Here is a 72,089-nt window from a genome sequence, read left to right as displayed (position 1 = left end):
AGCGATACACACCACCCCCGTCGAACCTTCGCCAATCTTCACAAAGTTCTCCAGGTACGACCGAGGGTCCCCCTTGTCTACCACCATCTGCAGGGCAGCCTTAAACTGTTCATGAGTCACCTTGGGGGGGTCTGGTGGCGGCCTCTGGGGGTGCTGAGGGGGTCTGAAAGCAGGGGAGCATGTGCCTGGGGGGCTGGTGGCCAGGGAGCCGGTGGGGGAGGGCCGGGGCTGGGAGGGGCTGTCCTGCCTGGGGAAGGGAGCATTAGGGCATCCTGAGTGTCTCAAAAAGGGGTCAGGGCCATTGAGTCTCAGGCCCATGTTGGGAGACAGTCCCAGGGTGTAGCTGGCTGAGGAGCGCACCGTCCTGTGGGGTCTGATGCCACTCATGAAGGGACTGCTGGGGGTGCTGGGTAGGAAGCCTGACTGGTGGTGCCTCAGAGCCGACTCTGCCTGGATGATGAGAGAGTAAGAGAGAGAGAGAGAGTTGGCTGTCTTCCCAAGGTCCCTCCCCTGCTTTATTACTGGATGTAAATAACAGTGCTTTACTCTCACACTATGCATTCACTTCACCTGGTACGCCCCTTGCTAAAACGCCATACAGATATAGGATCTTAATTTGATCACTCTTTTGTTGCTGAGAATTTTTGCTCTTTTCATGAAGCCTACTTTTGGCCAGTGAAAAGCCTAACCACCGATCAAGCAACATTATGGACTTAACGTTCAAATCCTGTTGCTGCAGGATTATTTTGCTGTGATAATATAGGTCAATTTAAGATCCTACACCTGTAGGTACCTCAATGTACCCTTGAGATCTTGCTAAACATAGCATCTCTCAACGTTTACAAGCACATTCACGCAATAAAGTCACAATTCACATTTTAGCACCTCAGAAAAAAATAACAGCATTAATTGAGCAATCGACCGTAGAATGCAGTGTTGGAGTCTGCTGTAAGATTGAGAGGAGCTATGCGCTCTAAAAGTGTTTTACTTAAACATTTCTATAAATGTTTTCTATAAATGTTTCACCTAAAATCTGTCTATGAAGTAGCTCACTGTCCAAATTATGCACAGGGTTTTCAAAGAGTAAAGGTGTTGATTGCTGTATATACCCACAGCACAGGAGGCTGTTGAGGGGAGAACAGCTCATAATAATGGTTGAATGTAGCAAATGGAATGGCATCAAACACATGGAAACCATGTGTTTGATGGATTTGATACAGTTCCACATATTCCTCTCCAGCCATTACCACGAGCCCGTGGCACCAACCTCCTGTGTACCACAGTTAACTACTGGCCAATGTGAAATTGGTTGACGTATGTCTGAATAATATATCATAGTTGATTACATCAGCTAAGCTATGACAATGTCCATCTAAAATATAGATGAGAGATAATGATGAAGTGACATGCTTACCTTCAGGTCGTAGGAGGAGTATGGTCTGCTAGGGCTGTTGTGGGAGTGGATGTAGAGGTTTGTGCGGTACTCCGGAGGGGGGTGACGCCCATGATCAGGATGGGGCTGCTGGACAGCCATGGCTGGGTTGTAGAAGCATGAGAAGGGCCTCTGGTTGTGTGGCATAACCCTCGGCACCTGGAAGTCTCTCCTCACCATCAGTCTCTCTGTGGGACTGCCCACCTCACAGCTGATATAAGCCCCCTTAATAGGCACCTGTATGGGCTGGGACGGAACCGGGGGTCCCTCCAGAGAGCTGACACTCACCTCGTAGGTGGACTTGGCCCTGGGAAGATCCCCGTTGGGCTGCAGGGTGATGCTCTTCTTCATGCCCATTTGGGGCATCCCACTCTCACTGTGGATGTTATGAGCCCTGTCCCTCCACTGCTGCTGCTCCATGTCATCCTCTCCCAGATCTTCATACTGGTAGGTGTCCCCCTCCTTCACCTCCCCCAGCCTGCCAAGGGACTGGGCCCTCTTCCTGCCTGAAGGGCTGCTCTTCCTTAGGGAGTTGGAGCTGGTCACGGACAGCCTGCTCATGTCGGAGATCATGGCTGAGATGTAGTCTCCATGGCCGATCATACTCCCACGCACGATGGTCTGAAAGGAGAGCAGTTATGTTCAGCCAATCACATTGACTGGAATGATCATAACATACTGAGAGGCCTGTGCATTTGGGTGTGGAATAAAGAGGGTGTGGAATAAAGAGGGTGACACAACTGTGGCTGGGAGATTATTTTTAGAACTCTGAGTCTGAAAGGGAAGTTTTGGCATTCTTTAAAAATCCAGACTTAACTCGTTTTCCCAGTTAGTTTTGCTGGCAATATGTTGGAAGGACATATCTACATATTGCATGTTTATTTTGTAGCATAGATGGGGATTTCATATTTTGGCCTGTATGCAGGCGCTTCTATTTTGTAATGTGTGTTGTATAAAAACGGTAAAAACTGACAGATTCTTTCTGACAAGTAAAATATCTAGCAGCACCCATCACAGTGGCATAGAGAAAGAGCATTAACTTGCCCTGACAGAACAAGATGACACAGACTTAAAAATGCATTGGCAGAAGGCCCTTCCAGTTTAACATATCAGAGAATAGGCCCATTGGCTGATTACTCAATCTCTGGGCAAAGAAAAGTCATGTTCACTGTTATGAGAGTTTTCCATGCTTCTGTCTTTGGTATGGTGCTCTAGTCTGCTCTCACAGCTGCACAGGTGGCTTAAGGGCTATTTATACACTATGAAGACGGACCCAGTGTCACTATGTTGTTTTTTTGTCACAAAAGGGATGGCTCCTTGTAGTGCGCTCCGATATTCTAGTACTCCCGTGCCACACTACATGAAAATTGTAAAGCACTGTATCATTCCTTGCGTAGCCATGGGGGCATCGTTGAAGATCGCATGGTTTGTTGATCTGATCTATAGGCTATGTATCAAAGTAACCTATTTTGCATTGATAAGTACATATAATCTCAGCGACTATTCAAACAATAAACCAAACAACATTAAAGCCTTATTAGAATCCCCCACAAAAAGGTATTTTGTTTAGAAGTGATAACTTTATTCTAGGCTATTTGAAAATTTAAAAGTAGTGCTTGTTTCTTCTTCTCTGTGACAAAAAAGTATGACATTATATTTTTAGATTATATGGAAGTGAATACATTGAAGCAGCATATCAAATTGGGATAATGTTGTAGGTTACACTGGCAAATATAAGAATATTTGACAGGGCATATTATTTCATTATAAATCAGATTATTTCACATGAGATGTGGGAAGCTAAAAGGCTAGCTAGCTTGCAGTGTTTAGCCAACTTGCCAGCAAGGGAAGACAAGACAAGACAGACTCTTCTTTTGCTTTCACAAGAAATGAGAAGACAACAAGAAAACCTCTGTCACCCCTTGATGAATGTTGCTATTTGGGATGGGTGAGGTATCAGGTTACCCAAAGGTGCACGTTGCTCTAAAATGTCTGACTCCACCCAGCGCACACATGCGTGTAGATCTACGCATGTGAAGACTAATTCACATCCCACTGCATACCCTTTACAAAGGACAGAATGCATCATTATTGTTCAAATGTAGCAAATGTGATCATGTTTCATGTAACCTCTCCAACCTTTGCCTCTGCCATACAGGCTACATCATTTACAGAACACAAGACTCCTCTGTACTACCAATCCAATCCTGATGATCCCATTAAAACCATGACTCTGCTTCAGAAGCTGACGAGGAGATTCTGAAACGCAAAGCTCAAACTTATCCACTGGTGGTAATGAAAACGTGTTATGTTTTTCTAAGGGGCATATCGGCACGAGCATTCAGTCTAGCGCAGAAATCCTTAGAATTGCAGGCTTTATCGCTCACTGGCATTTCCACTGCTGTACCTGCACTTTCTATTCCTCAGCGTGACATCTGTGGGAAGGCACCATGGATCGTTATTAATTGCCTGCATTGAGTAATAAATCTTGGAGCCCTCCAAGGATTCATGTTGTACAGTCAGTGTACACAGCAGGGTCATTAGCTGAGCCCTGTGATAGATAAGAAAGCAATATGACAGGGGGAACAGCAAAGTGTTGACCACCACAGTGCTCTGCTGCAGTAAAGGACTCTGTACTGTAGTAAGAAAGCCTCTGCTATAAATGCTTTCGATGGAGGGCTTTGAGGCTCACTAATAGTGGAATATTCTCAGAAATAAAATCCTATACATTTTCAACTCTTTTAATCTGTTGGAAAATACATCAAGAGAAAAAAACACCCAGTGCACACAGCCAAAATAAGGTCCAGTACCTTCTTTGGATTGAGCTCAACTGGGGTGATCCGGGAGGGGTCCACCATAGGCTTGGGCCTGCGGAGGTTCTCTATCAAACTGTGCCATTGGGTTGGCAGGCCCACGAAGCAGCCCCGTTTAGCGTCAAAAGAGGTGTGCACCCGGTGCTCAAAGTTCTTTGGTGCTGAGATCTCTGGCCTCTTCTTTTTCTTCTTACGAAACATTGTCAGGTCCAGAAAAGTGACAGCTTGCCAAATTCAAGATGGCCCTGCATAGACAAGAAATATATATAACATGTTTCTAAATCTGCAGCACACTTAACATCTACTGTACTGTTAATACCATTGATAAAGTCACTTACAGCTCCTTTAATCTATGAACAGCTTATTATCCATCAATGTGTACGCCGAAGTGACTAAGCCATCATCAGATGCAGTACGTTCCCAGAAATCGAAATACAAGTGAATAAACTCAAATCTATCTGTCTAAAAAAACATTTTCCATCTTCCAGACTGGCTTTCTGTCTGTCACTGGCCTTTGTGCTTTAGAACTTGTCTTAGGGGGACAGAGTGCATTGGGTTTGTAAGCCTGTGTGTAATGAAGGATATCTGGTCAATTAAGGCTTTTTCATTCTCTGTGCCCTTTTACTGACGAGCACACAGTCGGCCTCGCCAGAGCCCACAGGCTTTCAGAGCATTAGAGGGAGGAAAACACACTAAAAGTCTACCCACTATGCTACAGTCTACCAACTATAACCCCATCCCCATTCCAATGCTAATGAAGGAGCATGACTTTTTCTGGTTCGTAGGGAAAGTAACCACTCAAGCTTTAGATATAAAACCGTCTGCACTGACAGTGGAGTGGTATGGTGTAAGCCAAGGACAGTGCTGTCATGTCTCTCATGCGTATCTACCACAAAGACAGTTATCAATTACGTTACATCTAATGTCCTTAGCTGTACTAGGATATAATTCACCTGTATTTATGCATGCGTATTTTCTTGAAAATAGAATAGTGCATTTGAGCTGCTCTTTGATAAAGTGCTGTTGGAGAACATGTTTTGTTGAAAGCTGGTGGATGTTTGTTAGAACATCAAATGGGAACATGGCCGGTGGCCCACTGTAAGAAGCTGGCATGACACACTAATGACGTTGTCATATGTAACACAACAAATGTGCCTTCAGTTGAATATGGCACATCTCCCATGATGCAATGTGACACAGTGGGAGTTTAGGAAATCACTACTACGGCATTCTATAACTCAGCAGGCCATCACACTGGCAGCCTCCCCTCCCACACTCTACAATCCCAATCTCCCCCCTCCAAGGATAATTCAAACAGAAGGTTAATATGCTAAGTGTTGCATAAGTGTATCATTCTGTGCTCTCCCTATGTACGTAATGTGGAGCTGGGAAGGAATTTAATTCTGACAGGGACACTACAGCGTGAGGGAGGATGGCAGGAGGTGGGGTGGGTGGCCTTGAGGATGGAGCGGGGACCACAGAGCAGAGTAGACCTGACTGTGGTTTTAGACGGGCACCTTGTTTTTCACTCTAAAACACGAAAATGCTTTTAAGGAGTGTTTGTCTTTTGAGTTTGATTAAATAAAGGTTTGAAATAGCCAGAAAGTACATTACTGTTTTTTCGCTCCATATGCCTGGTTCTCTGGTTCTGTGTCTGTTCAGAACTGTGCATTTGCAGATGTTGGCACTACTGAGCCAAATATTTACACAAGGCTCTTGTGTTTCCTGTACAATCAGATCTATCAATATTTACACATGAGTGAAATGTAAGCTACTACAGTCATCCGGTGCCAGTGATAATGGGATGATACCATCACAAACAGAATGGCTGCTCTCAGTTCTCTGTGCTGTGTGCTGCTACTCTATCAGCCATCATCGCTTTGCAGAACTGCAGATTACAAACACAACATTATACATCACTATATCCCTTCTATGCAGTTCCTTTCAGAATAAATGGGAGTTAAAGTAAAGAACCAAGTAATTGGACGCAAATAAAAACACAGTGTCTTGATTCATTCTCAACAAAATGAATTGGAAAGTAGATGATTTACAAGTTGTGATCACAGGCTTCTGCCCTTACATCGACCTCTCAGAATCCACTAAGCTTATGACTGTTCAGATAACACCATCTTTCATTTCAGCCCATAGGAAAATACTGTATATATATGCATGCAGAGTGGAACTTGCAGTTGCTATAATAATGGTTTCTGGTCACATACTTCTGAACTTCAGGGACTTGACCCCATGCCTCAGCAGCTTGCCTTGAATCTATCAAAGTGCTGAAGCAAAACTTGGCCACATGCTGTCAAGGATATCAGAAGCCATAGAGGATGAGGTCATTCTAAATTGTGCTACACTTGTTGATTTCTTTCCAACTCCATGAACACACGTGCAAACATAGCATAGATCCAAATACCTGCCATGAACACAGAACCAATAATGCATCCCTTTCACAACTGATTTTTAAAGATTGATGGTTCAGAACCATCAATTGTTCAAAATCACTTTTCAAAGGGACACATGCTAAAATCTTTACCAAGCATACTGGCCTACTTAACGTTAGAAAACCTACTTACTCTTGTAGTACAGTCTGATTAATAATCACTCCTCTAAATTGTATGAATTACAACCCTGGTTTTTAAAAACAGACAGCCTATAATTCCAGAATGTGTCAGTGTCCCTGTAAACAACATACCTCAGAGCGCAAACACGCCTTCACACCCAACGCCCATCTCTAGATCTAAAAACAGCCATACCACCCTGTGAGCAGAGGCAGACAAGCCTCTCAGTTATCCCATCAATCCAGACCAATGGAGGACAGGACTAGTGATGGGGGGGGGGGGTGTATGCACCCCTTACCGTATTCTTAGAAGGGGATAGAGAGATACGAGAGGTACGAGAGGTATTGGATTTGCTGGATGTGAGTCCACCAAGCTCAAGTGAATGTTTTCCCTATTTTGTCCTGATTGTCTTTCTATCCTTTTTGGCAGGCTTGCACTGATGTAGGGAGGATGAAGGTTACTATGCTTGTAGGATCAGTAGCGTGTTCAGCCCTCCTGTGATCCAATTTTAGGACACAGTTTCTCCCACGAGTGCTGACGCACGTTTGTTGTTCACAAAATATGTGTCAGATTGTGAGGTGTGGGTGGGAGATGGGACAGAAGGTTATCCTCTTTTTGTGTTTGTCAATGCATGAATAATCCAGGGCTGAATTACACAGCTAGACCTGTGCCGTGGCATAGATACCATCAAGGTCTTAACTGCTGTTTTTTGACTCTGCATTGCGGTGGTGTGGGCTCAGAGATTTCTATTCTATCAGCTTCATTATGATGCCCGTTTTGCCCTTTGAGTGTAATGAGACTGCATTGCCTCTCAAGGGGGGTGGAGGTGGATGGTATGTTTTTTCAGTACACAGACACGCACGCACGCACACACACACACACACACACACACACACACACACACACACACACACACACACACACACACACACACACACACACACACACACACACACACACACTCTGAGGGCAGGAGAAAGGTACACAAGAACTGGACGTGACTGGACGGCACAATTGCAGTGTTTATGATTGTGGTTGATGCTGCCCTTTCCTTCAGTAGCCATGCCTGTCTAAAGAGTCACTTCTAGTGTCAATAACAGAGCTGAGTCAACACGCAATAGGGTGATGATTATTGTTTTAATTTAAACGTTTAAAAGGTGTAATAAAACTGGAATCTTATGACAAAGATATACTCCCTCCATGTATATTTCATTAGTAAGTGTTCTGGTATATCATGCAAGTAGTATGCAAGCAAATGAAAGGGGAGACACACTATAGAACCTGCACTAAGTTACTCGTTGCCAGAGTGTGACTGCACGCTAGACAGTAGAGTCACTGGGGCAGACCTTCCTCATAGAGGGAAATGGGGTTTCTTTGCTGATGGCCTCAATCATCATGTTACCATTACTCAGTATAACATGAGCTGTTACAGGAGAGGGTACAGTACTCTACACCACAGTACATCATATAATAGGAGATAACTGATACACATCCAAAAGGGGTTTAGGATCTAGACAATAACATTGCAATGAAAAGAAAGAAAGTGCATTTGTGCTTAATGCTTGCTCCTCCCAAGTGTGGTCTTTATTTGAGCTAGTGGTACAACAACCGCATATAAAAACTAAAAAAACGTATTGTTGTATCGCTAGCTCAAATAAAGACCACACTTGGGAGCAGCAAGCTATGTACAGTATACCCTGGGGCTAGATCATGAACCAGATTCATTAGACACTGTAGTTTATTAAAGTAAAGCTCTAAAACAGAAGAATATTCTGGATAAGTGAGTATGCAAAACTCGCTGAACTACGTCATCTGCCCTTGCAAGCTCCAAACTCCTGTTAAAGCAAGTCAGAATTGCCTCAATCACTGAAATTCTGGTTTTAAAGAAAACTGAAAGCTTTTCCATCATGTTCTTAGTCACTCAATGAAAAGACAACTAAGAAATTAGTTTCAGAAATTAAGAAATGTCCTTATCCTACAACTTTGCGCTGTTTTAACTTCTAGGGTAGAAACAGTGCATGACTGCACATAAGGTTTGGGTGAATATTGGAATAGTCCAAAGAGAGAGAAAGGTGGGTGGGGGGGGGGGGGGGGGTATTTAACGAGGGCTGTCAGTATTGTCGCCACACACACAACATTTCAATGGTTTTGATGTCTTACTTTATCTCTCTGTGTGTTGGAACCTCGCCACGTGTTGTCATCCTTCCTCATCACCAAGAGACTCAATGTCTTTTATATGTCAACCTTGACTGGCTTCAATGGCTGTAAACAAGCCATAACAGGAGGGATTTGAGAAGGGGACAGGGAGCTTGACAGAGAATATACATCATTCTGCCTGAATTAGATTGGCATAGATTCTCCAGGCCCAGTAAGTGTGAGAGAAAATGGCTTAGTTCTCCACTAGGCCAGAGTCGATGAAACACTAACAGAGTCATGTAAAGTAAAAGCTAGCTCTTAGCTACCCCAAGCACCTTGACATAATGACACTGTAAATACAGCACATCTCAAGTCGTAAGCCCTGATGTGCTATTCCCCCTGCATGCCTCCAGTGATGCTGCTGACACATGCCTGTACCAAATGAGTGCTCGAAAAGGTCCTAGCTCCTAAATCGCCCGGCCATAGGGTGATACCTAGTCAGTTGAATCAGAGAGGTGTGGGGGTTGCCTTGTCAGCATGGGGATTCGATCCAGCAACGTTTCGGTGACTGGCCCAACGCTCCTACCAGCCAGGAAACCTGCTGCCCCATATAGAGTACTTATAACTGTTCCACTGAGGCCTATAGGCAGTAGGGAAGTGAAGTACAGTACTGGCCCGCACTCTGTTTGATTAAAGATGCTACTGGCTTCCACCAGTCCTTTAAACAATCTGACTCTCAGCAGATAAATACATATAATCTGGTTAGTCCAATGAGACAGGCCAAATGGCCTCTCAGGGGTGTAATTTATTGATGCAGAATGCCGCCCTAGCAATCTTTACTGTACACTCTTCTTCCTGTGAAAGGGACAAAATTACAAAATATATGTATATAATGTATATTTTATATATATATGTTTTCCCTCCACGTTATCAATTTGCGGCAGCTCAGTTCCTCTTCCGTCACCCAGTATGTCCATACTGTCCTAATTTTACTTGGTCGCATTCTAATCCTGTGTTTGACATCTCATGGCCAGTGGCCACAGAAACTCTTAATACCCACACTCCTCTTCTCTCCTCTTCTCTCCTCTCCTCTCCTCTCCTCTCCTCTCCTCTCCTCTCCTCTCCTCTCCTCTCCTCTCCTCTCCTCTCTTGGCAGACACGACTGTGAGTCAAGCATCCCTCTTGCCTCCAGCAGGCCCACATGTGCACAGTGCTGGACTGTATGCTAAGGGTACAGTATGGGAACTCTGTCTCGGCAGCACCTGTGTGCTTCTCCATGGGGTCCGTCTGTCACCATCCCAGATGTACCTGAGACAGGCCAGCTCGTTTGTCATCGCCTTGACAGCAATGTGAGGCAGCGCTAGACCGTGAACTTTTAGAAAAATGAGGGACAGAAAAAAAAGGGTTCCAAAAAAGTAATGATGTGAGAAGAGGAGTCACGGGTGTGTATGACATGTCACTCACCCTCAGCTAGCATATGTCCACCTGGCCCTGTGCGTTCCATAAAACTCTCCTCTCACATACTCTTTCTCTCCCTCCCTACCTGGCCTTCTTGAATATCAATGAGAAACCTGAGAAACAAACACATGGCGTGTCCGTTACCGCTGGCTGTGGTATAAAGAGTGTCCAAAGTGTAGTGTTAACTAGAATCTGTAGAACCCCCCCCCCCCCTTCCAACTAATTAAACACACTTACAAAACATAGAACAGGGTTAATTAATGACCGATCAGGTTATCTGAGTGCTGATTATTGATTAACCTCAATTAATCCTCCAGCACCTATGAGTGGAGCCTCTGCCACTCCTAACCGTCCCTGGTCTGGGGAAGCTGAGCTCTATAGATCTGTTGATCCAGGATGTCCCAGAGCAGCGCTTCTCTGTCTGATGGTTCTAACTGGCCATTAGCCTGCTAGTTAACAGAGGCATCCCTGTGCTGTGCAGCAGGTGCAGAGGGGCCTTTCAGCTGAGTCAAACGGGGTCAACTACTCACAACTCATTTACTGGTGTGAGAGGTAAGTGGTGCATGTCATACTGCTGCAGTCAAACATGTATGATTAAGGCATAATTGGCAGTATCACTTCAGGGCATGTGGTTAGAGTTTCAACCTATGGTAGTTATAAACCAGAGCAGAGATAGACCTTACCACTGTTCACAGGAAAGAGGAATCCGTCAAGTTGTTGATCATACCAGCAATCCCATGAAAACTATATCCCATTATATTATATCCTTGATGTAATTACTTAAAACAAGACTAGTATGACGTAGACTATAAATGCAACATAATCTACAGTATAAAACCTTGTAAAATGGCATGAGTGGTTCATTGTCAGTCTGCCACTTGGTCTCTGCTATTCGCTGAGCAATTCTTCTCTGTATCCTCACTTCCACAGAGTACAAACATGTAGCAGTACATTACAACCATCCTGGCACACTAAAGGAACACATTTTGTGCATGGTGTCACAGAGCAGAAGAAGAAAGCTAATGTTTATCTAACAAATCCCACACTCGTCAGTTTGTCCCCCTCCCCTCGGCATCCACGTAAGCATAGCAATGCATACAGCAGCTGGATCCCTCAGTCAGCTTACAGTCCCGAGTAAGGACAGATGCATAGGGACAACAATGAGTACCTTTATTCTCAGTGCATGCATGCAATGAGCATGAAATACTATAGCTTTGTCTGTATTGTCTTAACATGATTCGTTCCCGGTCAAAACACAGAAGTATCTGCAACAGAAGCTGAGGACAGAGAGAGAGAGAGAGAGAGAAAGAGAGAGAGAGAGAGAGAGAGAGAGAGAGAGAGAGAGAGAGAGAGAGTGCAGTGGACGAGCAGGTGAAAGCAGCCTTTCAGTCAGTATTTTCTTCTCTCCCTTATTACCACCTGGGCTTACTGCATCCTGTTCTCTCTCTCTCTCTCTGTCTCTCATCTCCTCCACCACCGCTGTTGCCTGCCGACACCGCACACACACATAGACACACACTACCCTGTTCATTATCAATGGAGCTAAGCCTCTTTTCCCGTTTTCTGCCCCATGCCCGCATCCCCACTCCCCAGAGGGAATACACAGGGTGTGTGTAGGGATTCATTAGTGAAAAAAAAATATGTCAGTCTCCTTACCTTGCCGATCGCTGAAGAGGAGAGCCTCTCCTCCAGGAAGGAAAGAGGCTTGCGAGCAAGAGTGAGCACACACATATATACACACACACACTTGTTATACACACTCCCTCACACACACACCCACACTCTTGCACATTCACACATGCATACACACACACTCATACACACACACACACACACCGTCGAGGAAGGCTGGCTCTCAAGCAGACGCACACTGCAGGCTGCTGCTTGCTTGAGAAAGCCTGATGCATTCCTCCCTCCAGGCAGAAACACACACTGCCATCTCGAAAGCTCTTTGTTGGGGATGATTCATCCCCAGCTCCCTCCGTGGCTAACAACTCGTCCGTGCGCCGCTACACCGCTGCCTGCTCCTGGGGACACAGGGTGGCCAGTGACAGGGACAAAACCAGAGGAAAAGCCCCATCCAAGATGAGAGAATATCACAGCCATGCAGAGAGTTCCTTCCCTCCCCCCTCTCTCTCGCTCTCTCTCACATACACATCCCCTCCTACTCTCTCTCTCTCTCTCTTTATCACCTCCCTCCCTCCTCCCACCCTCTCATTGGGTTGTCTTTGCAGTGGCCCTAAGTTGATAGCAGCGTGCTGTGTGTGTGTCTGTTTAGGCTTGTTTCCAATGACTGAAAGGAAAGTAGAGCTGCTGTACACACAACCTGGGATACCTTTCATCCATCTGGTCCCCCTTCCCTTCTGCCCCACGTCGGGGGGGGGGGATATTAGAACAGTAACCCAAGGTGTCTTTTTCCCACTGCCTGGTCAACAGATACATTATCCATGTTAATGACAGGGTCGGCGATGACAGAGTGGTTTTTCTCTAACAAAACATATCTGGAATTAAGCAGAAAGATTATAGCAACAAAAAAAACACAACAATAAGAAAATGAAATACATAGCAGAAATAGCCTGCAAGACTAACAAGATTTAGGACACTAATACATGGTCTTTTGATTAAACAATACCTGTGCATGAGCTCTATAACAACCAAAAATAAAGTTATTTTACCCCACATCAAATAAACACAAGTAAAAGGCTTGACTCAGCAAATTTGCATAACAATTATACAGATTTGGACACTTGGGGGCTTGGCAGATGTGACTCCCCTCCCTCTGTTGTCTTTGTTGTCATCACTGTTATTGCTGATATTGATTGGCCAGCCTACCGGGTCTGTCCTGTTAGTACTGTCTGCAGTGCAGTGTTTTGGTGCTATTGGGTGGGCAGCCTTTTCCAGAACACAGGTCTCATAGCACACGATAACACAAATAAATGCCTCTGTTTGCTCAGACTATCTGATGGTGTCTGGTCCTTTTGCTGCTTGTTTACAGACAACCGTTTGTTTGTTTGCACCTCACATCCTTCTGTGCTACAGGTTTGCATATGGTTGGAGAGACCTATATGGCTTAATTAAAAAAGTCACAGATCCTCCCTTTATTTATGACAATATGCATTCTGTCTATGGCCTCTGTTATTTATCTGTCTAGGATCGTAAAATCATTCAAATTCAACACGAGGCAACACATTGCATGTAAGAAATAGTGATACTAAACTGCACCCACCTATTGTTGTTTGTCAAGCATTGTCACGCTTGATGAGGCTGCTACTGCTTCTGATGAAAACGTTGAGTCACCAGATAAACTGGGGGTAATGACACGCATTGCAAAGTAGGCTTACATTGACAATGCCTTTTCAGCCTTTTGCAGCTATTGTTATTAAATGATGCCCTTTCTCTTCATGAGAGACAACCTAAATTGCTTGCATTTCAATTTCAATGCCATTTAGTGGGGCTTCTCAGGAGTATGCCTGGGCAACATTCAGGCAGGGGTTGGAGTGCCTCCAGGCTTTAATGTTGACTGTGGTTGTGGGTGGTCAGTGAGTGGTCATCAGTGAGTGGTCAAAGCCCATGTCCTTCCATGACCTGAGGATCTCAGAGTGGGCTGCAGCCCCTGAGCCCACATCCTAACATGCCATTATCAAGCATGACATTACACTATTTTCAATTGATTAGCTGTCATACACCTGTCCCTTCCCTATGACTAGTTCAGTATAACCCTGCAGTTAACTAAGCCATGTCTTGCAAAGACTTCTGCTGCGTATGGTATTGGCCTGGGCAGGAATCTTGCTGTTAACTGGTGAATGTACTGTAAATAAAAAAAGACATAGCATAAAAGCACCAGTTGTGAACAAAGCTAACAGTGCCTGAATTTGTTTGTCAATCAAAATATCCTTCTCCCAGGGCCTTGCAAAAACACAATTAGGCTTAGGTACTAGTAGTCTCTCCAAATCTAGCTCCAAGTAGAGAGAGAGGTCTAGATCAGTAGATAGCAGCAAGTCCTGCAGCAAAGATGCTAGTGAGAATACAAATATTTCAGATAAGATATAGAATTGCAACAGCACTAATACTCTATAGTGCCTTCAGAAAGTATTCACACCCCTTGACTTTTCCACATTTTGTTGTTACAAAGTGCGATTAAAATGGATCTACACAAAATACTATGTAATGTCAAAGTGGAAGAATGTTTTTTACATTTGTAAAATAATTATGAAAAAATAAAGCACTAATATATCTTGATTAGATAAGTATTCAACCCCATGAGTCAATACATGTTGGAATCACCTTTCCCAGTGATAACAGCTGTGAGTCTTTACATGCAAAAATTGCCACTAGACACATACAATTATCTGTAAGGTCTAGTGGCGATTTTTGCATGTAAATGTTGGTGGACCTTCAATGCTTCAGACATTTTCTGGTACCCTTCCCCAGGTCTGTGCCTCGACACAATCCTATCTCAGATGTCGACGGACAATACCTTCTACCTCATGGCTTGGTTTTTGTTCTGACATGTACTGTAAACTGTGGCACCTTATATATACAGGTGTGTGCCTTTCCAAATCATGTCCAATCAATTGAATTTACCACAGGTGGACTCTAATCAAGTTGTAGAAACATCTCAAGGATGATCAATGGAAACAGGATGCACCTGAGCTCAATTTCTAGTCTCATAGCAAAGGGTCTGAATCCTTAAGTAAATAAGGTATTTCTGTTTTATATTTTTTATACATTTCCCAAAATTTCTGAAAGCCTGTTTTCGCTTCGTCATTATGGGGTATTGTGTGTAGATAAAAAAAATCCATGGGAAGTTAAGCCCTGGAATTTGGGGAATTTTGCTTAAATTCATCAAAAAAGTTAGCTTAACAGTGAACCTTTTTTGTGGGTTACACATAAGGTAATTGTAGGTCTTGTGGCAAATTTTGGTTAAACCCTCTGGATGCACAGTGCATTCTTCCATCACATGTACAGCTGATTCTCAAGATCTTGCACACTAATCAGATGCTATTGAGCCAACACTACTACACGGTCTTAGCCAACGACTACATGCTTTCTGGTAAGTTTTGATTACAATACTGGATGGGGTGAATATATTTTACATGATATACATAATTTTTTGTTAACTAGTAAATAGTAGCTTACAGCAAAGTGTGTTTAAATCATTTCTAACTTGTTAACAATTTCTGCTAGTTAGTTTTTGCTACCATGTGGGTTTTAGCTTACTTGAGCCTGCTAACTGAAGAGTGTTAATTCACCTGTTTCCATACATGTTTCATTTTAAAACACTTATCTTACAAAGGAGTTGTTTAATCTAACTGCTTAGCTATTTATCTGTACATGGAATTGTATTTGGGATTTTTTAAATAATCTTTACAGGAAAATGCCACAGGCACTATCTGATGTGTGGAGACATTTCACTGCAGATAATGTAGAAGGAAAAGCTGTGTACATTTGCAAACACTGAGCCTAATCATATGTGAAGAATGCAACAAAGATGCAAAATCATCTGGCCAAGTGCATAAAGTTCCCTCAGCGCTCACAACAAGCAACCTCTGACAAAAGTCCCTCTACTTCTATTAGTGGTGAAAAGGATGAATCAGGCACCTTATCAATAGCAACAGCTCATGGTCCTCCTGGAATCAGAAGTTTTTTTGACTCGATGGAGGAACGTAGTCAGAGAAATGCTAATGAATGTCTTGCTCGAGCTGTGTATGTAACTGGTTCACCTCTGATGCTCACAGGCAATGTGTATTGTAAGAGATTTCTGAATGTTCTTTGCCCAGCATACACCCGTCCAACCAGACATGCTTTATCTACTAATTTGCTGGATGCAGAGTTCAACAGAGTTCAAGTGAAAGTGAAGCAAATCATAGCGAAAGCAGACTGTATTGCAATCATCTCTGATGGGTGGTCGAATGTTCGTTGGCAAGGAATAATGAACTACATCATCTCCACCCCTCAACCAGTATTCTACAAGAGCACAGACACAAGGGACAACAGACACACCGGTCTCTTCATTGCAAATGAGCTGAAAGCAGTCATCAATGACCTTGGACCACAGAAGGTATTTGCACTGGTGACAGGCAATGCTGCGAACATGAAGGCTGCTTGGTCTAAAGTGGAGGAGTCCTACCCACACATCATACCCAATGGATGTGATGCTCATGGATTGAATCTGCTCCTCAAGGACATCATGGCACTGAAAACAATGGATACACTCTACAAGAGAGCCAAGCAAATGGTTAGGTATGTGAAGGGTCATCAAGTTATAGCAGCAATCTACCTCACCAAGCAAAGCGAGAAGAATAATATCACCAGATTGAAGCTGCCCAGCAACACCCGTTGGGGTGGTGTTGTCATCATGTTTGACAGTCTCCTGGAGGGGAAGGAGTCTCTCCAAGAAATGGCCATATCACATTCTGCCGATATGGACAGCCCCATCAAGAGGATCCTCCTGGATGATGTATTTTGGGAGAGAGTGGTAAGCAGCCTGAAACTCCTGAAACCTATAACAGTAGCCATTGCACGGATTGAGAGAGACAATGCCATCCTGTCTGATGTTCAGACTCTGCTTGCAGATGTAAGAGAAGAAATCCATACTGCCCTGCCCACTTCACTGTTGCTCCAAGCAGAAGAAACTGCAGTTCAGAAATACATCAAAAAGCGTGAAGACTTCTGCCTGAAGCCCATACACGCCGCAGTGTACATGTTGGACCTCAAGTATGCTGGCAAGAGCATCCTGTCTGGTGCAGAGATCAACAATGCCTATGTTGTCATCACTACCGTGTCTCGCCACCTTGGCATGGATGAGGGCAAGGTTCTTGGCAGTCTGGTCGAAGTACACTTCCAAGCAAGGGCTTTGGGTTGGAGATGCAATATGGCAGTCGTGCCAACATATCTCATCAGCCACCTGGTGTAAGGGACTTGTTTGGGAACACACACACCAAAGCACGCAACAGGCTGACCAATACATGGGTTGAAAAATTGGTAGCCATCCTGGCAAATTTGAGGGTGAAGAGTGAAGATGAGGCCTCAGAGTCTGATGTTCAAGAGGTGGACATTGAGGAGGTCCAGGGAGAAGAGAGGAAGACAATCAAAGCTTTAGTTTCTAGACTATCATTTTACATATTCCCTTTATTTTGTTGTTCAGTGAAATCATCCCATGTGAAGAGTCAACTCATTTAATTAAAGTTCAATTCGTAACTAAATCGGTTTTTTTTTCTCCTATCGATAGGATTTAATCATTTGCAAATATGTCTACTTATGATAAGGTAAAAGGTTTATGTTTCTGTCTCCATATGATATGGTAAATATATCCAATGCAAAAAACATCTACATTTAAATTGTATTAATATGCATATTAATTTGCATATATTTCCATTAATTCCCATATATTCCCATTAATTCCCACGGAAAGTTTCCACCTCTGAATATTCCCCAAAATGTGTAACCCTAGTGGTACATGGCCATAATACCACAACTAAGTGCTGTATCCAGGCACTCCACGCTGCGTCATGTGTTGGCCATCTTCCACACCCCCTCAGGCCTTATTGTTTAACTATACCAGTGGGGACCGAATGAACCTTATTGGACAACAATTAAGAAAATCTGGTCCCGGTTTCCCAAAAGCATCTTAAGGTTAAGTTCATCGTTAGAACCATTGAGCTCCGTTAGAAACATTGTTCGAACCATTTAGTTTAATGGTTCTAACGATGAACTTAGCCTTAAGATGCTTTTGGGAAACCGGGCCCAGCACAGTTAACGATAAAGATTCTGGCTGTAATACAATACGTCAAGTAGCTATATCATTGTGGGCAGTTTTCATAACAGAAAAATACAACATAACACCCTCCAGTTAGAGAATGGAATAATTACATTCGAATAATTAAGATATCCAAGTGGCTGCAATAAATATGGTGAACTGAGATAGTTTATGGTGCAGCTCGTTTCTTGTGACAAGCTGCCAGTGTTTACGACTTTAGCTTTCAGCAAGAACATGTGTAGAGCAGTATACCCTTTGCTCTAATACTCAATGTGGTTCAAATAACATTATCAGATGAAAAACATGCAAAGTAACCCATATTTGAACTTCGTGGTCTGCAGTGCCTCTCCCATCCAGAGCTCCTCTTGCATGCCCTCTACTGATAGTGACTTATACGACAGGCTCCAGTTAATCAGGCAAAGATTATCACAGGAGTCACCATTATTTCACATTTATTTAACACTATCACCACATTGCCTGGGGGGGGGACATTTTTACCAATATATACAGCAGTGACAGCTATAATGTGAATTGAGCCTTGTCATGGACTCCTCTGGATTTCTCTCTGTCATTCTCATACCCTGCCTTCACCACATGGTGAACTGAAAGTTTCATTCCTAAGAGGTAACGTGAAGAAGGCAAAGAAATAATGGAGAGCGGAACCAGACGGAACATGGCATGTTATCTAAAGCCCTTTTCTAAACATAATGGATTAGTGGAATGAATGTAAAATGTAGAATACAGTTTTGTAGTGAATTGCCATGAAAAAAAAATTACAGAACAGTCTCAACTGCTAATTATTGCAGAATATCCAAGGATATGCAGTAACAACAACCACCATTATTTCAGTTCTCAAATCATAGCACCATTTTCTTACACAACTCTTTTCAATCCAATTACATTAGATGATTTTTCCCTCTGGGATACTGTGTGGCCCAGAGCCTAGATAGTGATCTATGGCTATGACTGGTGTGACCTATGTCGTTCCAACTGCAGTTTATATATACACATCACAAACAGTAAAATACATACATGACGAAAGACAACAAAGACATAACTGATGATACTGACAGTCTGCTACCTTCTAAATACAAAACAATCTGAATATGGAAATGTCATGTCAATGTCCAGGTGGAAAGGTGTCAGTTTGGAAGACCAGAGCCCCCTTGCTCTTCTTTGACACTGCCCCCTGACTCCAAGGCCTTCTTCTGGTGGTAGCTTTCTGCCCTCAGTTCCTAAAAGCAGAACTCGGAGGCGACACTGAGCAACAGGTCCTTGCAATACATGCTCTGCTTCTGAGCTTTCCCCTCTTCCTGCTGCTGATGTTGCTGCAGTCTCTTCAGAGGAGTCTCATCCCTGCAGGGCTTTCGTGCAGACAACACCGAATTCACCGCTGGGTTGATCTTACAGCGTCCTGGAGGAAGGTGCCAGAACAAATAACTAAAACCTTAAGAACACAACTGGAGTAGACACAAACGATGCCACATGAATACACCTTGGGGTTACTGCTGGGTTTTAGTCACCCCGTTTTAAAATCATGTATTGCTAGATCTACATTTCTTTAAATAGAAAAACTGATATTTGCTTTGGGAACAGCCACAGGCATTAATTCATTAAGTTATGAGAGAAAAGTGAAATGAATGAGGACAGCAAAATAAGATGATCTCAGTGAACACTTACATGGCTGGAGGCTGATCTGACTCCTCCACAAAGGGCTGGAAGTTTGGCTTGCTGGGCGGAGCCACAACACTGTGACCAAACCTCGACTTCATAGGCATCTACAATTGAGCACACACAAATGATGTCAAATAAATTAGCTTACAAATGGTCACATAACCTTGCCATCACATAAAAAGTCCCATTACTGCATGTCTCATACCTTTACGTTGCTCCATTTCTCATTCTCCTTAGATCTCGATGGGGGTGGGGACATCCAAGATTCCAACTTTGGTTCAGAGGGTCCAGCACTGGCAGCCTTGTTCTCATCAAAGATCACAAGGCGACTGTTTAGACCACTGTTGGCAGGGGCTGGTGGGCCTTGTAACTGTAGCCTTAGTGAATTACCTGTGAACAAACAGGCAATATAAAGTAAAAAATCATAACAGATTGAAATCTATTGAACGTCAAAACCTCCATGACATTACACAACCACAACATCACATCTGGTGTTTTAAGATGGTGCTGAAGAGGATGGCTGACGATTTACATGCCCATAACCAATTGTGCTATTTTGTTCGTTGCGCTGTTTGTAACTTATTATTTTACTTATTTTGTACATAATGTTGCTGCTACCGTCTCGTATGACCGAAAATAACTTCTGGACATCAGAACTGGGATTACTCACCACGAACTGCAAGAAGCTTTTTCCTTTAATGAGTCTGACCTTAAGGATATACTGCTCTCCCGGGAACAGGCCCAGATCCCCATCATTTGCGTGAAGAGGACGCAGATCAGGCTTCCTTTTGAGAATCAGTAGGCGAACAAGTAAACTCCCACTGCCATCAATTCTACTTGCTAATATGCAATCATTGGAAAATAAAATTGATGACCTACGATTATCCTACCAACATGACATTAAGAACTGTAAAATCTTATGTTTCACTGAGTTGTGGCTGAATGACGACACGGATAACATAGAGCTGGAGAGATTCTCAATGCACCGGCAGAACAAAGAAGCTATGTCTGGTAAGACGAGGGGTGGGGGTGTGTGTATTTTTGTCAATAACAGCTGGTGCGCGATGTCTAATATTTAAGAAGGCTCGAGGTATTGCTCGCCTGAGTTAGAGTACCTTATGATAAGCTGTAGACCACACTACCTATATTATTCGTAGCCGTCTATTTACCATCACAAACCAATGCTGGCACTAAGACCGTGCTCAACTAACTCTATAAGGCCATAAGCAAACAAGAAAATGCTCACCCAGAAGTGGCGCTCCTAGTGGCCAGGGACTTTAATGCAGGCAAACTTAAATCAGTTTTACCAGCATGTCACATGTGCAACCAGAGAAAAAAAATCCTAGACAACCTTTACTCCACACACAGAGATGCATACAAAGCTCTCCCCTGCCCATTTGGCAAATCTGACCATAATTCTATCCTCCTGATTCCTGCTTACAAGCAAAAACTAAAGCAGGAAATACCAGTGACTCGCTCAATACGGAAGTGGTCAGATGACGCGGATGCTACGCTACAGAACGGTTTTGCTCGCACAGACTGGAATATGTTCCGGGATTCATCCAATGGCATTGAGGAGTATAACACCTCAGTCATCGGCTTCATCAATAAGTGCATTGATGACGTTGTCCTCACATTGACCGTACAAACATATCCCAACCAGAAGCCATGGATTACAAGCAACATCCGCATCGAGCTAAAGCTGCCGCTTCCAAGGAGCAGGACACTAATCTGGACGCCCATATGAAATCCCGCTACGCCCTCAAACGAACCATCAAACAAGCAAAGCGTTAATACAGGATTAAGATTGAATCCTACTACACCGGCTCTGACGCTCGTCGGCTGTGGCAGGGCTTGAAAACTATTACGGACTACAAAGAGAAACCCAGACGCGAGCTGCCCAGTGATGCGAGCTTGCCAGACGAGCTAAATGCCTTTTATCCTTGCTTCGAGGCACGAGAGCACCAGCTGTTCCGGATGACTGTGTGATAACACCGGTAGCCGATGTGAGCAAGACCTTTAAACAGGTCAACATTCACAAAGCCACGGGGCCAGATAGATTACCAGGACGTGAACTCAAAGCATGCACAGACCAACTGGCAAGGGTCTTCACTGACATTTTCACGTCGGAAGCCATGAAGTGCTTTGAAAGGCTGGTCATGGCTCACATCAACAGCATCCTCCCAGATACCCTAGACCCACTCCAATTCGCCCCAACAGATCCACAGATGACGCAATCTCAATCGCACTCCACACTGCTCTTTCCCACCTGGACAAAAGGAACACCTATGTGAGAATGCTGTTCATTGATTATAACTCAGCGTTCAACACCATAGTGCCCACAAAGCTCATCACTAAGCTAAGGACCCTGGGACTAAACACCTCCCTCTGCAACTGGATCCTGGTAAGGGTAGGCAACGACACATCTGCCACGCTGATCCTCAACACGGGGGCCCCTCAGGGGTGTGTACTTAGTCCCCTCCTGTACTCCCTGTTCACCCACGACTGCGCGGCCAAACACGACTCCAACACCATCATTAAGTTTGCTGACGACACAACAGCTTCTACCCCCAAGCCATAAGACTGCTGAACAGTTAATCAAATGGCCACCGGACTATTACATTGAACCCCCCCTACCATTTGTTTTGTACACTGCTGCTACTCGCTATTCATTATCTATGCATAGTCACTTCACCCCTACCTAAATGTACAAATTACCTCTAACCTGTACCCCCGCACACTGACTCGGTACCCCCTGTATATAGCCTCGTTATTGTTAATTTTTTACTTTAATTTGTTTGGTAAATATTTTCTTAACTCTTCTTGAACTGCACTGTTGGTTAAGGGTTTGTAAGTAAGCATTTGCCTATAAGGTCTACACTTGCTGTGCCAAATAAAGTTTGATTTGATTTGTTGGGTCGGAATGCGATTTGGAGTGGGTCCAGGGTGTATGGTGTTGATGTGTGCCATGACCATCCTTTCAAAGCATTTCATGGCTACAGATGTGAGTGCTATGGGCGATAGTCATTTAGACAGGCTACCTTGGTGTTCTTGGGCACAGGGACTACGGTGGTCTGCTTGAAACATGTAGGTATTACACACTGGGTCAGGAAGAGGTAGAAAATGTCAGTGAAGACATGCCAGCTGGTAACTATGTTAACAGTCTGATGTTCAGACAAACACAAACAATGTAAAGCCACTCAATGACATCTTGGACAACTTGTAATGCTTTACAAAGCAAGTAGCAAGCAAGGTGTCACGCATTTTACAATGGGTGGGTTTAATTCTGGATGCTGATTGGTTAAAACTTCATTCCAGTCAGTGTCTATTCCACAAGTTACCACCAGCTAAGGCTATGACACAGACAGAAAAGGTAACCCAGACAAGTCACATTGGCTATAAAGCTGAAGCATCCCTTGGAACGTTTTCGTGCCCCCAAATATGGTTGTGAGAGGAAGTCCAGTTGGGGGTAGTGGGAGAGGATGGAACTAGAGCTGTGTTCGAATACCCATAGTAATACTGTATACTACATACTTAATGAGTATATACACTACATACTAAAATTAATTTTAGTATACTGTAAACGAACATTATCCTTTCAGTACTAGCGCTTCGCCTGTCTGCCGGAAGTTGATGCTGTTGCTATGCAACCTCAGTCTTGCTATACATTTTATGACTTCGGGTGTGATCGTAAATTCAAATCTGTAGTAGGCTGGACAATAGAATGAGTCAAAATTCACCCAAGGCTGAAAAACAGCAAAAGGACATTGGCTAAGCTGGAACACTAGCACGAGGCCATAGCAAATGAATGGAATCAAATGTTCGCAGAGCCTGTTTTGACTAGAGTTATGCTTAGAATTCCATTTCGCCTAAATGGCACCAAACAATGTATCCCTTTTTATTTTACCACTACAATCTGTTCGCCGGACGAAACTGGAAAAAATGACTTGTGTAGAAGTAAACATCCGCACCTCGATGGTGTCACCTGTGCTTATGTCTGCGTAATGAGAAAGTAGGGAAAAAATGAACACTGACTATTTCTAGTCTAGTGATCGATGACAAACGTGCTCGCTGCCCAATCTAACATAATTACAAAGAGGAAATTCTCCTGATTAAAATGGTGCCTGACTTGAAAAAAATCTAAATATACACATTGAGACATTTGGCGAAATATCCATAGGAAAACAATGTGTTCCAAGTGTAACAGTGTAGGTTCCGTCCCTCTCTTCGTCCCAACCCGGGCTCGAACCAGGGACCCTTGCACGCATCAACAACTGACACCCACCGAAGCATCGTTACCTATCGCGCCACAAGAGCCACGGCCCTTGCAACGCAAGGGGAAACCCTACTTCAGGTCTCAGAGCGAGTGACGTCACTGATTGAAATACTATTAGCGCGCACCACCGCTAACTACTAGCAATTTCACATCGGTTACACTCACCCCCTTTTGACCTCCTCCTTTTCCGCAGCAACCAATGATCCGGGTCAACAGCATCAATGTAACAGTGTAGGTTCCGTCCCTCTCTTCGCCCCAACCCGGGCTCGAACCAGGGACCCTTGCACACATTAACAAGTGACACCCCACGAAGCATCGTTACCCATCACGCCACAAAAGCCGCGGCCCTTGCAACGCAAGGGGAAACCCTACTTCAGGTCTCAGAGCGAGTGACGTCACTGATTGAAATACTATTAGCGCGCACCACCGCTAACTACTAGCAATTTCACATCGGTTACACAAGGTCGAAAATTATTTTGGGGCTAGCATTTGATGACAACCGAGCTCGCTGCCCAGACTTACATAATCAGAAAGAGGAGAGTAACATGATTAAAATGACATCCGACCTGAACAAAAATCTAAATATACACATTGCGAGATATTTGGCAAAATAGACAGACATGCCTATATTTCCCCTATGGGACGACCTCAGAGTTCCATGAGTAATTTTTTGTTGTCGTTTACATTTTAACTATAAACAATGTGAGCAGGTCTCATTGCCAACAATAGCGAAGCAGGCAATGTGATGTAGAACAATAAACTGGGAATAGAACATTCGGAAGGCAAGTTGGTGCCACGTTGCTCAATAGAACTAATAGGAGCTGGCAGGGTGAAAAATGCCCTAAAATAAGGTGTTTTTTTCGTGATTACTTCAAAACAAGAGCAAGCAGCTGGGAAATATGGTCATATTATGAAACTGGGCTCCACGGCAGAAGCAATGAACTAGTTATCAGAAAAAAATGTTTCATGTGTCCAGCGTAACTGGAGTGCCCTCTGGCGTTCGTAAATTCCGAGCGTTGTCAGATAATCCGTTCGTAAATTCAGAGCGTTTCGCTCTCGGAGCGTTCATGACGCTCTGGCCAAGGAGTAGGGTTAATCCGACTCACAACGGCAGTCAAGCAACCTAGCTAACTGGCTAATGTCGTTGGCTAGCTTGCTAGCTACTTCCAGACACAATTTTTTATTTTTACTTCCAGACACAAATGACACCTCACTCTGACCATTTTGCTCACCCTAGTAGAGCTGGTTAGGCTGTTTTCATGTTATCCAAAAAGTTGGAGACTGTGATTCTGGCAACAATTTAATGACACCGGCCATATTCAACACCGGGTGTTGACCTATTTAGTACGACATCCTGGAACTTTTGGCACACTAACTATATCCATACTATGACCAATAAGAATACTACATACTCAATTTAGTCACAAATAGTACAGTTAGTATGAGTATTCAAAAACAATTTGGGTGAATCTGGGCAGATATTCAGATAATTTTCTCATTGATGAAACATCTGATCAATACATTTCTGTTCCCAAATCTAACATCTGTTACAAACACAGTGCAATAAGTTTTATAGACTTGAAAAGCTTTGCCAAAGTTTTAAATTGCATTGTTTAGGAGTGCAAGGTCGAATTGAGTTTGTGCACACAAGTCACAGTAAATGTATGCAAATACTTGCTACATGCCAATAGGATCTCGCTAGCTCGTGCTTCACTTTGCCCACCTCCTTGCTTCATTTGTTCCATTGTAAACGACACCGATTAACTATATTGGGTTAGTTATATATAGATCTTTGTAATAAATACCTTCGCCTATGACGTTGAAATGATTATTACTGTAACGACCCTGGGTTTATAAGCGCGGAAATCGACTCTGCCGCTCGAGCATGCTTTTGCGGCACAGTCGATAGCGCGCCGGACTTCGGGCTTGAAGGTCGAGATTTCGAGACCTTCTCCCTGCATGTTCGTTACAATGGTGTCAGAAGTGGGATCGGACCTTACATCCACGACAGTGCGTGTGCTTGGCCGGTGAGCGCGTTCCTGTAAGGCGTTGAGTCGCAAGCTAGCGCGAGGACGCGGTCTTTGAAAGGAGGGAGTAGTGTAACGACCCTGGGTTTATAAACGCGGAAAGCAATTTGCCCACTGTAAAAAAAAAATAGCAAGACATTCTCCCCTTCATTTTATACTTGCATTTGGTTTTCGACAGTGGATATTTGTAAACCTTGCGGTCTCCGACATTGTAGCATTTTTGCAAAAGCACTTAACTAGCTAGCTTCAGTAGCAAGTCAGCTACACAACAAAAAACAGCTAGCTAACATTCGCATTATTAGCCATAGTAGCTAGTTAACGTTACTACGAAGCTGGGTTTACAAATTGTATTAGGCTAACATTATATCAAAGAGATCTTACCCTGTTTAGTAAATAGCTATATATTTAATTTACAACTATTTTTGTTTGTTTTGTCAAAGTTCAATAACACTAAGTCTTGTCCTTTTTCCTGCTTGTTGCTCATGTCGCGTTCAAAACAACTGGAAACTCGGAAATTTCATATTTCCTACTTCACTCCGACTAGGAAAAATCGATTTGAATGGTCATGCATTTCGGGAACTCAGGTCTCTCCCTAGAGCTCAGACTTTCCGACCAAAAGATCACTGACGCCATGATTTAACCTCGTGTTTTTTCGATTTCCCAGTTATTTTGAACGCAGCATCATTTCACTTAGTAGTCCTAAACAAGAAACGAGTTTGAAAAATGAAAGGTATGTCAATTATTTACGGCGGACTCTAAAACCATTCAAATATTATACTCGACCCCGCCCCCCAAAAGTACCCTTACGTTTCAACATTAGGACTACATTTACCATGTCACGTGGCTCCTGCGCGCTCACTGACTGTGCCAACAACTTCCGGTACAGTCAGCGAGCGATGTCTTAGAAACATAAACATAATTACTAAATGCGGCAAAATAGACAACCATTGTTATTCATCAAAGTTCACTCTCTTCAGGAAGGAGGTTTGTTTGTGCCTCCTACCCTACTCCTTTTACGTTTTTGTAGTTGGATATTTTATTCCATGTGTTGTTGTATGTGTCGAACTGCTTTGCTTTATCTTGGCCAGGTCGCAGTTATAAATGAGAACTTGTTCTCAACTAGCCTACCTGGTTAAATAAAGTTTTTTTGTTTGTTTTGTTTTACCTAATGCCATTGTCAAATCATCTGGTACAGGTTTAAACGTCTTGTTTTATGTTTTGACTGTCATTCTTTACAGTTGGGCAGTAAGAACTACGGTCAATCCTCTTGCTCGGGTTGCCTGACTTTCAACGCAGTTTTGCCTAGCTTTGGTAACACCCAGCAGAAGGTCTGCAAGCAATGTCATGGGAATCTCGCAAGGTGGAGTTATGATGTAGCTTTACACGAAAGCAGTAGGACTATGCAATATCATGATATTTGGTGGACTGGTTTTGCTTGCTCACTGAATAATGTATAGTCACTGGAGAAATCCAAAATAATGCGTCAAGATGGTTCTCTCCTGGAAAGTGAGTACAGATGGGTTAATACGTTTATTTATTTTTTAGTTATCCTTTATTTAACTAGGAAAGTCAGTTTAAGAACAAATTCTTATTTACAATGACGGCCTACCAAAAGGCCTCCTGTGGGGACAGGGGCCTGGGATTAAAAATAAAAATACATACAATATAAATATAGGACAAAACACACATCACAACAAGAGAGACAACACTACATAAAGAGAGACCTAAGACAACAACATAGCAAGGCAGCAACACATGACAACACAGCATGGTAGAAACACAACACAACATAACAACATGGTAGCAGCAAAAAAACATGGTACAAACATTATTGGGCACAGACAGCACAAAGGGCAAGAAGGTAGAGATAACAATACATCACACAAGCGGCCACAACTGTCAGTAAGAGTTTCCATGATTGAGTCTTTGAATGAAGAGATTGAGATAAAACTGTCCAGTTTGAGTGTTTGTTGCAGCTCGTTCCAGTCGCTAGCTGCAGAGAACTGAAAAGAGGAGCGACCCAGGGATGTGTGTGCTTTGGGGACCTTTAACAGAATGTGACTGGCAGAACGGGTGTTGTATGTGGAGGATGAGGTCTGCAGTAGATATCTCAGATAGGAGGGAGTGAGGCCTAAGAGGGTTTTATAAATAAGCATCAACCAGTGGGTCTTGCGACGGGTGTACAGAGATTACCCGTTTACAGAGAAGTATAGAGTGCAGTGATGTGTCCTATAAGGAGCATTGGTGGCAAATCTGATGGCCGAAGGGTAAAGAACATCTAGCCGCTCGAGAGCACCCTTACATACCGATCTATATGATGGACAGTCATCTGAATCAGGGTTAGTTTGGCAGCTGGGGTTAAAGAGGAGCGATTACGATAGAGGAAACCAAGTCTAGATTGAACTTTAGCCTGCAGCTTTGATATGTGCTGTGAGAAGGACAGTGCACCATCTAGCCATACTCCCAAGTACTTGTATGAAGGGACTACCTAAAGCTCTAAACCCTCAGAGGTAGTAATCACACCTGTGGGGAGTGGGGCATTCTTCTTACCAAACTAAATTACCTTTGTTTTAGAGGTGTTCAGAACAAGTAGAGAAAGCTTGTTGGACACTAAGAAAGCTTTGTTGTAGAGCATTTAACACAAAGTCCGGGAGGGGCCAGCTGAGTATAAGACTGTATCATCTGCATATAAATGGATGAGAGAGCTTCCTACTGCCTGAGCTATGTCGTTGATGTAAATTGAGAATGACGTGGGGCCTAGGATTGAGCCTTGGGGTACCTTGGTGACAGGCAGTGACTGAGACAGCAGATTTTCTGACTTTATACACTGCACTCTTTGAGAGAGGTAGTTAGCAAACCAGGCCAGAGACAGCAATACTCCTTAGCTGGCCCACAAGAATGGAATGGAATAGCAGCACAATATTGCTTAGAATCAAGGGCAATTGGTGACATCATTGAGGTTGCAGTGACACATCCATAACCTGAGCGGGAACCAGATTGCATACCTGAGAGAATACTATAGACATCAAGAAAGCCAGTCAGTTGATTATTGACAAGTTTTCCCAACACTTTTGATAAACAGGGAAAAATAGAAATAGGCCTATAACAGTTAGGATCAGCTTGATCTCCCCCTTTAAATAAAGGACAAGCTGTGGCTGCCTTCCAAGCAATGGGAACCTCCCCAGAAAGGAGAGAGAGGTTTGGCTGACTGTTTGCTACATATTGTTTATCGGTAGATATCATAACGCCTTTTATATTGTGTTTGCTCAGGCGAGTTGCTGTGCTTGAGGACAAACAAGGACGCCTGATACAATCCCCTGGACCAGGGGGCAGCAGAAATGCCAAACAAGGCCTCATTCCAACCAAAGGTTTGAGTAAAGAGGACCTGACCAACGCTGAGAGACTGCAAAAGCTGAAAGAGGACACTAAACGAAGTGAGCACTCAGCACCACTGAGCACTGTCTTAACACACTATGTTCCGATAGGCTATATCTTTACTGATACCTGAACGTATACCTGTGCCCACCTTTTGGTTGGAGTCCATCCCGTCAGAAAAAATTATTGATTCTCGTCTGGCTGCCTTGAAGGCTCCCATCCAGCCTGTGCCCTCTGCAGGGGAGATGGAGGACCGCATGGTAGCCTTTTTACAGGGAAGACCTCCTCCCTCCCAACCCCCTCCACCTGTGAGTCCCAGCTTTAGACTACACATATTAGACTAAAACTTGCTGTGTTGCCGCTGTTTGACCTCATATTCATGCTGTATCCAAATCCTTCAGGTCTGGGTTCCCGAGTGGCGCAGCGGTCTAAGGCATTGCATCTCAATGATAGAGGCGTCACTACAGACACCTTGGTTCGAATCCAGACTGTATCACAACCGGCCGTGATTGGGAGTCCCATAAGGCGGCGCACCATTGGCCCAGCATCGTCCGGGTTTGGCTGGTGTAGGCCATCATTGTAAATAAGAATTTGTTCTTAACTGACATGCCTAGTTAAATAAAGGTTACATTTAATGAAGCCCCATTGTTGCAGTTAGTTTTGTGACTCTGTCCAGGTACACCAGCCCCTTGATGTTCGGACCCAGACAGAACCAGCCAATGATCTGATCACTCATTTGTTAGAGGAAATTGCCATAGACACCCAACAACCAGGTGATGTCATATGTGTTGTGTCATGTTTTCTAATTTTGTGCTATAACAGTGTTCTGTCATTTTGTGTTTCAGACACCATGGAGGACCTCCAACACCTTGACAGCGAGTACGAGACTGAGGAAGAGGCCATGACGAGGATACTGAAAAAGGTCCGCAACTAAAAGAAGAACCTACTTTGAATATGCACTATCTCAAACAAGCCTTTTTTCTTTTACATTCCTACCCATGGCGGCGATCAGAGTATGTGAGCAGAGCGAGGAGTGGAGCATGCCCAATTTGACTGGAGTGTGGCGCGAGATTCCCAAAGGCTGGAGCGTCGGCCTTCTTGCCCGCTCCAGTAGCGCTCACTTCACGAGCTCAGGGCATGCCCGCCCCAGCATGCATTTGTAGTCTACTTTTGTACTGCTATAGCCCCTTGCTTTAGCTACTGTCATGGAGTTTGCTAAATATTTTCATAAAGAAACTGATAAAACACACAGGTGCTAAATCAAGGTGACTTACAAAAATCAAGAGCAAGAGGGGGAGTGTGGTGATGTTGTGTCCACAACTAAAGAATCATTGTGTAATCTGAAAATACATTTATCCCAATGTATGATGGTGTACTTACTACGTGCACATGCTAAAAGAAAGAAACGAGGTGGGTAGATAACTGTGTCATTGTAGCAAAGTATTTATAAACAAAAAATCAGATCTCTTAAACAATTCATTCATTTTTGTTCTATTATCTATACAATAGGCCATCGTGGTCCATTAGGCCTGGCATATTTCCACATTCAAGGAGCTTTCTGTTTTGATTGGGTTATTTTGCATAAAAACTTTTAGGCATATATATATAATATGCCTAAAAATATATATATATATATGCATTTCTGCCCAGCCTGGCAAGAGTGGCCAAAAGGGTGTTTAGCATCCCCAGTGGCTCTGCAAGTGGAGAAGATATTCTTCGCTGCTGGCCGCCTTGCCAGGCACCATCGACTTCTAAAAATGAATTCAAAGGCACTAATAAGTCATTTTAGTTTAATTTGTATTTAATTCTAAGTAAGTCTCAGTCTATATGCACAATTTATTGACAAATGATTTAATACAACGAAATGATGTTTAAATGCTGCACGCGTTATGTCCCTACCAGCCTATTGTGTATTCCTTTGTAGGCTATAGCCTTGAAATAATATACCCTAAATAATTCATTTCGTTCTTAGGCTCCCTGTCTGGCTCCTGACCTATTTAGAGTGTTTATATGCTGTTTAATATGACATGTAGCCTATTTGAAATTATGTTTGCTCCATACGTTCACATTTTCATGTTTATTCAACTACTTTTCATTCAAATCCATATGGTTTGGTTTCAATACTTCAAAAACAACTGGTAGGTCCAGGTAGTCACAAAAATAGATGGGTGTTGGTTAAATTGTTATTTTAATGAATTGAGAACATTTGGAGTGTAAGTTTTTTTCCCCCTGTGAGCATGGAGTAGTTTTTAGTGGAGCAGTAGGAAAGGACATAGGGCGTCGGAGCAGTGAGCAAGCACTACTCCATGAGCTATGAGCAGGACTTTAAACCGCTCAACTCCGCTCTCATACTCTGGTGGGGATGCATACCAACCTAATTTTAGATAGTGCTACTTTTCATAACCACAAGAGGCTGCTGTTTTGTCATTTTACTTATGAACGTCATAATTGAAAGAGACGATTGAAGCTGTCATCTGGTAACAATGTGAATAGGAATGATAAAGCATTCTGTGGCAATTATTAACTCATTCCCAGCTCACGGAATAAACTGCATTGGATGAGGCCAGTGGCTACAACATGCCTCCTGAGCACAGTGGCCCAAAGAACACAGAAATGACAGCTGCCCACAAGAAATAGGTAATAAATATGCAGTCCTTTTTGAACACACACACTTCGAAGGCTGTGTTTACACAGGAAGCCCAATTCATATCTTTAGACAATTATTTGCATGTCTGATACCTATCATATTTTTTCCCCTATTGTGTAAACGGCAAAAAAACACATGGAATCGGATATTTTGACTTCCGATTCATACCACCTCCATATGTGGACCTCAATTGTGATACAAACCCGATCCTCCATATGCGACTATTGTCTGGATGCTCAGATCAGATATTGTTTTGCTCCTACGTGTTTTTTGTTTGTTATTTTTCACATAACCTGCTGTTACTATAAAAACCACCCCCAATAACAAAACAGTGCCAGTAAATGTGCATTGCATCTGTGCTACTTCAAAGGCTACATCAGTGTGAATGCGCAAATTGGATATGGGTCACGTAAAATCTTAGTGAGGACAGTCAGAAAAAAAACAGACAGTAAAAGCACAAAATTAAGTATATATTTCTTTGACCTATGTTTAAGACCAGTTCTATCGTGTTCATCATCGAGGACCCCAGCAGCTGCCCTGGCCAGTCAGGCTTCAGACAGTGATGAGGATGAGCTTCCCTGGTGCTGCATCTGTAACCAGGACACCTCCATCCGCTGTCACACCTGTGATGGGGATCTTTACTGCAACCGCTGCTTCAGGTACTGCACAATACTAATACTACTACTATGGCCACATATCTATGCAATGATTTACAAGAAAGTGAAGTTGCACGCAATTTGTCCCTGTGTGCTTGTCATGGTTTTTTCAAAACGACCTAGATAAATATTGTATAAACTTCTGCCATTCTGCAGAGCAGCACATGTATGAAGTATTTAGTAGTTACACGGCACCTAAGAAAAACAAGAGGACGACGACGTGAGACTGCAGGGGCTGGCATCAATATTTCTTGGAGTCACTCTAAAAGATGTGTACCTTTTAAGAGGCCGGACAGTATTCTTGGAATTCTGCAGGATCACAAAGAGGGTTACAAAATTCCAGTAACTTTCCCAAAGTGCCCTGGTTTTCCAGAAATCCTGGTTGGGAGATTGCTGGAATTATGAGGGAATAAGCAGTGGTGTAAAGTACTTAAGTAAAAAAAAAATAGTTTAAAAGTACTACTTAAGTAGTTTTTTGGGGTATCTGTACTGTACTTTACTATTTATATTTTTGACAACGTTTACTTCACTACATTCATAAAGAAAATAATGTACTTTTTACTCCATACATTTTCCCTGACACACAAAAGTACTTGTTATATTTTGAATGCTTAGCAGGACAGACATTTTTTCTAATTCATGCACTTATCAAGAGAACATCCCTGGTCGTCCCTACTGTCTCTGATCTGGCAGACTCACTAAACACACTTGCTTAGTTTGTAAGTGGTGTCTGAAATGTTGAAGAGTGCCCCTAGATATCCGTAAATCTTAAAAACAAGACAATGGTACAGTCTGGTTTGCTTAATATAAGAAAATCGAAATTATTTATACTTTTACTTTCGGTACTTTTACTCAAGTAGTATTTTACTGGGTGACATTCACTTGTACTTGAGACATTTTCTATTAAGGTATCTTTACTAGGGATGCACCGATATGACATTTTTGGCCCATATCAGATATTTCCTTGACAAAAAAAAACGGTACAGATAACCAATGTTTAAAATTTTAGCAGCCTTTTAAGCATTCTAGTACAGTTAAATAGTTGAAACACACACACACACTGACCAAAAAGTTATTTTGTTGGCATTTACTATGTCCCCATTACCAGTAAAACATAATCAAAACTTATTTATTTCAATTACTTGCTGTGCGGTATCATTTCATATTTTTAAATGTAAGGTTGTCTAATTGTACAAATACTTTTTGAGATCTACTGACACTAACCAAAGAGTTTATCAAATTGAACAACTCCTGTTTAATTTACGTTGCAACAACACATCATCAGTATGTTAAAACTAACCTGTCTCACGACGGTCTAATCCCAGCTCACGTTCCCTATTAGTGGGTGAACAATCCAACGCTTGGTGAATTCTGCTTCAGAATGATAGGAAGAGCCGACATCGAAGGATCAAAAAGCGACGTCGCTATGAACTTGTCCATTTGTTCAGTCTGAACCAGGATTTCATCATACATGTCAAGCAGTGAAGTTTCAGCTCTGTCTGTCCGTGGCCTCTCTTCCTCGGTGTGCACTGTCACTGTGTCCGTTTCCATCTTGTCCAGCTGTGTCTTTAACATTTCACGTAAACCCTGTTTCTTGTCTGCATCGAAGTAGCGGTCCTTGTACCTAGCATCGAGCATGGTGGCAACACAGTAGAGGCTCAGAGAGAATGTCACCGAATCGCTTGTTCACAGCCTCTAGTAGAGTACTTTTCCAAGTTAACCTGACGGTCTGTGTTGGCATTTTTGTTGAGCAGGTGTTTCAATGCTATGACAGGGTATCACGTCTGCTGCAGACGCAGTTGAGCTTATTTCTCGAGTCAGTTGTTTGAATGGAGCTCGGAGTGTTCATGTTTCCAAGTTTCAAACATGTTCTCAAATGCCATTGAAATGGCAGCAGCGGTATGAGAACCAGCACATTCTTGAGCATGCAATACGGCTTTCCTCAGTACGAAATCCTCGTCGACCTACTGTGCTGTCAGACTCATAATGCTCATGGGGCCGACATCGCTGGTCCAAATGTCAGTCGTGAAGCTAATAGCAGTGACGCCCATAGATGTGAGTTTCAACAATACTGTGCAACTCCGGTAGGGCAACATCTGAAAAATAGCACCTACTTGGTAGTGTGTACCGGTGCTCGACCAGTCGGCGAAAGCCAACATCATCCACGACAGAATGGTTGATTGTCAAGGGCAAGGAATTCCATTATCTTGGCATTAATGGATTTCGCCTTTGACTTGTCTCGCTGAAATGTTCTTACTCTTTCAAATGACTGCTCGACTTGATGACTGCTCGATACACACAGCAGACATTGTGGGCTAGGTTAGGAATGCTGTGTAGCGCTATATTTTTTGTGGCGTCATTACGTCATCTACCTGAGTTATATAGGTATGCATGTCAGCTTTGACATCGATTTTGCACATTGGTGTTAAACTAGACATCGAGCCGATGTTGCCGTTTTTAGCTAATATCGGTCGATTCCAATATGCTTAGCGATATATCGTGCATCCCTAATCTTTACTTTTACTTAAGTATGACAATTGGGTACGTTTACCGCCACTGGTAATAAGAATTAAATCCGGTAATCCTCTAACCAGGATTTCTGTAAAACCAGGGAATTTTTGGAAAGTTACAAGAATTTTGAAACCCTGCAGTGCATTCGGAAAGTATTCAGACCCCTTCCATTTTCCCACGTTTTGTTACGTTACAGCCTTATTCTAAAATGCATTAATAATAAAAAAGTCCTCATCAATCTACACACATTACCCCATAATGATAAAATGAAAACAGGTTTGTAGAAATGTTACCTAATTTATTCAAACTAAAAAACAGAAATACCATATTTACATAATTATTCAGACGCTTTGCCTATGAGACTCTAAATTGAGCTCAGGTGCATCCTGTTTCCATTGATCATCCTTGAGATGTTTCTACAATTTGATTAGAGTCCACCTGTGGTAAATTCAATTGATTGGACATGATTTGGAAAGGCACACATGTCTATATAAGGTCCCACAGTTGACAGTGCATGTTAGAGCAAAAACTAAGCCATGAGGTCAGAATTGTCCGTAGAGCTCTGAGACAGGATTGTGTCGAGGCACAGATTTGGGGAAGAGTACCAAAACATTTCTGCAGCATTGAAGGTCCCCAAGAACACAGTGGCTTCCATCATTCTTAAATGGAAGAAGTTTGGAATAACCAACTCTTCCTAGAGCTGTCCGCCCGTCCAAACTGTCATTATGGGGTATTATGTGTAGATTGATGAGAGGCAAAAATACAATTAATTTTAGAATATGGCTGTAACGTAACATAATTTGGAAAATTCGAGGGGTCTGAGTACTTTACAAATGCACTGTACCTGTCTTACAAAGAGACTAAGAAGAAACCCTGATTATGTTGCTAATCTAGTGTAATACACAGTAATCTGTCAAGTGTAGTTATAGATTTATTCTAAATGGCTATACTATGAGTAACATTATGGGGTTGCATTAGCATAATTTAATGCTTGCGATTTGCTACATAACTGTATTGTAGATTCACTTGACATTCACATATCAGTAATCCAATCAATATCAGTCAATTACTTGTGGACAGTATTGCCAATATTGGTTTACATTTCATTTGTGAGGTTAGTCTAATTTACTCTCACAAAATGTTTAACATTATTGTATTTTAGCATTACCCATCCTAACCCTTTGGATTTTGGTCCAATTAAATAAAGTCATCTGGGCAATTTGATGTGCTATCTCAATTGTAGCGCACTTGAAATGGCTTGCAGATTTCTTATTTGCTGTCATGATACTGAGATAGATGTTGAGTTGGTAACAACACAGACTCATGCACGTCGAACAAACACAATTTGCTTATTTGGGAGGATGTATGGTCCCAGACAACTCAGCTTCTCACTAGAGGCTCACAGAGGAGCCAGTATAAAAGGATTAGTGAAGGCTTTGTTTTCTTTTGGCAGGCTGTATAGTCTGTGTTATGATCTGTCTTTGGCTGGGATTCTGACATGATTGTTGTTTTTCCTGTAGCTGTGTGTAATGTAGATCTAAGGGATGTAAACAATGTGTCTATGAGAGATTTTTAAAAATAAATAAATAAATGATGTCCTGATAGCTTTTTTGCTATGTGCCCTACTTCTCCCACCACTAATATCATAACTATATAACACTGTCACTCTTTTGTCATACCCCTCTAGGGGTTCTCCACTCATACATTAGGACAGCCACAGTTTCAGAAAGGCTGGAGAGAGGATTTTTTTAGGAGAGTTTCTGTAATGAAAACCTTTACCAGATTACTGTCGGTATATGACAGAGAGAGCGGGGCAGAGTGCAGTTTCATCAGGGTGCATTACTGTCTGGAGAGCCATAATGAATCTCACCTCCAGGGGTTTAGTCCATTAAGACCCAGATAGAGGCCCCTCTGTGTTGGCCTAACTTTTCTATCCCACACAATGACCACAGGCAGGATATGGACAGGCATAATGGATGCAGATACAGATAATGGACCACCTTTTTGCTACATGTGTTATCTGTGTTGTTGATATGCTGTCATTTTAATCAAGTCCCATGTTTCAATTAGACAATCACAAAGAATACATTTAGACTAACAAGTGAGAATGAAAATTTCAAGTCAAATGTTATTGATCGCATACACATTTAGCAGATGTTTTTGCAGTTGTAGCGAAATGCTTGTAAAGTGAAATGTACAGTGCATATATATATATATATATATATATATATACACACACACACACACACACACACACACACACACACACGGATACAGTTGAAATCGGAAGTTTACATACACTTAGGTTGGAGTCATTAAAACTCATTTTTCAACCACTCCACAAATTTCTTGTTAACAAACTATAGTTTTGGCAGGTTTGTTAGGACATCTACTTTGTGCATGACACAAGTAATTTTTCCAAAAATAGTTTACAGACAGATTATTTAACTTATAATTCACTGTATCACAATTCCAGTGGGTGAGAAGTTTACATACGCTAAGTTGACTGTGCCTTTAAACAGCTTGGAAAATTCCAGAAAATGGTGTCAAGGCTTTAGAAGCGTCTGATAGGCTAATTGACAACATTTCAGTCAATTGGAGGTGTACCTGTGGATGTATTTCAAGGCCTACCTTCAAACTCAGTGCCTCTTTGCATGACATCATGGGAAAATCAAAAGAAATCAGCCAAGACCTCAGAAAAAAATGTGTAGACCTCCACAAGTCTGGTTCTTCCTTGGGAGCAATTTCCAAACGCCTGAAGGTACCACGTTCATCTGTACAAACAATAGTACGCAAGTATAAAAGCCATGGGACCACGCAGTCTTCATACCGCTCAGGAAGGAGACACGTTCTGTCTCCTTGAGATGAACGTACTTTGGTGCAAAAAGTGCAAATCAATCCCAGAACAACAGCAAAAGACCTTGTGAAGATGCTGGAGGAAACAGGTACAAAAGTATCTATATCCACAGTAAAACGAGTCCTATATCGACATAACCTGAAAGGATGCTCAGCAAGGAAGAAGCCACTGCTCCAAAACCGCCATAAAAAAGCCAGACTACGGTTTGCAACTGCACATGGGGACAAAGATTGTACTTTTTGGAGAAATGTCCTCTGGTCTGATGATTTTTTAAAAAACTGTTTGGCCATAATGACCATCATTATGTTTGGAGGAAAAAGGGGGAGGCTTGCAAGCCGAAGAACACCATCCCAACCATGAAGCACGGGGGTGGCATCATCAAGTTGTGGGGTTGCTTTGCTGCAGGAGGGACTGGTGCACTTCACAAAATAGGTGGCATCATGAGGCAGGAAAATTATGTGGATATATTGAAGCAACGTCTCAAGACATCAGTCAGGAAGTTAAAGCTTGGTCGCAAATGGGTCTTCCAAATGGACAATGACTCCAAGCATACTTCCAAAGTTGTGGCAAAATGGCTTAAGGACAACAATGTCAAGGTATTGGAGTGGCCATCACAAAGCCCTGACCTCAATCCCATAGAAAATTTGTGGGCAGAACTGAAAAAGCATGTGTGAGCAAGGAGGCCAACAAACCTGTCAGTTACACCAGCTCTGTCAGGAGGAATGGGCCAAAATTCACCCATCTTATTGTGGGAAGCTTGTGGAAGGCTACCCAAAACGTTTGACCCAAGTTAAACAATTTAAAGACAATGCTACAAAATATTAATTGAGTGTATGTAAACTTCTGACCCACTGGGAATGTGATGAAAGAAATAAAAGCTGAAATAAATCATTCTCTCTACTATTATTCTGACATTTCACATTCTTAAAATAAAGTGGTGATCCTAACTGACCTAAGACAAGGAATTTTTACTAGGATTAAATGTCAGGAATTGTGAAAAAACTAGTTTAAATGTATTTGGCTAAGGTGTATGTAAACTTCCAACTTCAACTATATATATATATATATATATATATATATATATATATATATATATATATACTGCTCAAAAAAATAAAGGGAACACTTAAACAACACATCCTAGATCTGAATGAAATAAATAATCTTATTAAATACTTTTTTCTTTACATAGTTGAATGTGCTGACAACAAAATCACACAAAAATAATCAATGGAAATCCAATTTATCAACCCATGGAGGTCTGGATTTGGAGTCACACTCAAAATTAAAGTGGAAAACCACACTACAGGCTGATCCAACTTTGATGTAATGTCCTTAAAACAAGTCAAAATGAGGCTCAGTAGTGTGTGTGGCCTCCATGTGCCTGTATGACCTCCCTACAACGCCTGGGCATGCTCCTGATGAGGTGGCGGATGGTCTCCTGAGGGATCTCCTCCCAGACCTGGACTAAAGCATCTGCCAACTCCTGGACAGTCTGTGGTGCAACGTGGCGTTGGTGGATGGAGCGAGACATGATGCCCCAGATGTGCTCAATTGGATTCAGGTCTGGGGAACGGGCGGGCCAGTCCATAGCATCAATGCCTTCCTCTATCAGGAACTGCTGACACACTCCAGCCACATGAGGTCTAGGATTGTCTTGCATTAGGAGGAACCCAGGGCCAACCGCACCAGCATATGGTCTCACAAGGGGTCTGAGGATCTCATCTCGGTACCTAATGGCAGTCAGGCTATCTCTGGCGAGCACATGGAGGGCTGTGCGGCCCCCCCAAAGAAATGCCACCCTACACCATGACTGACCCACCGCCAAACCGGTCATGCTGGAGGATGTTGCAGGCAGCAGAACGTTCTCCACGGCGTCTCCAGACTCTGTCACGTGCTCAGTGTGAACCTGCTTTCATCTGTGAAGAGCACAGGGCGCCAGTGGCGAATTTGCCAATGTTGGTGTTCTCTGGCAAATGCCAAACGTTCTGCACGGTGTTGGGCTGTAAGCACAACCTCCACCTGTTGACGTCGGGCCCTCATGCCACCCTCATGGAGTCTGTTTCTGACCGTTTGAGCAGAGATATGCACATTTGTGGCCTGCTGGAGGTCATTTTGCAGGGCTCTGGCAGTGCTTCTCCTGCTCCTCCTTGCACAAAGGTGGAGGTAGCGGTCCTGCTGCTGGGTTGTTGCCCTCCTACGGCCTCCTCCACGTCTCCTGATGTACTGGCCTGTCTCCTGGTAGCGCCTCCATGCTCTGGACACTACGCTGACAGACACAGCAAACCTTCTTGCCACAGCTCGCATTGATGTGCCATTCTGGATGAGCTGCACTATCTGAGCCACTTGTGTGGGTTGTAGACTCCGTCTTATGCTACCACTAGAGTGAAAGCACCGCCAGCATTCAAAAGTGACCAAAACATCAGCCAGGAAGCATAGGAACTGAGAAGTGGTCTGTGGTCCCCACCTGCAGAACCACTCCTTTATTGGGGGTGTCTTGCTAATTGCCTATAATTTCCACCTGTTGTCTATTCCATTTGCACAACAGCATATGAAATTTATTGTCAATCAGTGTTGCTTCCTAAGTGGACAGTTTGATTTCACAGAAGTGTGATTGACTTGGAGTTACATTGTGTTGTTTAAGTGTTCCCTTTATTTTTTTGAGCAGTGTATATACTACCATTCAAAAGTTTGGGGTCACTTAGAACAGACGCCTCACAAGTCCTCAACTGGTAGCTTCATTAAATAGTACCCTGAAAACACCAGTCTCAATGTCAACAGTGAAGAGGCGACTCCGGGATGCTGGCCTTCTAGGCAGAGTTGCAAAGAAAAATCCATATCTCAGACTGGCCAATAAAAAGAAAAGATTAAGATGGGCAAAAGAACACAGACACTGGACATAGGAACTCTGCCTAGAAGGCCAGCATCCCGGAGTCGCCTCTTCACTGTTGACATTGAGACTGGTGTTTTGCGGGTACTATTTAATGAAGCTACCAGTTGAAGACTTGTGAGGCATCTGTTTCTCAAACTAGACACTCTAATGTACTTGTCCTCTTGCTCAGTTGTGTACCCACTCCTCTTTCTATTCTGGTTAGAGCCAGTTTGCGCTGTTCTGTGAAGGGAGTAGTACACAGCGTTGTACGAGATCTTCAGTTTCTTGGCAATTTCTCGCATGGAATAGCCTTCATTTCTCAGAACAAGAATAGACTGACGAGTTTCAGAAGAAAGTGCTTTGTTTCTGGCCATTTTGAGCCTGTAATCGAGCCCACATGCTGACACTCCAGATACTCAATTAGTCTGAAGGCCAGTTCTATTGCTTCTTTAATCAGAACAACAGTTTTCAGCTGTGCTAACATAATTGCAAAAGGGTTTTCTAATGATCAATTAGCCTTTTAAAACGATAAACTTGAATTAGCTAACACAACGTGCCATTGGAACACAGGAGTGATGGTTGCTGATAATGGGCCTCTGTACGCCTATGTAGATATTCCATTAAAAATCAGCCGTTTCCAGCTACAATAGTCATTTACAACATTAACAATGTCTACACTGTATTTCTGATCAACTTGATGTTATTTTAATGGACAAAATATTTGCTTTTCTTTCAAAAACAAGGACATTTCTAAGTGACCCCAAACTGTTGAACGGTAGTGTATGTGTATACATATATACATGTGTACATATATATATGTGTATAGTACCAGTAAAAAGTTTGGGCACGCCTACTCATTCAAGGGTTTTTCTTTATTTTCTACATTGTCGAAAAAATTGTCAAGATATCAAAACTATGAAATAACACACATGGAATCATGTAGTAACCAAAAAAGTGTTAAACAAATCAAAATATATTTTAGATTCTTCAAAGTAGCCACCCTTTGCCTTGATGACAGCTTTGCACACTCTTGGCATTCTCTCAACCAGCTTCATGAGGAATCATTTTCCAACTGTCTTGAAGCATTTCCCACATATGCTGAGCACTTGTTGGCTGCTTTTCCTTCACTCTGTAGTTCAACTCGTCCCAAACCATGTCAATTGGGTTGAGGTCGCATGATTGTGGAGGCCAGGTCATCTGATGCAGCACTCCGTCACTCTCCTTGGTCAAATAGCCCTTACACAGCCTGGAGGTGTGTTATGGGTTATTGTCCTGTTGAAAAACAAATGATAGTACCACTAAGCGCAAACCAGATGGGATGGCGTATCGCTGCAGAATGCTGTGGTAGCCATGCTGGTTAAGTGTGCCTTGAATTCTAAATAAATGACAGTGTCACCAGTAAAGCACCCCCACACCATTACACCACCTCCTCCATGCTTCAAGGTGGGATCCACACATGCAGAGATTATCCATTCACCTACTCTGCATCTCATAAAGATACAGCAGTTGGAACCAAAAATCTCAACTTTGGACACATCAGACCGAAGGACAGATTTCCACCGGTCTAATGTCCATTGCTCGTGTTTCTTTGCTCAAGCAAGTCTCTTCTTATTATTGTTGTCCTTTAGTAGAGTTTTTTTTGCTTCAATTCGACCATGAAGGCCTGATTCACGCAGTCTCCTCTGAACAGTTGATGTTGAGATGTGTCTGTTACTTGAATACTGTGAAGAATTTATTTGGGCTGCAATCTGAGTTGAAGTTAACTCTTATGATCTTATCCTCTGCAGCATAGGTAACTCTGAGTCCTCCTTTCCTGTGGCGGTCCTCATGAGAGCCAGTTTCATCGTAACGCTTGATGGTTTTTGCGACTGCACTTGAAGAAACTTTCAAAGTACTTGAACTTTGCCGTATTGACTGACTGACCTGTCTTAAAGTAATGATGCTGTCATTTCTCTTTGCTTATTTGAGCTGTTCTTGCCATAAAATGGACTTGGTCTTTTACCAAATAGGGCTATCTTCTGTATACCACCCCTACCTTGTCACAACACAACTGATTGGCTCAAATGCATTAAGAAGGAAAGAAATTCCACTAATTAACTATTAACAATGCACACCTGTTAATTGAAATGCATTCCAGGTGACTACCTCATGAAGCAGGTTGAGAGAATGCCAAGAGTGTGCAAAGCTGTCATCAAGGCAAAGGGTTGAAGAATCTCAAATATAAAATATTTTTTATTTGTTTAACACTTTGTTTGGTTACTACATGATTCCCTATGTGTTATTTCATAGATTTGATGTCTTCATTATTATTGTACAATATAGAAAATAGTGGAGGGGAAAAAATCATCCTTGAATGAGTAGGTGTGTCCAAACTGTTGACTGGTACTGTATATATAAAAACACAGGGGAATCTAGTTTTTGACTGTACTGGGCTTTTAACAAAAAACATGACTTTGTTTTTGTAATTTGCGTCGGAGCAATGGTGTGTTAAAGTGCAAACATGCAGAATATTTAGAGTAATATTGAAATAATTAAAGCGTAACATTTCCCCTCAATGATGCGGATTTATCCACTGGTGCTGATTGGAATTATATATTGATGGGTGAAGACAAGCTTTGGGAGGGTTGGCAGTGCCACGATAGCATAGCTTAAAAACTGCCTTGGGACAGCCATTCTCTCTGCCCTACTTCTGCTGGCATCGAATTTTCAATCTCTTCCTCTCGTCTTGTACAGTGTCTCCAGTGTGAAGCATGTAGCTTTTAGAACAATACTGTTTTTTTGTGAATATTAAAACATATAATCTACCTTCAGTGAAGCCGGTCAACATTTACATGACATTGTCATCTAACAGACTCCAATCCAGAGCGACCCACCGGAACAACATGGTCAACACGTTGACAGATCTGCCACCAAGTAAAAACGGACCCCAGATCTGCCACCAAGTAAAAACAGGGACCCCAGATCTGCCACCAAGTAAAAACAGGGACCCCAGATCTGCCACCAAGTAAAAACAGGGACCCCAGATCTGCCACCAAGTAAAAACAGCGATCTATCGGCCACTGTTTTGATGTTTATATACACTGACTGGCTTTATCCTTCTATGAAATGACATATCATCCATATACAGTAGGTATACATTCAGAGCCTTGTCTCAAAAAATGTTGGTTTTATTGACAAACACTTATCAGAACAAAAATATATGTACATAAATAGGCAAGCAAAAATGTACAGTCTTACACAAAAACATTCCATGTGAGTAATAGACAATACATTTTATTACTGGTGCATTATTTTAATTGAGGGGAATCAAAATGTTAAGACTGTCCATAAATAATGTTATATAAAACACTAATCAAAAGCCACTGTTCTCTTTACAGACCAACATTGACCCATGTGTGCAGAGAGAAGGTCCCATTAACATGTAACTGCACAGAGAGACATCCAGAATACCAGGTAATGATGGGGTGGGGCGCGGAGGCTGGGGCGCTTCACATTGTCTCCATTCTCGATTTCACCTATTATTATTTCTTCAGGGGCCCTGACATTTTGCGTAGGCCCTTCATCCGATAAAGCAGCCCATTGATAAAGTCCTGAAAGGGAGGAAGAGAATGAGTTAACACTACCCGTACTAGCAGTTGACAGTTAAACTCGTTCTGAGACTGTTTGAGCAGTGGACCATTGAATTGCAAGTATTTCTTTGTAGAGAGTAAATGTACACTAAGTGGAATTTGATGTTTCGTTTTTTCGGTACATGACTAAGGCTATAATAGTTGATGGTTGTGTCTCACCTCTTTTGGCTTCTCACATTCCTGCAGTAACTCCTGTAAATGCACAGAAACAAACATGGCCTCAGTAACTGACGTGAACATTGTTCTTTCACGTCTAACATTGCGAAAGGACACCAACTGGGGTCAAGTGCTTGTAAAGTAATTACCCTACTTTGTTAAATATGCCCTGGTGTATCTGTGAAGTATAAACAAGGGCATAGCTGAAGTGTAAGTATTGCCTCATACTGTGACCCACAAAATGGCTTCTGAAGAGATGTCAATTTTCCATGGCTTGCTATCTGTTAGACAAGGCTTAGCATTTGTGAAGGTATAGCTTACAGTGAAACCTTGGCTGGAGAATGTCTATGTTTTCTCTGTTTGTTGTCTTTTAATGAGCTTGTTTTATATTTTCCAAAAGTTACTGTGATAACTCTTATCTCATCTTTTATAACTATACTGTAAAATGTTATTGTTGTTGTTTTCTTTGTTGACCAAATGTCTATTTGTTGGGGGGGGGTTACAGGTACATTATACATTTCAAATTATAATATTTATGAAACATGTACCTGTAAGCTGCCACTCAAAAGAAAGTCAACAGCAAGAAATACATACAGTTGAAGTGATAATACATTCAGTATAAACGGGAAAACAAAACTAAAAAGAAGTGGGCTTCCAACCTCCCATCCCATTATCCCAACCCCACCAAGTCTCCATCCATCCAACCCCTCCACCCCCAACTCGTTTCCCACCCCCCCTAGCAACTAGGGTTGCACATTATGTATATATTTATTATTTGTATGTGTTGGGCTTTAGCTGAGATTATTCTTTACAGAGTAAAGTATATTTGTCCAGGCTTCAATTGTTCCTTGACCAGCATCATTCATTCTCACTGTTGATAATTATGTTTTAACTTTTAATAGTAACTGTAAACACTGGCGCATTGGGAAAGAGTGAGGTGACGCCATCTAAGAGCCAACATGTTTTTTTTTTGCGGCAGTGCTGCCTGCCAGCGTTAATTGTCTTTGATTGACTGAGAGATTCAAGGAGCTATCATCATTAAGTAACATAATATATGTAAAGCATTGAATATTTACATTCATGCACTTCTAAACAAATGTTCCGTATTTGCCCCAGAAGCATTTAACTGCAGGAAACTCCCATATCATATGGAGAAATGTGCCTACCTGATTTAGGGAACACGGTGAACAGTAGGGAGTTGGGGCCAATTTCATCGTAAAATGTTTCCTTGGTGTTAAATACAGTCTGTGAGCAAACTTAAAATGTATAAATTGATGGTTCAAATTAAGAGATTCCAAGGTCATATTTTTCCATATTCTGTTCCAGTTAATGGTTTGTTCAGATTCAATTAGATCTGTGGACCATACTTTTTTTATGGCTAGCTCAGAATATGAGCTTTCCAAAAGTTGTTCATACTGTCACGACTTCCCCCGAAGTCGGTCCTTCTCCTAGTTCCTTCGGCGGTTGACGTCACTGGCCTTCTAGCCATCGCCGATCCACCTTTCATTTTCCATTGGTTTTGTCTTGTCTTCCCTCACACCTGGTTTCAATTCCATCAATTACATGTTGTGTATTTAACCCTCTGTTCCCCCCATGTCCTTGTCCAGAATTGTTGATTGTAAGAGTTTGTGCACGTTATGTCTGGCGTGCGAAGGGTTTCGTCCCATTGAATTTATTTATTGTTTTTGTTCACAGTGATTTTTATTATTAAACTGCAACGTTGTAACACAGTCTTTGCTCTCCTGCGCCTGACTTCTCTGCCGCCAGTACGCACGCATTACACGTACAGTGCATTCGGGAAAGTATTCAGACCACTTGACGTTTTCCACATTTTGTTACGTTACAGACTTATTCTAAAATATGATGAAATTGTTTTTCCTCCTCATCAATCTACACACAATACCCCATAATGACAAAACAAAAACAGGTTTTTCAAAATTTTTGCAAATATCACATTTGGCAGTGATTACAGCCTCGAGTCTTCTTGGGTATGACGCTACAAGCTTTGCACACCTGTATATGAGGAGTTTCTCCCATTCTTCTCTGCAGATCCTCTCAAGCTCTGTCAGGTTGGATGGGGAGCGTTGCTGCACAGCTATTTTCATGTCTCTCCAGAGATGTTCGATCGGGTTCAAGTCCGGGCTCTGGCTGGGCCACTCAAGGACATTGAGACTTGTCCCGAAGCCACTCCTATGTTGTCTTGGTTGTGTGCTTAGGGTAGTTATCTTGTTGTAAGGTGAACCTTCGCCTCAGTCTAAGGTCCTGAGTGCTCTGGAGCAGGTTTTCATCAAGGATCTCTCTGTACATTGCTATGTTCATCTTTCCCTCGATCCTGACTAGTCGCCCAGTCCCTGCTGCTGAAAAACATCCCCACAGCATGATGCTGCCACCACCATGCTTCACTGTAGGAATGGTGCCAGGTTTCCTCCAGATGTGACGCTTGGCATTCAGGCCAAAGAGTTAAATCTAGGTTTCATCGGACCAGGGAATTTGATTACTCATGGTCTGAGAGTCCTTTAGGTGCCCCTTGGCAAACTCCAAACGTGCTGTCATGTGCCTTTTACTGAGGAATGGCTTCCGTCTGGCCACTCTACCATAAAGGCCCTGATTGGTGGAGTACCGCAGAGATGGCTGTTCATCTGGAAGGTTCTCACATCTCCACAGAGGAACTCTGGAGCTCTGCAGAGTGACCACCGGGGTCTTGGTCACCTCTCTGACCAAGGCCCTTCTCCCCTGATTGCTCAGTTTGGCCGGGCGGCCAGCTCTTGGAAGAGTCTTGGTGGTTCCAAACTTCTTCCATTTAGGATTGATGGAGGCCACTGTGTTCTTGGGGACCTTCAATGCTGCAGAAATGTTTTGGTACCCTTCCCTAGATCTGTGCCTCGGCACAATCCTGTCTCGGAGCTATACGGACAATTCCTTCAACTTCATGGCTTGGTTTGCTCTGACATGCACTGTTAACTGTGGGGCCTTATATAGACAGGTGTGTGCCTTCACAAATCATGTCCAATCAATTGAACTTACCACAGGTGGACTCCAATCAAGTCCTAGAAATATCTCAAGGATGATCAATGGAAACAGGATGCACCTGAGCTCGATTTCGAGTCTCATAGCAAAGGGTCTGAATAGTTATGTAAATAAGGTATCTGTTTTTATTTTTAATACATTTGCAAAAAAATCAAAATACCTGTTTTCGCTTTGTCAATAATGAGTATTGTGTGTAGATTGAGGATTTTTTTTATTTAATCCATTTCAAATTAAGGCTGTAACGTAACAAAATGTGGAAAAGTCAAGGGGTCTGAATACTTTCCGAATGCACTGTGTATTATAGAGATCAGTCCTTTCGGGAGCCCAGATAATTTATTTACAAATCCCATCATTGGATGTTTCGGTAGTTCGGTTTTCCAAGGGACTCCATAGGCTAGCATAGAATGATTTGTCTGGTAATGTGTATGTATCTTTCAAATCTTGGAATGTTCTCAATCCATTACTGTCCATGATATCAGCAAGGGTACAGATTCCACATTTGGACTATTGGGGGGACGCAAAAGGCCACACTCCCGATCGCAAGGCATTCTTGTGAAATATGGAGTATGCGCATGCTATTTTGTTTGTACATTTTGTGGCAAATACAAATTGTAGTATAAATTGTTTCAGGGATATATCAGTGAAGACCACCTCTTCCAGGGCAATAGGAGACACCATATTATGCTCCATACTAAGCCAGGGGGCAGAAGAATAATGTCTAAACCAATTTAGGTTTGAGCCAAATGCTAGTGCCTGAAAATACAATTAAAAAGTTTGGTATGGATAGTCCTCCTATGTCTTTCCCTCTTTGTACATTTGTTAATTTGATCCGGGATCGTTTACCTTGCCATATACATTTTGAAAACGCACAATGAATTTTATCCCAATAGCCAGAAAGGGGAGCCATGTGAAGCATTGAACTACAGAAATTCAGCCGTGGCAATATATACTGCTCAAAAAAATAAAGGGAACACTAAAATAACACATCCTAGATCTGAATGAATGAAATAATCTTATTAAATAGTTTTTTCTTTACATAGTTGAATGTGCTGACAACAAAATCACACAAAAATAATCAATGGAAATCCAATTTATCAACCCATGGAGGTCTGGATTTGGAGTCACACTCAAAATTAAAGTGGAAAACCACACTACAGGCTGATCCAACTTTGATGTAATGTCCTTAAAACAAGTCAAAATGAGGCTCAGTAGTGTGTGTGGCCTCCATGTGCCTGTATGACCTCCCTACAACGCCTGGGCATGCTCCTGATGAGGTGGCGGAGGGTCTCCTGAGGGATCTCCTCCCAGACCTGGACTAAAGCATCCGCCAACTCCTGGACAGTCTGTGGTGCAACGTGGCGTTGGTGGATGGAGCGAGACATGATGTCCGAGATGTGCTCAATTGGATTCAGGTCTGGGGAATGGGCGGGCCAGTCCATAGCATCAATGCCTTCCTCTTGCAGGAACTGCTGACACACTCCAGCCACATGAGGTCTAGCATTGTCTTGCATTAGGAGGAACCCAGGGCCAACCGCAGCAGCATATGGTCTCACAGGGGGTCTGAGGATCTCATCTCGGTACCTAATGGCAGTCAGGCTACCTCTGGCGAGCACATGGAGGGCTGTGCGGCCCCCCAAAGAAATGCCACCCCACACCATGACTGACCCACCGCCAAACCGGTCATGCTGGAGGATGTTGCAGGCAGCAGAACGTTCTCCACGGCGTCTCCAGACTCTGTCACGTCTGTCACGTGCTCAGTGTGAACCTGCTTTCATCTGTGAAGAGCACAGGGCGCCAGTGGCGAATTTGCCAATCTTGGTGTTCTCTGGCAAATGCCAAACGTCCTGCACGGTGATGGGCTGTAAGCACAACCCCCACCTGTGGACGTCGGGCCCTCATACCACCCTCATGGAGTCTGTTTCTGACCGTTTGAGCAGACACATGCACATTTGTGGCCTGCTGGAGGTCATTTTGCAGAGCTCTGGCAGTGCTCCTCCTGCTCCTCCTTGCACAAAGGCGGAGGTAGCGGTCCTGCTGCTGGGTTGTTGCCCTCCTACGGCCTCCTCCACATCTCCTGATGTACTGGCCTGTCTCCTGGTAGCGCCTCCATGTTCTGGACACTACGCTGACAGACACAGCAAACCTTCTTGCCACAGCTCGCATTGATGTGCCATCCTGGATGAGCTGCACTACCTGAGCCACTTGTGTGGGTTGTAGACTCCGTCTCATGCTACCACTAGAGTGAAAGCACCGCCAGCATTCAAAAGTGACCAAAACATCAGCCAGGAAGCATAGGAACTGAGAAGTGGTCTGTGGTCCCCACCTGCAGAACCACTCCTTTATTGGAGGTGTCTTGCTAATTGCCTATAATTTCCACCTGTTGTCTATTCCATTTGCACAACAGCATGTGCAATTTATTGTCTATCAGTGTTGCTTCCTAAGTGGACAGTTTGATTTCACAGAAGTGTGATTGACTTGGAGTTACATTGTGTTGTTTAAGTGTTCCCTTTATTTTTTTGAGCAGTGTAGTATTCATTTTAGCAATAGATATTCTGCCGGTTAAGGCAACTAACTGGGATATTATTCCATCTACTGAGGTAAGATTGAATTGATTTTAAGCTTTCTGTTAAAGTTTATGGCAAAGGTTTTATCTAAGGAAGGAAAAATATCTATTCCCAAGTAGTTAAAACGGTAAACGATTGGGATTCCATCAGTAGAGAAACTCATCCATCGTGGTCTTGAGGCAGTAGGGCTGATTTTGTTCGATTCAGCTTAATCTCAAGATATAAAATGAATCTATCTTTGATCTTCAATACATTTGGGAGCGATTGAGATACATTGTCTAGGTATAGTAAAAAAAAAATAGATGAAGTGATCAGTAGATTTTAGGGAAATTGGTATTATTTCCTCGATTGAAGAATTGCCTGGCAAATGGGTTCCATGCAACGGCGAAATTGGATCACATTGTCTGCTCCTTTTAGTGATTCTGAACGGAGCAGAGCAGGTATTGCCTGTTATAACATTGTTTTGACAGTATTGTACAATAAAACGAATTACCTTATTAATTATTTACAGTAAATTGCCATACATGGCAATTTGCTCTGGGTGATTTTATGCGTAACAGTAAATTATACCGTTTATTCCAAAGAAACGTTGATTTAACAGTACATTACTGTAAGCACACATCATTGTGGGATTGGCAAGCTTCCGACCTACCTCACTTCACTGTTAAAAGAAAATATGAGACACCAAACCCGTTCAAGACAGATTTACTTAGATTGGTATATACTAGTGGAACCTTGAAAGTTAACCATTTAACTCTTGAGGTTCCGTTAGTATGTACCGATCTAGGTAGATCCACCTTCAGTTTTAGTGCCCCCCATTTTTGGAATAGCCTACAAAACTCCCTACATCTTGACTCTCTGGTGTCTCTAGGGCAGTTTAGGACTTTAATGTTGAATATATTTTTTGAGAATTGCAACTGTTTGGATTGAAACGTAGATGAATAATTGTTTTTGTGGTGTTTGAAGCTATAGTGTTGATTCTGTAAGTTTATTTTAATTTATCATTTTTAATTTATTGTATTGTTGTCCTTGGGGCACCATTGTAAATGAGACCCTGGTCTCAATGGGTTCCACTGAATAAAAAAAGAAAACAAAGAAAGTGATATAAAATATCAAAATGTTGTATTTTTCCACTTGCACTTCTAGAGGTTTTAACAAAAGCTTCTTCTACACTAATTCATCGATATGCTATAATATGTGAACAAATTACCTAGCCAACCTGCTTGCACCAATCCTTGTAGTACAATACAAACCTCATCTACCCTCAATGAATTTAATTAATTTATCCAATTATTAATTCATTAATTTGTTACAATTACCATAATATTATTACAGTAATGCACTGTACTATTGTTTTTGCAGTAACTTACAGGCCTGAAAGTAACTGTAATAACAATGGTAAAAAAGATTACAGTAACAGTATTGGATACCGTAAAATATGGTATGTAACATACTGTACTTTTTTATTTTTTTTTAAGGCTTTAACCTGACCTCCTCTGAGGACATCCTGCCAGTACTCACCTGCAGTCTGGATCTCTGCTCCGTGTCAGATAGCTCCAGCAGCTCATCTATGTCAATCTCTAACTCTGTGATCTCCTCCTCCTGGACAGAGAGAGAGAAGAAAGTGGTCAGAGACACAGGGATGTTGTTCTTTTACCCGCCATGCAAACATAGATGAACTGTGACTGGGGCTCCCTGCCACCTTAAATAGGCCTTTACCATTCAGTGTTTGAACATATTTCACTTAACTGTACCAAAGAAAATTAGTCTCAGAGTATCAAGTCTAAAAGGCATTGCTGATGCATCAAGCATGATGTACCACTAGAACAATAATGTATGTCTAACCTCATATATAAACGCAACATGTAAAGTGTTGGTCCCATGTTTCATGAGCTGAAATAAAAGATCACAGAAATGTTCCATACACACAAAAAGCTTATTTCTCTCAAATTTTGTGCACAATTCGTTTACATCCCTGTTAGTGAGCATTTCTCCTTGGCCAAGATAATCCATACACTTGACAGGTGTGACATATCAAGAAGCTGATTAAACCCCATGATCATTGCACAGGTACAACTTGTGCTGGGAACAATAAAAAGCCACTCTAAAATGTTTTGTCACACAACACAATGCCACAGATGTATAAAGTGTTGAGGGAGCATGTAATTGCCATGCTGACTGCAGGAATGTCCAACAGAGCTGTTGCCAGAGAATTTAATGTTCATTTCTCTAGCATAAGCCGCCTCCAACTTGTTTTAGAGAATTTGGCAGTACGTTCAAACGGCCTCACAACCGCAGACCACTCCAGCTCAGGGCCTTCACATCCGGGCATTTTATCTGCAGGATCATCTGAGACCAAACTGTGGGTTTGCACAACCAAAGATTTTCTGCACAAACTGTCAGAAACCATCTGCAGTTCAGCAAATGCTCACCTTTGATGGCCACTGGCAATCTGGAGAAGTGTGCTCTTCACGGATAAATCCCAGTTTCAACTATACCTGGCAGATGGCGTTGTGTGATCAAGTGGATTGCTTATGTCAACGTTGTGAACAGAGTGCCCCATGGTGGCAGTGGGGTTATGTTATGGGCAGGCATAAGCTACGGACAACAAACACAATGCATTTTATCGCTGGAAATTTGAATTCACAGAGATACCGTGATGAGATCCTGAGGCCCATTGTCATGCCATTCATCTGCCGCCATCACCTCATGTTTCAGCATGATAATGCACTGCCCCATGTCGCAAGGATCTGTGCACAATTTCTGGAAACTGAAAATGTCCCAGTTCTTTCATGGCCTGCATACTCACCCGACATATCACCCATTGAACATGCTTGGGATGCTCTGGATCGACGTGTATGACAGCGTGTTCTATTTCCCGCCAATATCCAGCAACTTTACACAGCCATTGAAGAGGAGTGGGACAACATTCCACAGGCCACAATCAACAGCCTGATGAACTCTATGCGAAGAAGATGTGTCACGCTGCATGAGGCAAATGGTGGCCAGACCAGATGCTGACTGGTTTTCTGATCCACGCCCCTACCTTTTTTTAAGGTATATCTGTATTCCCAGTCAAGTAAAACCCATAGATTAGGGACTAATGAATTTACATAATTTGACCAGGGGCAGGAAGATAGGCAACCGCCATCTGATTTCATGGATGATATACCCAGCTGCCATTTTGCTCAACCATTAGAGTTAGAATTCCTCTGGTTTAATTTTTTTAATATGAAATTAGCAGTGTTTCTGCTTCCTTTTTCTGGGCTACTTTCTTTATATGGCAAATATCCTGTGCAGATTAGTCTAGACCTAGGGAAAATATTCTGGGTGTGTTTAAGAATAACCCCTTACTGTGTGATATGTGGTCATTTGTTGTAAACTGACACTTACCTGGAAATCTAATTATCTAATGAATTTAGTAGACTGCGTTAACATATTTCAAAAGAATCCAATTAACTCCTACCAATGTCAGTTACAGCCCCAAGATATAGATGAGTGTCTGCCATCTTTGAGAAACATTGCAAAACCACATCCACACAAAAATGACTCCGCTAATCTAAAACAAATACTAAGGTAATAGTAATCAATCTATATTCTGGCTGATATTGCCCTTTGAATACCATTTACTGAGAGGCTCACTTCTGGCCATGGAAGACTGAGCTGGGAAATATCTGGAGTCAGCAGGTGTAGTTTTAGATTTGACAAGCCCTTAAAAAGAGAATTTTCCAGTCGGGGGTTTAATGGCAGGTCTGTTGAAGACGGCAGATTTCTGGATGAGGAGAGAGCTAATCAATGAGACTAGTGGCAGAACGGAAGAGATCAACAGCCCAGTCCAGAGTCCCCTGTGTGTCCCTCTAATTGATAAATGATGCCAGGTCTGACTGTTTGGGATTCTGCACATTGGCATTATTCCACGGGAGCAGGGCCCTGCTGGGCTGTGCTGGGCCAGCAAACCACTGATCCAGGGATCCTCTCTCTGTCTGACTCTGGCTTAAGACTGCAAGGCAATGCACAGCACCACAGAATATCAATGAAAGTTTAAAAAAATTCGGTGGGAGAAAAGTGTATGCATTTGTTATTGTCATGAGAAAGCCTTTGTAACCTTTTGTAGTAGCTCTTCAATGTATATATTGTGTGGGGTTGAATGCTTTTCATTTGTGTGATTTTATTTTATTTAAAAAAAAATGTATCTGGGGCTGAAAATGTCTCGACAGCACTTTTGAAGTTAGGGAAACTAGTCCGACATTAAAATGAATGTTGGCATTCATTTTTTTTAACACATGAATATGAAAGTGGTTCTTTAGAGGAGCATAATTTTTTAACTGCAATATGGATTAGAAATGCAATCTTAATGAACCATTTTATGTTGAGGGATTTTGTTAGGATAAGATGCTCCTGTATCCAAGGGACCAGTTGTATCCATGCCAGCAGAGCCTAAAACTACATTGCCTTTAGGTAGAGTTCAATTGAAATTTGATTGGAATTTGGGGTTCATAACCATTTATATTTAACATTGACATGACAAGACAGAAATCATAGCAGCCAACTGGTGAGGTATTTTAGATTGATGCATTTACAACAAGTACATGGTGAGTATGCAGTATGATAGAGAAGCTATATTCTCCACTTTGCTTGTATCCCTAATACACTATGACCACATAACAAACCGATGTTCCTAAACCAATCAGTGTAAATATACTGAACAAAAATATAAACGCAACATGTAAAGTGTTGGTCCCATGTTTCATGAGATTAAATAAAAGTTTCCAGCAATTTTCCATATACACAAATAGCTTATTTCTCTCACATTTTGTGCACACATTTGTTTACATCCCTGTTAGTGAGCATTTCTCCTTTACCTGTAACAATCATCAAAGGGAGTAGACCAAGGTGCAGCGTGGTATGTGTTCATCTTGATATTTATTTTAACTCTGAACACTTAAAATAATAAACAATGGAAAACGACCGTCACGTCTTGCAGGATTAACAAAGCAGTACAAAAATAAGATCCCACAACTCAAGGAGGGAAAAGGGCTGCCTAAGTATGGTTCCCAATCAGAGACAACGATAGGCCTCTGATTGGAAACCATATCTGGCCAAAACATAGAAATATAAACCATAGAATGCCCACCCCACATCCTGACCTAACAACATAGAGAAACAAATCGGCTCTCTCAGGTCAGGGCGTGACATTACCAAGATAATCCATCCACCTGACAGGTGTGGCATATCAAGAAGCTGATTAAACAGCATGATCATTACACTGGTGCACCTTGTGATGGGGACAATTAAAAGGCCACTCTATAATGTGCAGTTTTGTCACACAATACAATGCCACAGATGTCTCAAGTTTTGAGGGAGCTTGCAATTGGCATGGGGATTACAGAAATGTCCACCAGAGCTTTTGCCAGAGAATTAAATATTAATTCCTATACCATAAGACGCCTCCAACGTCATTTTAGAGAATTTGGCAGTACATCCAATCGGCCTCACAACCACAGACCAAGTGTAACCACACCAGCCTAGGACCTCCACAGCCTGCTTCTTCACCTGCGGGATCGTCTGAGACCACCACCCGGGCAGCTGATGAAACTGTGGGGTTGCACAACCGAAGAGTTTCTGCACAAATTGTCAGAAACCGTCTCAGGGAAGCTCATCTGTGTGCTCGTTGTCCTCACCGGGGTCTTGACCTGACTGCAGATCGGCATCGTAACCGACTTCAGTGGGCAAATGCTTACCTTCGATGGCCACTGGCACGCTGGAGAAGTGTGCTCTTCACGGATGAATCCTAGTTTCAATTATACCTGGCAGATGGCAGGCAGTGTGCATGGCGTCGTGTGGTTTGCTGATGTCAATGTTATGAACAAATGGTGGTCACACCAAATACTGACTAGTTTTCTGATCAATGCCCCTACTTTTTTATGTATCTGTGACCAACAGATGCATATCTGTATTCCCAGTCTTCAAAATCCATAGATTAGGGGGTTATTGAATTCATTTCAATTGACTGATTTCCTTATATGAACTGTAACTCAGTAAAATCTTTGAAATTGTTGCGTGCTGCGTTTATATTCTTGTTCAGTGTAGTTGATACTAATCAGAGATGTAAAGGAAACCTTTCCCACAAAACCATGTTGTTTTGAAAAGAGGCTGATGTGAAAGTCAGACAAGACTGATTGTCGTCTAAATTCATTACTCATAACATTTTTTTCCTGTAAGAGGCTCGAGCTGTCGACCAATCAAAACATACCATAACAGAGGGGTCACAGGTCATACGCATGACATTTATCTGAGATCATCTGCATTGTGAGGAGGTTAATGGCTGTAACAAGTTAGAGGCATCACACATTTAGTACTGTATCCATTGAAACGAGAACCATATTGCTTTACATTTGTAACTTAATAATTACATTTACATTTTAGTAATTTAGCAGATGCTTTTATCCCTTTACAGGAGCTATTAGGCTTAAGTGCCTTGCTCAAGGGCACATCAACAGATAATGACATAACTTCAGTCTGAAGTATATTTCTATTGAGTAAGGGCTTAAAAATCTGTTCATTTTTAAGTATTTCCTACTCTTAAATTAGTGTTTTTTCACACCTCTACGATTTGAGACTATTTTCCTAAAAGGTGTGAAGTCATCAACGTGGTCCAGTGCCATTGCCACTCAATACCCAACCAATAAGCTACTTGTATAAATTAGAGATGTCACTAAATAATTCAGCTCTTGACACAGGGGGCTGACCACTAAATACTTCCACACGGAAGAGTCAGAGTATCCAACCACAGTCTAACCTGCATTCCCCAGAGTTCATGCAAAATTCATCCCATTAGCCAACGCACATTGACCAACCATTTCTCCTGCCACACCAATGGGTGGTGTCTAGCAAACAACTTATCCTTCACAGATAGACTGGAGTTTGTCTAGTAACCACTGAAATCTGACATTAAGACATGAGCACCTCAAATCCTACAAAGAGATAGGCCATACTTAGGGGCAGGAGTTTTTTTATTGACTGCGTGACCTGTCCAGGAAACCCTGCTTGCCCTAGTCATATTGTTTTATCCATACAGGAGTACAAACCCACAAAGACTGTACCTACCAGACAACAGGCCTGTTTCATATGGCAGGCCCCATAACCACAATAACAAAGGAGTTAGCTACTACTGCTACCGTATCTGTTATCATCCCATCAATCATGCAGGGATCCCATTACGTGCAACATCCTTCAGTCATAAAGGGCCTTCTCTCTCAGGGATTCCCCCAGACAAATTAGTACAGTCAAGAACTCAAACACAATAACATTAGTGTACTGTCTACTAGTCTACTATTAGTGTACTGATGACATGTCCTGAGTAGCTTAGTTGCGCTTGCAACGCTGGGGTTGTGGGTTTGATTCCCACGGGAGACCAGAATGAAAATGTATGCACTCACTACTGTAATTGAGTGTCTGCTAAATGACTAAAATGTAAAACATCTGCTGTACATAATTCTCATGATAATAGCATGACAATAATATCAAACCCTATGCAAATTATAAATAGTTCTGGAACCATATTCTAACTCGGTTCTGCTCGCCTGAGTTAGAATACCTCATGATAAGCTGTAGTCCACACCCTTTACCACCACAAATCGATGCTGGCACTAAGGTCGCACTCAACGAGCTGTATAGGGCCTTAATAGAGTAACACAGTATGAGTCATAATACCCATAAAACCTAGCGGTCAAACAGGGAAATGGTTCCGATTGTTTTTCCACCGGTCGTTTTTCCCATGGGGGATTTTAGAAACACTTAAAATAAGAGCTGTATTTTGTGTAGGCTTATCCTGGCGTGATGTTTTGATAACAGTATAAATCTCTCTAGGACAAGTTGATATTTATTAATATATTCACCTGTATTTACCCCCCAAAAATGTAATACTAATTATCTGCTAATATGGCTATCATAAAGAACTACAAATGCCATGATGATCTGGACGAAACTGCCGAATCGAGGCAAAGGTAAGAATCTCTGGATTAGCTATCTAATGTTAGCTAAATGTAGTAATGAATAAATTGGCTACATTTCTTTAAATGGCCAATTCTGTGAACTGTCTTGTGCAAGTTTTAAATTGTCACAATACCTGTTAGCAAAGGTGTCAGCTAGCGATGACGTGCAGGAGCTTGCATGATGTCTACTTTGATGCTAATTAGCATTTTCGAATCTGAGAGTAAATAGAGCTGAATATGTTGAATAAAAGTCACCCTGTACGAGAGAGATTTACATGGTTATCAAAACGTCACGTCAGGGTAAGCCTACATGAAACACTTATTTTAAGTTTTCCAAAATCCCCTATGGGAAAAATTATTTGTGGAAAAATCATTGAAACCATTTCCCTGTTTGACCACTAGGTTTTATGGGTATTACGACACCTCGACTGTGGGGCTCTATGGCGCCATAGGCAAACAAGAATATTTTCAGTCAGAGGCAATGCTCCTAGTGGCCGGTGATTTTAATGCAGGAAAACTGAAATCTGTCTTACCTCATTTCTACCAGCATTTCACCTCTGCAACTAAAGGCAAAACAACTCTAGATCACCTTTACTCCACACACAGAAATGCATACAAAGCTCTCCCTCGCCCTCAAGTTGGCAAATCTGACCATAACTCTGTCTTCCTGCTTACAAGCAAAAACTCAAACAGGAAGTACCAGTGACGCGCTCAATATGGAAGTTGTCCGATGAAGCGGATGCTAAGCAACAGGAGTGTTTCGCTAGCACAGACTGGAATATGTTCTGGGATTCATCCGATGGCATTGAGGAGTTTACCACATCAGTCACCGGCTTCAGTAATAAGTGCATCAACGAAGTCGTCCACACAGTGAAAGTACAGTGCATTCGGAAATTATTCAGACCTCTTGACTTTTCCCACATTTTGTTACGTTACATCCTTATTTTCATCAACCCTTATCAATCTACACACAATACACCATAATGACAAAGCAAAAAATAAACAACAGAAATACCATATTTACATAAGTATTCAGACCCTTTGCTATGAGACTCAAAATTGAGCTCAGGTGCATCCTGTTTCCATTGATCTTCCTTGAGATGTTTCTACAACTTGATTGGAGTCCACCTGTGGTAAATTTAATTGTTTAGACATGATTCTGAAAGGCACACACCTGTCTATATAAGGTCCCACTTTTGACAGTGCATGTCAGAGCAAAAACTACGCCATGACGTCGAAGGTATTGTCCGCAGAGTTCCGAGACAGGATTGTGTCCAGGCACAGATCTGGGAAGGGTACAGAAAAATGTCTGCAGCATTTATGGTCCCCAAGAACACAGTGGCCTCCATCATTCTTAAATGGAAAAAGTTTAGAACCACCAAGACTCTTCCTAGAGCTGGCCGCCTGGCCAAACTGAGCAATTGGGGGAGAAGGGCCTTGGTCAGGGAGGTGACCAAGAACCTGATGGTCACTCTGACAGAGCTCTAGAGTTCCACTGTGGAGATGGGAGAATATTCCAGAAGAACAACCATCTCTGCAGCACTCCACCAATCAGGCTTTATGGTAGAGTTGCCAGATGGAAGCAATTCCTCAGTAAAAGGCACATGACAGCCAGCTTGGAGTTTGCCAAAAGGCACCTAAAGACTATCAGACCATGAGAAACAAGATTCTCTGGTCTGATGAAACCAAGATTGAACTCTTTGGCCTGAATGCCAAACGTCACTTCTGGAGGAAACCTGCCACCAACCCTACGGTGAAACATGGTGGTGGCAGCATCATACTGTGGGGATGTTTTTCAGCGGCAGAGACTGGGAGACTAGTCAGGATCGAGGGAAAGATGAACAGAGCAAAGTACATAGAGATCCAAATAGCCCTTACACAGCCTGGAGGTGTGTTGGGTCATTGTCCTGTTGAAAAACAAATGATAGTCCCACTAAGCCCAAACCAGATGGGATGGCGTATCGATGCAGAATGCTGTGGTAGCCATGCTGGTTAAGTGTGCCTTGAATTCTAAATAAATCACAGACAGTGTCACCAGCAAAGCACCCCACACCAAAACATCCTCCTTCTCTATGTTTTACAGTGGGAAATACACATGCGGAGATCATCCCTTCACCCACACCGCATCTCACAAAGAGATGGCAGTTGGAACCAAAAATCTCAAATTTGGACTCCAGACCAAAGGACAGATTTCCACTAGTCTGATGTCCATTGCTCGTGTTTCTTGGCCCAAGCAAGTCTCTTCTTATTATTGGTGTCCTTCAGTAGTGGTTTCTTTGCAGCAATTCGACCATGAAGGCCTGATTCACACAGTCTCCTCTGAACAGTTGATGTTGAGATGTGTCTATTACTTGAACTCTGTGAAGCATTTATTTGGGCTGCAATCTCTGCGGCTGATACCTCTAATGAACTTATCCTCTGCAGCAGAGGTAACTCTGGGTCTTCCATTCCTGTTTGCGGTCCTCACGAGTGCCAGTTTCATCATAGCGCTTGATACTTTTTGTGACTGCACTTGAAGAAACTTTCAAAGTTCTTGAAATTTTCCGTATTGACTGACCTTCATGTCTTAACCCTTGTGTTGTCTTAAGGGTAAAAAATGACCGGCCATTATGTTTAACAGCAGAGAAAACCCCCTAAATTATATTTTTTCAACTTGAAATTTGATTACTTTTCCTAGAGTGACCCAACATTAGAAAAAGTGAAACATCGCCTTTGTTCATATTTCCATGAAAGCTGTACACCACCAGTGTACAAAGATTGTCTTAGGGTCATTTTTGACTGAGCAGTTATAGAAAGATGGACTGAGGGGGCACAATGTGTGACAATTTCTTCACCTCTTATGAACTCAGCCAGCAGCTCCTTAAGAGGAAGCTCACCATGGTTGGCACAGTTAGAAAGAACAAGCCTGAGCTCCCCCCTGCACTCCTCGCAACAAGGGGGAGAGAGGCCTTCTCATCAAAGTTTGCCTTCACCCCCACCACCACTCTAGTTTCTTACCTTCCAAAGAGGAACAAGAATGTGGTCCTCCTGAGCACACTGCACAAAATGTCTGAGATCAGTGATCGTGAGGACAAGAAGCCAGCCATCATCCTGGACTACAACCACAACAAAGGAGGCATGGACAACCTGGACAAGGTGATTGGAACTTACAGCGTCAGGTGGATGACTGCCCGCTGGCCCCTGGTTATCTTCCATAACATCATTGATGTGTCCTCATACAATGCCTTCTTGATATGGCACAAGATCAACCCTACCTGGATGCTTGATAAGCGGAACAAGAGGAAGGTGTTCCTGGAGCAGCTGGGAAAGGCACTTGTAACACCACACATTCAAAGAAGGGAGCGCCTCCCCTGCACAGCAGCCTCTGCAGCGCTTGTGAAAGCTGTTCAGGGAGCTGAATCTTGTCCTGATCCACCTGAGGCTGCAGCTGGGACAGGCAAGAGGAGGAGATGCCAATTCTGCCCCCCGAAGAAGGGCCGTAAAACAAATACTATGTGCTGCACATGTGAGAAATACATCTGCAAAGTCCATGCACACACACTTGCATATTGTCCTGCATGTGCTAATTAGAGTTGATTGGTTCATGTTTTTCACGTTTTTGTTTTGTGTCTATTATCTTAATTTGTTCTTATTTATTGTTGTTGTTTATACACCTTGTGGGTGGGGGCAATGGTTAAAAAAATGGGAGAAGACTAGTATTTTGTTGTTGAATTCCTCATTGTACAGTATATAAGAATATATTACTATGTTGCCAAAAAAGTAAGACTGCTATTGTTCCCTTCAATAAAATGCATTCAAAACTACTTTCTGCACAATTCTGCTACTTTCTTAGGCTATACAAGTGCTATCTCTTGCTTAAAAATTTATGTTTACACCTATGCAGTACCTTTAGCAATAATAATAATAATAGACGTCTACTTTAGTAAAGAAAACAATTATGACAGGTGTGTTCAAATAAAAACGAGTGGTGTCCACAGATTTAAATGCAGTCTTTCTGCATTGTGAAGAGGGAAAACCCAGATATTCACAAAGTTTGTGATGAATGACAGGTTGTTTCTTCATGCAAAATAGATTTGGGGTTTAAAATTCAATTAAGCTGCTTTATTTTAGGGGTTTAGTGAAGGCAGGTCACTTTTTACCCTTAGGACAAGGGGAGTATACAGAATGTTAAGACTACACAAGGCTTAAAGTAATGATGGATGGTCGTTTCTCTGTGCTTATTTGAGCTGTTCTTGCCATAAAATGGACTTGGTCTTTTACCAAATAGGGCTATCTTCTGTATACCCTACCTTGTCACAGCACAACTGATTGGCTCAAACGCATTAAGAAGGAAAGAAATTCTACAAATTAACTTTTAAGAAGGCACACCTGTTAGTTGAAATGCATTCCAGGTGACTACCTCATGAAGTTGGTTGAGAGAATGCCAAGAGTATGCAAAGCTGTCATCGAGGCAAAGGGTGGCTATTTGAATAATCTCAAATATAAAATATATTTTGATTTGTTTAACACTTTTTTTGGTTACTACATGATTCCATATGTGTTATTTTATAGTTTTGATGTCTTCACTATTATTCTACAATGTAGAAAATAGTCAAAATAAAGAAAAACCCTTGAATGACTAGGTGTTCTAAAGCTTTTGACCGGTACTGTACATGTCCCAAGAAGCAATGGATTACGGGCAACATCCGCACTAAGCTAAAGGTTAGAGCTGCCGCTTTCAAAGAGCGGGACGTTACACAGTGCGATTTTAGCATGTAAATCTTGGTGGGGAAAACTCCCCCATTTTTTGCATGCCAGCAAAACCAATACACAATGCAACACTAAATAATATATTAATTACACTATAACGGTGCCCACAAACTGTTAGGACCTACATAAAGCCGTCCCAGAGTTTTCTTTTCAGCACCATGGAGTGTATCCTTACCACTAATATACCTAGCTATCAGCGAAGCCTTGTCTGGCAGAGAAACAGTTAATCTCAGCTTCATTTACTGCCTTTTAAAAAAAATTGCTGATATGGCTGACTTGCTTAAACAAATGTTGTTTCTACTGACAATTGAGATGTACAAACTATGCCATAAGGGAAGGATGAGCGGATAAGAGGCAATACATAATTTCGATTAAGACATTAATGAGCGAGCTAAGATGGACTTAGTCAGCATAACTATGTATTCAGCACTTTTGAAATGTACAGCGACAGAATTCAGAACATGGACCGTTCTTACAGTATTCTCCCTGTACACCAAGTCGGAACCGTAGGATAAATAAAGGGCAGATAATGAAAGTACTTACAATATTTGATGGTGACATTTCTCTAAAACAGACTAAAGGCTACATGTGCACCACCAAGTCAGAACAGTAGGCTAAATTATGAGGGGGAAAGGGACCAAACTATTAGGTCGAGGCACATGGGCTACTAATAGCTTACTACACAACATACACTTAATATTACTTTCTTAGCTACAGTATACATATCTCGCTGGTACATTACATCATTTATGCAGCAGGATATAATACATTTTTGGACTCACCTTGTTGTGCTGTGCTCATTTGAACAAGAAGGTGGCGCTGTGGTCCTTCTTGTGGGCAAATTTTGGCATCAAAATTTGTCATCAAAGTCTGGCATTCTCTGGATTTATGGTGCTTTCAAGACAACTGGGAACTCGAAAATAAAACGGTTGAATCATGCCGTCAGTGATCTCCAGGTCGGAGCTTTAGAAAGTGGCCTGAGTTCTTGACTTGGAATTTCGAGTTGGATGACTGTTCAAAATGTATTTTCCCAGTTGGAGTTCCCAGTTATCTTGAACTCACAAGTCTGAGATTTTCAAGTTGTTTTGAACGCGCCAGAAGTCATGCTGGATTGACAGCATGGCCAATGTATTCAACCTTTTCTGGCCCATGGTGTTGCATGTGAGTGTTTATCCTTTTAAGCTTGGAAAAGAGACCCTTAAACCCAGACTTGGACCACATACCCTCTCCACTGAATAGCAGGCTAGTGATTGCTTTCTTAAATTTGCAATTTCCAACTTGTTGTGTAATGTTTATGTCCAATGGTCGATGAGCACTAAAACGTTTTATGTATATTTTCTCTTTATGACAAGGATTGAAAAGGATTTGCCAGTAAATTGTCAACTTAATTCATGATGATGACTGCTTGTCTAGCTTGCTAGCTAAGGTTTTGAAAGTATGATGTTGACATGATCAGTTCAATCAAAGCTACGGTAGATGTAACGTGATTTGACATACTTTTATCTGTGGCCAAGGACCTTGGGCCTTCTTGGATGGGCACTTCTAATGTAAATCTACAATATGGCAGCACCCAAGGGGCTTTCATTTTTTTGCTCTCCCTGTAGATTTTGTGGTGACGTAGTGTCCCCATGAGTGACAGAACACTGAGCCAATCACAGCGCAACTAGAGAACATTACCAACCCCTACGCCCTGTATTTTCCTCTGGTTGCCCCACCATCACAGAAAGCACAGCTAAGCTGAAACACCTGCATTTTGGAGCTGCCTTACTCAAGAAAGCAAAAAAGATCCGATGTTTGTGTGCGGCATTATTAACAAATGTTTTTTTTTTTTTTACATTGTTTGCAAACTGATAAATGTCATGTATTTACGCTAAAATAACATGCAAAACAGGCAACAGGTGGGGTTCTGCCCTGAATGACGGGTCACCACTGCGCTTATAAGAAATCCCGCAATGACCTCCGACGAACCATAAAACAGGCAAAGCGTAAATACAGGACTACCTGTTGTTTAAGAAGCATGTGACGAATAAAATGTGATTTGATTTAAAAAATATTGATTTGATTTGATTTTGAAGCAGCAGGCAAGACTGACTTAGCATCATTTGTAAAGCAGCATAGAGATTCTTCTTTAACCATAATCCTCTATTCTTTTTTCTGAGATTCAGGCACCATTTCAACCCACTGCCTTTCAGGGATGTTTGCATATATTACCAGAGAAATAAGCAGTTAATGGGATCGCTAAAAATGTGCACTGCTGAGTGGAATATATTTAGGAGACAGCTGTAATGCAATCCTTACAAAACACCAACCATGTTGTGTGTCCAATCTAACAGTAGAGTGGTTTTATTAAAATCAACCAGGCTTATGTAGCTCACACAGGCTGTCTACTGGCCTGTTCTGAGGGAAATGTGGAGTCTGAGCCGAGAGGAGACGTTGGGTGTCTGTCTGCCACCAGACTGGCTGTAATTAATGTCTCTCCCTCCCATCTCAGTGTGTAGAATGGAATCTGGTTGAACCTGATGCCCTAGCCGAACGGCCCATCACTGCCCTCTCTGACTACTTTGGATGCATGAATCTGGATAGGTGTTTCTACTGAGGATATTGTGCTGTCTGTGTTCATTTGGACCTGATCATAAACTCAACAGGTCACTACATTAACCTGATTCCTGTCCTCTTACCTTATTGATATAGCTAGGAACCTGAGTTTTTCAAGACTACATGACCTGACCGGGAAAAACTCCTAGCTCTACATATACAGATGTAGGATCTTAATTTGAGCCAGTTTGCTACAGCAGGAAAATAATCCTGCAGCAACAGGAAATGTGAATTATTATGTGTATTATAATTTACTTTTTTGTAGGTGTTGATACATTTTTTGTTAGGACAAATCAAATCTAACATTTTAAAGTGAACATTACAAAATTTAGAAGCCTTTTTAAACCTGGAGTACACTACAAGTTTGCATTTCCTGCTGTGCAGGAACATTATCAGCAACAAAAGAGTGATCAAATTAAGATCCTACATCTGTAGCTATTTTCAGGAACTCAAACTTTAATGAGGACACCCCTCACACGTGGTGCTCTCTCATGCCCTGCAGCATCAGTATGCCATATGCAGAGTGTTTCTTGGCATTGGAGAATAATTTTTGGGTTGGAGGCATTCAAATCACTCACTGCCCCAACTCAACTCCCTCCTCAGTCAGGAAAGTAAATGAGAAACATCATCCTCCTTCACCCCGTCTTTCCCCGATCCAGCTTCAAACACAGGTGTTGTGTTGTCGTGTTGTCGTGTTGTCATATGATCTCCATTATCACGCGGGTGCCCATGCTCCTGAAGACATCCCTCTGACTCCTCTGTGCCTTTCCTCTTCACGTGGGAGCCAGTCTTCTGTTGCCATGGCATCCTCAGAGACTTCCCAGCAAATTGATGCAGCCTCTGATGATAATTGGATTTCCCCCCACCAAATTGCAGTGCAGTGATGACACAGGGGGGGTCCTACGATCTCCACACAGGGGTCCCACTCCCTAATCTTTGGAATGAATTATGCAAACGCCCAGTCCCTCCGTTTGTGGTGTGCAATCCTGGCCATAAGCAGTTCTGCAGACAGCCTCCCTGCCGAGATCTAAGCAGTAAACCTCTCAAGTTCTTAGAAGTCTCAGACTGCAAACTGACCAGAGACAACAGGGATTTGCTGCCCTGTCTGAACCAGTGTCACAGAGGGGAGTAGATTCTCATCTTCTGAGGACAGATGCTGCGTGCCACTAGAGTACTGTCTGTGTAGAAGTGTTTATAATAAGGAAAGGGGTGATTGTATTAGCCAATTAATATATTTATGTTAGATAATGTTGTGTTACTCTGGAATGCTGTATGTATGTCCATTCAGTGATACAGATGTTCAGAAAGGATAGAAATAATGTAATATGATGTATAGTCATCCTGATATGATGGTCAGATAATGTGTATCTACAAGGCTGATAATGCAGTAATACATCTACCCACACAGCCCCTGGGACCTAGCTGTGCCAGCAGCAGCCGTGCACGACCTACCTCATAGTCGAAGAGCAGGTGCAGCTGATTGTCGATCCACTCCTCAATATCCAGCCTCCTCTGCAGGTCCTTGCGGTTGTATTTGACGGTCAGCTTGCCCAGTTTGCGATGCGTAGGCTCCTCTTTTTTATCTGCGGACTGGAACATCACCCTGGACTGGGTGACTGGCTCCGACGCCATGCCTGCCATGGCCTCGGTTAAACAGCTGAGGAAACACACAGCCGTCTCTCTCTCTCTCTCTTTCTATCTCTCCCTCTGTCTCTGGTGCTCTCACTCCCACCCTCTCTCTTGCTGTCTTTCTTGTGTGCTCGCTCTTCTTCTTCTTCTCTTGCTCTAGCTCTCCTACATATCTATCTTGCTTGCTCCGTCTGTCTATGTGCACTCGTCTCTCTCTCTCCCTCTCTCTCCCTCCCTCCCTCCCTCGCACACTCACTGCCTGTGGAGGATGGTAATGAAATATGCCTGTGTGTGTGTGTGTGTGTGTGTGTGTGTGTGTGTGTGTGTGTGTGTGTGTGTGTGTGTGTGTGTGTGTGTGTGTGTGTGTGTGTGTGTGTGTGTGTGTGTGTGTGTGTGTGTGTGTGTGTGTGTGTGTGTGTGTGTCTAGGTGTGCTATCCTTATCTCTCAGGTAGAAGAGCATAGGTCAATTACGGAGTGATAAAAACTGAGAAAGGGATGAGAGGGCAACCAAAGATCGGAGTATTGCAGTGGTTAACAATACATTTATTTAACAATTTTGTCATCCAGAAAAAGATCCATGTCCCAAATTGTAACACATGTGGATTTCTAACAATGTGGGTTTCCAATTTTCCAATGTGCCCTAATCAGGAGTTTACTCAGTGCTTGACTGAGTAAAGAGCTTACCGGAGCTGAGTACCGGGACCTAAAATGTTCTACTGCTTGAGGTCCTGCACCTCTTATAGAATACTGTATAAGCTCAAAAGTATTGTGGAGCTCCTGCACCTAAATATAAACAGTACCAGCACCCAAAATGAGTACCAGAACCTACTGTATTTCAGTCCAAGTCAAGCACTGAGTTTACTGTATTACTCTGTGGCTTATCATCCCTACATCACAGCATGTGGAAACTCTTGGCCATCTCTGTTCATCCACACTCATCAGAATACCTGCGCTTCCCTGACAGGTGATCCAGACTTCCTCCAGTGTTCATGAGATCCCCTCCACGTCGTTTATAACAGCTATTATCAGGTGTACATTTAATAAGCCTTGAAGCCAAATTAGCATCCTCAGTTACATCTCCATCAATAATGGATAAAAGAGAGAGCAGATAAATGCTATTAACAATCACTCAGAGGGTAAAACCAGTGATAAAGACTCTGAACTAACCCATTTCATTTGAGAAGGTCAAATATCACCAGGAACTAAATTAGTCAAGGTTAAAACTACTTCGTTTTTCTTTCGGTGCCAAACTAGTACAGTTGAGACTAGCAAGGGTACGCTGTAGTTTCCACAGATCCTTTTACAATAATAACAATGAGACCCTGCTTTTTGTTTCGGCAGTGTGTATCAGTCAGCCGTGGTGTTGCGTGTTCACCTGCTGAGGCAACGTCTGTTACAAACACCGAATTATTGAGCACCATTGGCAGCTCACCTTTCCAGGCAAACAAATGAATTCATACAATTCACTGTTACCCGGTTCTGCCCCATCAGGCTGACTGAAAGGGGACTGGGACTGGGGAATCAGGAGACCTGGCCATCTCTTCATTCTAGAATGGGAGGAATGAGACACACCTCACATAAGTGCTGGATCTCACATTAACTTGACTCGTATCCCTTGATTGGTTATTTTTATACTGCAGAGGCTGTGTTAAATATGATGCTCTTCTGTTTTTACTGGTTTACTGGACTTGGGGGTATAATAGTGTGTTGCTCATAACACTGCCAACAACACACATAAAGTGTGTGTGTGTTTTAAAAGGTTATTGATTTTCACAAGGGACCCCAATTACTTGTTTCAGGCAGCAGCCATGACTCAGTACAGGAGTCACGATGCAGCATCAGCTTCATGTAAAGAGGACATGAAGATGAGATAGATATGAAAGGGGCCCATGAGACTGACATTCTGACAACTATTTCAGAATACACTCAAGAAACTGATCGTTCAGATGATCTGGATAATTTTCTGTGTGACACTGCCATCTAGAGGATATAAAAAGGTTCCATTTGGTAAAAGTGAGAAAGAAAAAAATGACGCTATATAGCCTGTCAGAGATTTGAGCACTAAATGCATCAGGACATTGTATGCATTGGCCTATAGTCTTAGGCGTCCACTGTATGATATTAATATTTAAAAAATAAATATAAAAGAAGAGAAGCCAGCTTAGTCCTAGCCCCAGAGAGAAATAGAGATATGCCGGCGACATGCATACCAACATGCATTTCTTTATCCTTGTCAGATGGGCTACTGCATTTGCTATACATATATCGGGGGACAGAAGGAAACTAATAAGTTATTTTTTGATCAGAATATTTTTTTATAAAGATAAGTATTATATTGGACTCTGGTAGGCCTAAAATGTTCTTCCTCGCCTTAAATTCAACTGTCAGAGTCAGTTGGAGCGCCAGTGCGTGCTGCCTTCATATCATAGGCTTGCAGTATAGGCAAATAGCCACACCACGGAAAACTTTTACAAAAGGCATTATAACTGCTGTATTTCTGTATTTTGAAAGTTATATATCTTGAAAACTTGATTTTGGGACTATATCAACAATGGACTAATGAAACAAATACCAAAAGGTAGTTTTTGGGTGGAGTTTTCCTTTAAACTAAATACTGAGCACACAATTAAAAATACCTAATTTACCCCACGAAAATTACTTAACAGAATGAAACAAAACATGTTTTGCAAATTTAAAGAACTGGTTAAGATTAATAAATAGGCTTACAATAATAACAATGATATAAAATAATAATAATAATAATGATGAAACAAATTATTATAAATACAATACCGGAATTGTAAGTTGCACAGTAGCCATTTGTATGGTATTAAAACATATTCTGCTGTCTTCCATCTTGTAAAAAAAATGTCTGCACTGAAGATGTCTATATCAACACCATTATCCCAGAAATTCTAGACCCACACCAATTTGCATACCGCCCCAACAGATCCACAGATGATGCAATCTCTATTGCACTCCACACTGCCTTTTCACACCTGGACAAAAGGAACACATATGTGAGAATGTTATTCATTAACTACAGCTCAGCGTTCAACATCATTGTGCCCTCAAAGCTCAGCACTAAGCTAAGGACCCTGGGACTAAACACCTCCCTCTGCACCTCCCTCTGCAACTGCCCCCAGGTGGTAAGGGAAGGTAACAACACATACGCCATGCTGATCCTCAACACGGGGGCCCCTCAGGGGTGCGTGCTCAGTCCCCTCCTGTACTCCCTGTTCACTCATGACTGCATGGCCAGGCACGACTCCAACACCATCATTAAGTTTGCCGATGACACAATAGTGGTAGGCCTGATCACCGGCAACGATGAGACAGCCTATAGGGAGGAGGTCAGAGACCTGGCAGTGTGGTGCCAAGACAACAACCTCTCCCTCAACGTGATCAAGACAAAGGAGATGATTGTGGACTACAGGAAAAGGAGGACCGAGCACGCTCCCATTCTCATTGACGGGGCTGGAGTGGAGCAGGTTGAGAGCTTCAAGTTCCTTGCTGTCCACATCACCAACAAACTAACATGGTCCAAGCACACCAAGACAGTCGTAAAGAGGGCACGACAAAACCTATTCCCCCTCAGGAGACTGAAAAGATTTGGCATGGGTCCTCAGATCCTCAAAAGTTTCTACAGCTGCACCATCGAGATGCATCCTGACTGGTTGCATCACTGCTTGGTATGGCAGCTGCTTGGCCTCTGACCGCAAGGCACTACAAAGGGTAGTGTGTCAGAGGAAGGCCCTAAATATTGTCGAAGACTCCAGACACCCTAGTCATAGACTGTTCTCTCTACCGCACGGTAAGCGGTACCGGAGCGCCAAGTCCAGGTCCAAGAGGCTTCAAAACAGCTTCTATCTCCAAGCCATAAGACTCCTGAACATCTAATCAAATTGCTACCCAGACTATTTGCATTGCCCCCACCCTCTTTTACGCTGCTACACTCTGTTTATTATCTATGCATAGTCACTTTAATAACTCTACCTACATATTGTACATATTACCTCAATTACCTCGACTAACCAGTGCCCCCGCACATTGACTCTGTACCGGTACCCCCTGTACAGTTGAAGTCGGAAGTTTACATACACTTAGGTTGGAGTCATTAAAACTCATTTTTCAACCACTCCACAAATTTCTTGTTAACAAACTATTGGCAGGTTTGTTAGGACATCTACTTTGTGCATGACACAAGTCATTTTTCCAACAATTGTTTACAGACAGATTAACTTAAAATTCACTGTATCACAATTCCTGTGGGTCAGAAGTTTACATACACTAAGTTGACTGTGCCTTTAAACAGCTTGGAAAATTCCAGAAAATGATGTCATGACTTTAGAAGCTTCTGATAGGCTAATTGACATAATTTGAGTCAATTCGAGGTGTACCTGTGGATGTAGTTCAAGGCCTACCTTCAAACTCAGTGCCTCTTTGCTTGACATCATGGGAAAATCAAAAGAAATCAGCCAAGACATCATAAAAATAATTGTAGACCTCCACAAGTCTGGTTCATCCTTGGGAGCAATTCCCAAACACCTGAAGGTACCACGTTAATCTGTACAAACAATAGTACGCAAGTATAAACACCATGGGACCACGCAGCCGTCATACCGCTCAGGAAGGAGACGCGTTCTGTCTCCTAGAGATGAACGTACTTTCGTGCGAAAAGTGCAAATCAA

The 72,089-nt window shown here is 42.4% G+C and overlaps 2 protein-coding genes and 1 pseudogene across 3 annotated transcripts in view; 1 reads left to right on the top strand and 2 right to left on the bottom strand.

Moving 5' to 3' along the window:
• The window catches only part of pak6 (p21 (RAC1) activated kinase 6), an 18,201-nt gene extending 5,679 nt beyond the window's left edge, over positions 1 to 12,522 (bottom strand). The window contains exons 1-4 of one of the 2 annotated variants that reach the window (XM_029713662.1): positions 12,057 to 12,522; positions 4,243 to 4,490; positions 1,415 to 2,053; positions 1 to 450 (exon numbers count right to left, since the gene is read on the bottom strand). The exon at positions 1 to 450 is cut by the window's left edge and continues 84 nt beyond it. In XM_029713662.1, the coding sequence (XP_029569522.1) occupies positions 1 to 450; positions 1,415 to 2,053; positions 4,243 to 4,446 (1,293 nt within the window). In that variant the 5' untranslated portion in view covers positions 4,447 to 4,490; positions 12,057 to 12,522. The remainder of the gene's footprint in view (positions 451 to 1,414; positions 2,054 to 4,242; positions 4,491 to 12,056) is intronic. The other variant, XM_029713663.1, reaches the window with a different exon arrangement.
• A 14,337-nt stretch (positions 12,523 to 26,859) lies between these two features.
• LOC115162667 (abscission/NoCut checkpoint regulator-like) lies at positions 26,860 to 44,252 on the top strand (annotated as a pseudogene).
• Positions 44,253 to 44,362: 110 nt separating this feature from the next.
• Positions 44,363 to 67,513, bottom strand: LOC115162394 (protein phosphatase 1 regulatory subunit 14B). The gene is made up of 4 exons (XM_029713661.1): positions 67,221 to 67,513; positions 51,952 to 52,032; positions 44,843 to 44,875; positions 44,363 to 44,644 (listed from the first exon to the last, which is right to left on the bottom strand). The coding sequence occupies exons 1-4, from the start codon at positions 67,407 to 67,409 to the stop codon at positions 44,576 to 44,578; spliced, it is 372 nt and encodes a 123-aa protein (XP_029569521.1). The 5' UTR covers positions 67,410 to 67,513; the 3' UTR covers positions 44,363 to 44,575.
• Between the last annotated feature and the right edge of the window lie 4,576 nt (positions 67,514 to 72,089).

Source organism: Salmo trutta, chromosome 25 (genome assembly GCF_901001165.1).
Source record: "Salmo trutta chromosome 25, fSalTru1.1, whole genome shotgun sequence".
Classification (NCBI taxonomy): domain Eukaryota; kingdom Metazoa; phylum Chordata; class Actinopteri; order Salmoniformes; family Salmonidae; genus Salmo; species Salmo trutta.
This window is presented reverse-complemented; position numbering and strand designations above follow the sequence as displayed.

Coding starts and splice junctions, on each gene's coding strand:
- LOC115162394 (XM_029713661.1), bottom strand. CDS start 67,409: ATGGCAGGCATGGCGTCGGAGCCAGTCACCCAGTCCAGGGTGATGTTC. Junction 44,876..51,951: donor AGCAGAGATCCAGACTGCAG/GTGAGTACTGGC, acceptor GTGCATTTACAG/GAGTTACTGCAGGAATGTGA. Junction 44,645..44,842: donor AATGTGAGAAGCCAAAAGAG/GTGAGACACAAC, acceptor CCTCCCTTTCAG/GACTTTATCAATGGGCTGCT.